Below are 72,089 nucleotides of genomic sequence, written 5' to 3' on the forward strand. Positions count from 1 at the left end.
GCACATTACCTCGCATCGTGAATTGTTCACCTCTCTCGATTTTGTCCCTCATGGGAATTCAGTCACTTGTGCCAACAATGCCTCTTATCCGGTTCAGGTAGTTGAAAAGATTGTGCTTACTGCTGCTAATGACAGCTCTTTCACACTTCGATGCACTTTATGTACCTGGGATCAAGAAGAATCTTTTGTTTATATCTGCACTTGCTAGACTTGGACTTGTAGTCAAATTTGTGGATGACAAATATACAGTTCATGATCTCAATTTTGGTGATGAAATCGTTGCATCAGGGCTTTTGTGCCGTGGGCTGTTTAAGCTCACTTTGTATGACAAGTGTGGACAAAATTTTGCAAATGCACTTGCGGATTCAAGGGCTATTTCAGATGCAAAACTTTGGCATGCACGTTTTGGTCATCTAAATTCTGCCAGTTTGCTGCGTTTGCAGAAATCTGATATGGTTGCTTCTTTATCGCCTCTTGAAGCACTTGTCAAACATGTTTGTGAAGGTTGTTTATTGGGTAAGATGCAGCATTCTAAGTTTCCAAAGGATGGTTCAGTTCGGGCCACATGTAGGTTGCAGCTTGTGCATAGTGATGTTTGTGGACCCATGCAAACTCCGTCATTGGGCAATTACCTATACTTCGTGACTTTCATTGATGATTACTCCAGGCATTCGTGGGTATTCCCGCTTAAAGCAAAGTCTGAAGTTTTTATGTGCTTCAAACAATTTCTGGCTATGGCTGAAAATGTCTCGAAATGTACTATGGGCACCCTCTATTCCGATCAAGGGGGGCAGTATATGTCTCATGAATTCAATGCATTTCTAGCTAGTTGTGGGATAAAACACCAATATATAGTGCCTTATACACCTCATCAAAATGGTGTTGCTGAGAGAAAAAATAGGTCACTTACGGAAATGGCACGATGTATGGTCAAAAGTCAAGCTTTGCCGCGTTCTTTTTGGCTTGAGGCCATCATGTGTGCCACTTATGTACTAAGCAGGTGTCCTACGAAAGCTTTGCAGTCTATTACTCCATATGAAGCATGGCATGATAGAAAGCCTTCTATTGAGCACATGCATGTTTTTGGTTGTTTGGCATATACTTTGGTGCCACAAACACAGCGCAGAAAATTGGATGATAAGGCTCTCAAATGTATTTTTGTTGGTTATAGTGCTGAAAGCAAAGGTTACAGGTTGTATCATCCACAAACCAAACGTATTTTGGTTTTACGGGATGTAGTGTTTGTGAAAGATTCTATTCAGCCCTTGCTCTCATGTACTAGAGACAATAATGTAAGCTTACAAGACATTTATGACACTTTGTTGCCTCTTTCAATAGTGGAAATGCAAAGGTAAGTTCCAATGAGGCAAATGTACAGCCTATGGGGGTTTCTAAAAATGTTATAGATCAGCCTGTTAGTGATGCAGATGTACATGATGTACTTGATGAGGAAAGGACTGAAAATGAGCCTGGTGCACACTTTGTGTGACAGTAAATTGGATGCACCTTTGTCTAGTCATACTCGTTCACGCTCTTGCCATACATCTTATGCATCAAATTGTTATGCTTTGGCTGTGTCTAGCTTACATGATGTTGAGGAGCCTCTGTCTTTTGATGAATCACAAAATTTAGAAAATTGGATGGCTGCCATGCAATCAGAATATGATGCACTTATAAAAAATGACACATGGACTTTATGTGATTTGCCTCCTGGCAAAAAGGCCATTGGTATGAAGTGGGTTTACAAGTTGAAACGCAAGCCAGATTGTGAGATCGATCGCCATAAGGCTCGACTTGTTGCAAAGGGTTATGCACAACAAAAATGCATAGACTATGAAGAGACTTTTGCTCCCACTTGTCGTATGACTACTGTGTGTTTTCTATGTGCATCGTCAGCTCATTTTGGTTGGGATGTACATCAATCAGACATTGTTACTGCTTTCTTAAATGGTGACATATTTGAGGAAGTTTATGTAACGCAACCTCGCGGTTTTGTCATAAAGGTACAAGAGGACAAAGTGTGCAGATGTAAGAAGGCTTTGTATGGGTTGAAGCAATCTCCTCATGCTTGGTATGAGAAAGCTGACACTCATTTGGTCAAACGAGGCTTTCGTAACAGTCCAACAAAAAGCACATTGTATGTAAAGCATGAGGATGATGTACTTCTCATTGTGGTTCTTTATGTCGATGATTTGCTAATCACTCGACCAAATGAGAGACATATTGTTGAATTTAAGGCTGATTTGAATGCTACTTTCAAGATGAAAGATTTGGGGCTATTGCATCACTACTTGGGTATACAATTAAGCAGTGTGATGGTGGTATTGCCTTGTGTCAGAAAAGTTACATAGAGACATTGCTATGTAAGACTTGAGGATTGCAAACCTATTGCCACTCCCATGGAGACAGGTTTGAAGTTGAGTCTACATGATGCTGGCGATCCTGCTGATGTCACTCTTTACCAAACTGATGTTGGCTGCCTCATTTATGTATACAACATGAGGCCAGATATTCAGTTTGCAGTCTCACAGGTCAGCAGATTTATGCATAGCCCAGGGTCTAAGCATTGGCAGGCTCTCAAGAGGATTTTTTGCTACCTTGGTGGCACTTTACATCTTGGCTTGTTTTATCCCAAGGGGGGATCATTGCCGCCAGACTTACATGCTTTTTCGGACTCAGATTGGGCTGGTTGTTTTGACACGCGAGTGTCCACAAGTGGTTTTTGTTTCATGCTTGGCAGTTCATGTATATCATGGTTGAGCAAGAAGCAACCTACTGTGGCCACTTCGAGTTGTGAGGCTGAGTACAGGGCAGTCTTCACAGCTATAGTTGAGTGTGTATGGCTCAGACACCTTATGGCTGATTTGGGTGTTGGACAGGACACTGCCAACACTATCTACTGATAGTCAGAGCGCATTGGCAGTTGCGAGGAACCCAGTTTTTCATGCTCGCACAAAGCACATTGAGGTGCATTACCACTATGTCAGGGAGAGGCTCTCAGCAGGAGAGATCAACTTGGCTTATGTACCAACATAGGACAACCTTGCAAATCTTTTCACAAAGGCATTGTCTCGTGAGAATCTTGAAGCTTTCCACAAAGCTTTGGGCTTACTCCCCTTTGTGGACCGATCATGTCCTCAGGGCATGGCACTTCCCTTTACTCATGTGCCAGCTCTCGTTCACCGCATCATTCCAGGGGGGATTTGTTACCATATACATGTGGTAGTGATGTGTGTGAACACACTAAGACCGTCGGGGCATTTTTTCCCTCTTTAGGAGGTTTTTTCCCCCGTGCATTGTATATACGCCCATCACTCTAGGGCTATCTATTTTTCCATTGCATACTAAGTAACACACTCTCTATCGTGTGCCTTGAACTTCCTTCGTCTTCTCCAAGCTGTGTGCGTTTCTCTGCAACCCTAATTCCAACAATAACTTAGTGTGCAATGGAAAGATAGATAGCCCTACAGTGATGGGCGTATATACAATGCTCGGGGAAAAAAACCTCCTAAAGAGGGAAAAAATGCCCCGGCAGTCCTAGTGTGTTCACACACATCACTACCACATGTATATGGTAACACATGCCACTCAAATTCTCTTGAGAAGTACAAACGACACCTCCAGGTAATCTTTGAAGTTTTGAGGAGAATAAGCTTTTCATCAATCAAAAGAAAAGTGATTTTTTCCTACAAGAGGTTCAATATTTAGGTCACATTATCTTTCAAGATGGTATCCATATGGATACATCAAAGTTGGAGGTAATAAAAGCATGGCCTAGTCCAAGGAATCTACATGAGCTAAGAATCTTTATTGGTATGTCTGCATACTATAGATGCTTCATAGCAAAATTCTCTCAAATAGCAGGACCACTGCATGACTTAACAAAGAAGAATGTTAAGTACTCATGGACTACTAAAGAACAAAATTCTTTTGACAAGCTCAAAGAGAAGCTTACCTCTGAACCAATCCTCATGCGTCGGGATCTCTCAAAGCCATTTGAGGTCCAATGTGTTGTTTGTGGTCATTGCCTTGGAGTAGTTTTGCTTCAAGAAGGGCATGACATAGCATATGAGAGCCGAAGGCTCAATGCTAATGAACGGGTCTTGGGCATATACAAAAAAGAGCTTTTATCTATTCTACATGCCCGAGACACATGGAAGCAGTATCTCTTGGGGGATCCATTCATCCTATGAATGGATCACAAAGCCTCAAGAACTTCATGATGTAAACCAAGATTTCCGACAAACAATGAGGTTGAAAATTTTTCTTTCGCAATTTAAATTTCATATTGCTCACATTGTTGACAAGCACAATTAAGTGGTCGATGCACTTTCACATTGGCCAAGGGTAAATGTGGTGTCTATAGCAACTCACAATGATCTATATTTTATGATAGATGAGTATGCTACTGACTGAGACTTTAAGTAGGTAATTACAACCTTGCATTAGGGAAGAAAAAAAAGCACCATTCACCTTGAAGGATGGTTATCTTTCAAACGGCAACAACACGCTATGTGTTACTCACCAATACAATAAGAAAGTCATTTATGAATCTCATGCTTCTCCTTATGTGGGGTAAAGAGGGATTCCATAATCTACTTTTCGAGGAGTAGAAATGTATTTCTGTTGGTCTACCATGAAAAGTAAACATACAAGGGTATGTTTCAAAATGCGTGGTATAACCAAAATTGAAATTTGATCGAGGGAAGCAGCTTGGATTGTTTCAATTCACAGGCTTAGGAAGAAAACGCACTCTATGCTTGTCAAAAAGACTATTAAGGCACATCAAACGGCAACCCTCTTTAGATCTCAAATTTTCAAGTATCATGGCTTACCAACATCCATAGTGTCGGACAAAGGTCCTAGAATGACCAGTAATTTCTAGAAGGGTCTCTTTGAGAATCTAGGAAGTAGATTAAATTTCTCTTTTGGCCTATCATCCACAAACCGATGACCAAAGTGAAATAACTAATCTAACAATTCTTGAATCTACTAAAATCCTATGTCATGGAAGTAGATCAACGTTCTCAATGAGAGAAGTACCTACCTCTTATAGAGTATGCGTACAATGACATTGTACATACTTCTATGGGAAAAGCACCTTTCAAGGTTAAAAAGGGAAGATCCAAATGTCCCTTACTACTTAAATTAATGGGAAGATCTTCGTTGTTGGGTAATATAGCCGAGACTCACAAGAATCTTTTCCAAAGATTAAAGAGGTTATATCCATATCAAAGTAAAGGCAAAAAGGGTTGTTGTTAATGAGCACAGAAGAGCCTTAGCCTTTAAGGAAAATGATTGGGTCTTGCTAAAGTTTCTCAAGGCTTGTCTAAGGCATACTACGGGCAAGAATCCTACGAGCCACCAAGAGTGCTATGCTAAACTAGCAAAAAGATACTATGGTCCTTTCTTTTAAAACTCTTAAGCCAATCAATGAGATGGATTATTAGTTAAAGTTTCCCAACCATTGGCTCATTCACAATGTTTACCATGTAAGCCTTATCAAGCCTAAAGGAGAGCCACCAAAACAACCAATAATGGAGTACCCGCCAAAGATCGAAGATCAAGAAGAGGTGTTGCAGACCGAATCGATTCTTCAACACGAAGACAAGGTACTAAGAAACGGTAACGTTATCCAATGATATCTTGTTAAGTTTAAAAAACAAAAATTTAAAGATGCTAGATGGATGCAAGGAACCTAGCTTAAGGATAATATGAACCTTGTCAATGCTTACAATGTTATACTAGAGTAAGCAAATGAAAATGCATTTTGAATGAACATTGTTTTTGTCTTATAAGACTCATTCTCTTTCTTTCATTGTGCACAAAATTCAAGAAGTATGCATAATTAGGATCATGTTTGTGGTGACGACTTCTCCCAAACACCGAGTAGAACTTGTCACTCTACTTTGAAAGTATGATATGGACTACAGAGCAGACATGCTTGCGGTAGCTAAGTCTCTCGAGCACCAAATGGATTACTCATCCATTATGAAATGATGTCGTAGGGTAAAAAGGGATCCTCTACCTGCTAAGAAACATGGACTAATGACTAGGCTTTATATTCTCTACCTCATAGTTAAGGACGACAATGATTTCAAGAGAGAGGTAATGTCATAAAATATAATATCTAACTTTACCAAATGATTTCCTTATATTAAACTGATCATTTACTATGGGCAGATAAAAGGGGAACAAGAGTTAGGATATAGATATGTGCTTCTAGACCTATCTCAACACGGGACCAAAAGGAGAAATGGTTGCATCTCAATAGGGGTACAAAAGGAGACGGTCTACCAAAGAGCAATGTGCAATAAGTGCTTCTAGGTTTACCTCAGCAACAAGGGACCAAGAGGAGAGATGGGTACATCTCAATAGGGTTCCAAAAGGAAGTAATCTATCAAAGAGCAACGTGCATCTAATGGAGTTTAAAAGACCTTAGGGTTAGCTTCATTAACGACCTCCAAAAGTTTTTTTTTTTTTAAGATCTTTGACCCTAGGCAAGCTAGGGCTGACCTTGGGGTGGGAATCCTACCCAAGCATGAGGTGCTTGTCGGCTTGCTAAAAGTGCTTAAAGTGTTTGTGGGAACCTTGCCCAAGCTTGAGGTGATTCTCATGCTTAAATGACTAAGGTTCTTGAAGTGTTCAATTCAAAGATAAACTCTCAAGAGGCATAAACGATTTCTAAGCTTAATTGACTAAGTGCTTGAAGTGTTCAATTCAAAGCAAATGACTTAAGAAGCATAAAAGACACATGTCAAAATCCTCCACATGTGGCCCTCATGATGTGCTTGAATCCTATTGGATAGGCTTTAAAGGGGTCCAATGATAATTTAGATGCATAAAAATAAATAATTAAGTTCTTTCTCTCAAAGAGGAAAAAGAGGACACATGTCCAAATGATATAATTAAATAATACAAGAGAGAGAGAGAGAGGTGAACCAAGCATGAGAGGGAGAGGTATACTCTCCCACGCAATCACACACACACACTCTCAGTGTGGAAAGTGCAAAGTGCAAGAGGTCCATCTCCTTCTCCAAGCTTGTTGAGAATTTGAGAGCCTGCACCGATAGTCTTGGCTATGGAATGCAAATCCAACCAAGATCCATGCTTCAATGCTCATGCTTGCCATCTTCATTATTACTATGTTATTATGCTATGCTAAGCAAGAAGAGTGATGATAAGTGAGAAACTATTTCTTTCTCTTATGGATAATTCTTCTTCCTCTTTTCTACCCTCATTCCCTGCTAGCTCTCTCCACCTTCGAAGGTGTTCAAGGCCTTGGGACTGAGGCTTGGGATAGTTAATGCTTTTTGCAAAGTTTATGTTATGCTTGTGATGCATGAAGATTTCCATCTTCATAGCATCACCAAGGTCACAAGGAACACAAAGATTGTATTGTACCAAGTCTCTCTTGATGGGAGAATCTATAATACAAACGCATTTTAGAGGGGGGGATCGGCTCCAAGTAAATCCGGTCCTCAACTATTGTCATGTTCTCTAATACTCTCTCTTGCAAAAGTGTTCTTCATGCCAAGTTAATGAAGTATTATGTTTATGTTTCTACCATCAATTAAATTCACCCTCTACGTTCTCAAAGTAATCTCACAAAAATGCTCACTCTAATTCTCTTAATTCCGTGTGCTCAAAGTTCATAGGCCATTTCCATTACAATGCAACGAAATGATCCAATATTCATAGAGATCCTTAATAAACTTTGAGTTGGCCAACACAACTTTGAGGATTTGGAATACTTCAATAACAATTACTATAGACCTATTCCAAATTACCATCAATTTTCTTATCTATTTTTATTCCAACAAAGGAAAGGACACTCATAATCTTAATATCTTCAATCAAATGCAGGGAAACTTGAACATTCTTGATGGATTAGTGAACAGTGCAGAAGGAGAGTACAAAGATTTCACCAAAACAATGAGAAAAACAATACTATGGGTTCATTTCTCTAACCCTATCGTTGGAAAGAAAAAACTCTATGAAAATCAAGCACTATATTCACCAACCATTAGCAAACAATGGACTCCAAATAGAGCATGTGGTTCTTAATTTCAAGTTGGGAAAAACTATTTAAATACAATTTCAAGATTACAATTCCCGTTACAACGAGCTAGTACCCGAACAATTCATCGTTCATAAGGTCTTATGTTGCAAAGAATGGCCTTCAATCCTGAACACATAAGAACACATGGTCTTGCATACACACCATTATCTTGTATTTAAGACCCAACTAACCTGTACATGCATTCTTATGTGTTTAGAAGGTCTTACGTTGTAAACAATGGCATTCAATCTTGAACACATAAGAACACATGGTCTTGCGTACACATCATTATCTTGTATTCGAGACTCGACTAACCGTACCTTCTCAAAAGAATACAACCTTCCTATATCAAAGTTGACCAAACCATGTTGAAAGAATTGCATTGCTTACAAGTACTTACAAGCTAAATGGATCTCCACTCAAAAGCCATTAGAAGCTTACTCAAACACACATATTATCATTCAATCTCTAAACATTGTCTCTTTCAAGAAAAACATAACAAAGATTACAACAAATTCGATCCTAATGGCATCACATGTAATCTGTTTGCAAGAGACAAGGCTAACAAAAAAAATACCACATGAAATACCAAGCTTTCTATAGCACCAATTTAATGGAAAATTTGGTGTTGCAATCCTCCATCAAAAGACACTCATCCACTTTGATTATGCCAGCATCTCTCGTCCAAAAATTGAGATATTGCATACAACCATTGAGTTCACAAACATTAAAATCATCAAAGTAGTCTCTCTTTACAATTCACCTTCAATGCCACTAACAAATTTAATGGATGCCTTAACATCATTGCTTGAACAACACACTGTGGAAATTCCAATTATTATCTTGGATGACTTCAACATTGACATTAAAGTTCCTAACACTTCCTACAATCACCTTTCCTCTTTTCGAAATAAATTTAGCATCAGATGATTAATAACAGATGTTACAACTATCTATGGATCTTCTTTAGACGAAATTTGGGCTAGCTCAACAATCTCCAAGTACGGATCAAAGACCAAATTTATGTATTGGTTTGATCACTCTGAAACATAAATTATGCTACCTTGTAACTAGCCTTAACATTTCCACCCCCCCTTCTTTTGTCCTCATGCAGGCCACCATGAATTTTTGCCTTGTTTTTCTGTAGTAGCATGAACGTTCCCAGTCGCATGATACAACGAGTGTCCATGAGCACTGTCAAGGTTGCCCGATTGCATTTGAACCCATGACCCAGGTCACAGAGGACGAATGCTCAACCAACCGAGGTAACTCCTTTGGACATCCTTAGTCCCAATATCAGTAACCTTCCAAGTTCCTACTATCACTCATCCATTCTTATGTGCAAGAGGTCTGCCCCACTCAAACCACTTCACGGCCCCAATTGTTCAATGACACATGCACACACTTGTGCAGTCACAACAACAAAGAATTTTCACAGTGTGTCGCAAACAATTTCTTCCTTGGACAAAGTGACTTGTAACTTACTCTCAATGTAGGCTCAATAAAATTTACACATAACACTATTTTATCAAAATCCAAGGGAGGATTGGGACTTGTGAACCTATGCAAGATTTCCACCAAGCTGGCAGGAAAATGGGTTCTTACAAAATTGAAATTAGACGATTTCTAGCCCTGCTTCTGAAAGAAGTTTGAGAAAATTCAAGCTCAAGGAATACAAAGCCTAGGCTAATATATCCTTAAGAGGTGTGATTGTGGCTACAGTTAAAACTATCCCTAATGGTTCTAAACTAATGGGCAAGTTTGGGAGTCTTGGCAAGCAATTAGAGAACAATGGAATCCGAATCAAAAATTTATGTCTAACCTCTATTGTTTCTTATAGGAGTCACCATCATGTGGATGTTTTGCAGTGCATTGTAAGTTGCCTTTAACCAGGAAAGCCCACAAATGTTATAAAGATGGAATTCACACATGGGGACACTTCTTTTAGGGTTTCAATATAAAGGATGAGGGCATCATCCAATCCCAATATCAACTAAATAGAAGACATACAAACAATTTGGTGCTTAGAAAGACCACTTTGTTTTGGCTAAATTGCACCTTCTTCCTAGAAGAGACAAACACAAAGTTGAAAGTGGAAATATTGCCAGTCAAATCTATTAGCAATATAGGCCAAAGGATGGGGTAGAGGAATAATTAAAGAAAAAGCTTAACAGAAAGTGGAAACAGTAATGGAGCTGCAAGCAATGGACATACATTTCAAGTGCATTTGGGCCTACCCCAATGCAAACAAACATAGTACCCTCCTTCAGTTAAATATGCACCAAGGTGTTGGTATGGTCAAAAATCTATAAGGATAGGTGTCAGTGATGGAAACTATTCCAAGTGTTGAAAGCTCATTGAAACATTTTACGATTTATTTGGCTAAATAGAAAACATTGTTGTCTTTAACACCCCCCTCAGCACCCCTACCCCCTTCATCTTGAGTTGAGGAAATCATCTAATATGATCTATAAGGAAACCACAAAAGCATTGAATCTAGAGATCTTTATAACTCATCTTCAAAAATCTGTAAGATGGCAATAATGGCATGCTAGGATTCCTAAGTTCTATTTCCGCATCAGATTCAGAATGAAAGAAATGTTGTATAAATGATCTAACTTTTGGCACTTGGGGCTACCCTTCCCCTACTTGAGTTCCATTGTATATTTTTCTTTCCTTGTTCTCAGTAATTCAATATTCTACCTTTTTTTTTAACACGCGAGGGGGTAGCTGTTTTGAGTTAGCCCCTCTCCCCTCCACTAATTGCACCTCAAAGAGGTGCACTTGCCAAACAATATTTTTACCACCCTCTCTTGGTGCGTGTACGTGAAGCTTCTCACATCAAATCAATCAATTCAATCCATCTTTTATGATTATGTGAGGGGTAGCTAATCATCATACCTATTACTTCTAGTTCTAAGCATGTCGTTTTATATACAAAGGTCATGCTTGTCTTTAGACATAAAGATGTGAGAGATCTTGTCCTCAAAACATAATAGCTTTATATGCTTGATTTACATGCATTTAATAGCTTGTAAAACCCAAACCCTTAAGGCCAATTAATGGATCATTTGGAAAGAGTGGTGACTACAAAGATAACAAGGTGAAAACTCACACTGGCTTGCATAATGGATGTCATAAAATATAATATCTACCTTTTCCAAAAAGACTTTCTCAAATTGAAGTGATTATTTAATATGGGGAAGATGAATGGGGACAAGAGGTAGAATATAGACATGTGAATATAATGGAGCTTAGAAGACCTTAAGCTTAGTTTCATTAAAGACCTTCAAAGGTTAGTGTTAAAATTCCTTAGACCTAGGACCTTAAGCAAGTTGGGGCTAACCTTGAGGTGGGAACCCTACCCAAGCTTGAGGTGCTTGTCGTGCTTGTTGACTAAGGCGCTTAAGGTGTTTTTGGGAACCTTTCCCAAGCTTGAGATGCTTGTCATTCTCAAATGACTAAGGTGCTTGAAGTGTTCAATTCAGACATGATCTCTCAAGAGGCATAAAAGATTGTCATGCTTAAATGACTAAGGTGCTTGAAGTGTTCAATTCAAACATGATCTCTTAAGAAGCATAAAAGACACATGTCAAGATTCTCCCCATTTTACCCTCATGATGTGCTTGAATCCTATTGGATAGGCTTTAAAGAGGTCCAATGAGAATTTAGATGCATTTAAATAAATAACTAAACTCTTTCTCTCAAAGAGAGAAAAGAGGAGACTTCCAAATGATATAATTAAATAATACGAGAGAGAGAGAGAGAGAGAGAGAGAGAGAGACAGAGGGAGGGAGAGGGGCGGGGGGGGGGGGGGGTCGACCAAGCATGAAAGAGGGGTTGATTTGGGCATCCTTATTTCTCATTCTCAGACACACACACTTTGATGGTATAAAGCAAAGAACTCCATCTCCTTCTCCAAGCTTGAGAAGTTGAGAGCCTACACCAACAACTCTTGGCTATGGAATGCAAATCCAATCAAGAGCCAAGCTTCAATGGCATGCTCATCTTCTCTACCATCTATATTACTATGCTAAGCTAAGCTACAAGAGTAATCTATGGTGAGGAAGTTACTTCTTTCTCGGATGTTACTTCTTCTTCCTCTTCCCTGCCCTCATTCCCTCCTAGCTCTCTCAACCTTTGAAGGTGTTTGAGGTCTTGGGATTGAGGCCAAGGACAATTTAATGCTTTCATTAAGTTGATTAAGGGCATAATGTTGATGCATGAAGCTTTCCATCTTCATTGCATCGACTAGGTCTTAAGGAACACAAAGCCTGTATTGTACCAAGTCTCTCATTGTGGGAGAATCTATAATACAAAAGCCTTTTGGAGGGGGGACCGGCTCCAAGTAAATCCGGTCCTTAACTGTTGTAAACTTCTCTAACTCTCTCTTTTGCAAAGTATTGTCCATGCCAAGCTAATTAGGTAGAATGAATATGTTTCTATCTATCATCAAGTCTTCTCTTTATGCTCTTGAAGAATTCTCTTAGAAATGATCACTATAGTTATTTTAATATTGCTACTTTCCATGTTACAAGTCCAATTCCGTTACATTGGTATCAGAGCTATTGGTTTCTCTTTTCTTGCGTAAGAAGAGAGGTCCTTAAATTTTCCACAAAAGGTTGGACTTGTTAATTTCAAGAGGGTAAGTGGGACAGTGATCTATTCTCTCGATGGGAAGAACTTAGTTCGAGGTACACCATTGAGAACTATAGACTTAATAATGGAGTGTTCCAGGACTTGCCTTTGGCTTAACCATTATTGAGCTAATAGCAAACTCAACAAGAACCATAATCCATCGAGCACTGTTAGACCCTCTCCACTACTCTTTGCAATCAAAAATATCTACACCACGGGTGTGGTTGCTTGAGAGCTGATTTTAAAGAGTCGAGAAGGGTAGCAACTATGGTTTTGAGGGTACCAAAGCACAAAGTACTACTTACGTAAGTTTAAGTAGCATGGCTGACAATAATAAAGAGAGTAGAATGAATGTTGATAACTTTGATTTTGCACATGAAGGTGCTACTGAAGATGCACCCATGCTTGTGAACTACCTTGTTACCAGGTTGCAACAACAAGCTATGGGCAACCCTTCCCTACAAGCCGAAGTTACCCAAAAACCTCTCAGCTATGGCCTCCTTCAAACTCCCCAAGATGAGAGAGAGCTTAGGAAGCCTCTTAATGAGACTTCCAAAAGAAGACTCTCTCCGGTGTGGGAAGAAGAAGAGGAAACCACTGAAAGAGAAAGAAGTTATTTGGAGGATGTGGCTCCATGAAGACAGCGGTCTCAACAATTACTAACTCCTCCTAAGAGGAAGCGATCACTACATAGTCCTTCTCCGCGTCATTCTGACAAGGAAGGAAGGAACCAAAGGAAGAAAAAGACGAAAAATAGTTCACCCTCTTCTCCATCTTCATCCTCTCCCGATGAAAGCGGCGGCTATTCTCCTAAATAATTCAAGAGGAGAGGACATCGCAAGTCCCATGCTTCTTGGAAAAGGTATTACAAGTTAAAGAAGTTCAAGGAGGGAGGAAAGAGCGTCTCTTTGCTCACCTATGATGGCACCTTTGGTGCTACAGACAAAGTTTTGTCCTTCATCCAATAGGTCGATGCGGCCTTTGGAGACGAGGGCTTTATAGAGTTTTCCAAGCTACGCCATGTAGCTATGCACTTGCAAAAGTCTTCCCGTCAATGGTGGACTAATCTCCATGGGAATGGCAAAGCCCCAAGAACATGGAAAACTCTACAAGTTTCCATAAAGAAGCAATTCCTTGCAAGTGATGCCAAGGACAAAGTGCTCACCGAATGGCGAAGTTTGAAGCTAATCTTCAACAAATCTATCCACAAATATGTCGAGAAGTTTTGGATTTACATCTTAAAGCTACATCTTTCAATGGATGGACTTCGCCGAACAAAAGCAACAATTTGTGTAGGACTACCTGAAGAAATGGCCAAGTATGTCAACTCACTACGGCCTAGCACTATCACTAAAGTCATCCACCACACTATGTTTTCTTCAAAAATCAATTTCCAACATGGGGCGAGAAGAAATTTCAATCCCATGGAAAACAAGGATCGAAATGCAGCTAAAGGGAAGCAATGCTCAAAACTCTTCCAAAGGCAACACCAACACCAACAACAACAATACCAACGAGAAAGGAGCTTACAAAGGTAAAAATAATCTCTCTCTAGAATTAGAGGCCTTCATAAAGACCATAAATGCTTTAAGTGTGGGGAGCAAGGACATGGTTATCGTTCTTGCTCCAAAAGAAATGTAGGCAATGACACTCCTAGAACTTCCATGGTTGAATCTCCAAAACAGGATACTAATTGCAAAGGCTCATCCCTTTCCTATGCTTGGGGAAAGGTGAGGGAGCATGATGCTCTTATTCTCTTTGACCCTGGCTCTACTCACAACTTTACATCAAAGGAGTTGGCCACCAAGCTGGGCATACAAGCTTTTGAGATGGGAGATATGTTCACTGTTGATGGAGCTTTCAAGGGACAACAAGCCTCCGTCACTCCCTTAATTGAGAATTTGAGGCTTCATGTCCAAAGCTATGTCGACAAAGAAGATTTCTTTATCTCCCCTCTCCAACATGAAGATGCTATCCTAGGGGTACCATGGTTCAATCGCATGGCTACCAACATAAAGTTCCCCAAAAGGAGAATCTACAGAGCATGTATATAGATGTTAATAAGTATGTTCTTACTATACCACTTGTAAATTCACTTGCTTTTGATAAGCCAATGAAAAGCTCGTTTTTTGCATACATGATTTTTGTCAAAGAATTCACTAATGACCCTAATGTTTAGGTAAAGATGATAGGAATCAAGAGGAATTAGAGTTTTCTAATTTCTTAAATGGATTCCAAGATGTTTTTATCAAAGACATCCTTGAAGAGCTACCTCCAAAACGAGGGGATGATGACCATAACATAGAGCTTCTACTTGGGAGCTCACCACCTAATAAGCCTCCTTATATAGAGTTTCTCAAGCTCAACAAGAGGAGATTATGAGGCAAGTGCATGAACTGGTAGATAAAGGGATGGTGAGGCCTATTTCCTCTCCCTTTTGTTCACAAGTCCTAGTGCAAAAGAAAGATGGCACATACGGCATGTGTGTGGACTATCAAGCACTAAACCGTATCACTATCAAAAACAGATTTCTTGTACCACGGGTAGAAGATATGTTTGTCGATAAGCCACAAGGATTGACCTACTTCATTTTGATTGACCTTAATAGTGGCTATCATCAAATAAGGATAGTGAATGAATATATCATAAAGATCGCATTTCGCACATCGTTTGGTCTTTATGAATATCTTGTCATGCCTTTTGGCTTGACAAATTCTCAAGCCAAATTCAACCGCCTGATGGAGAAAATATTTCGACCCTACCATATGTTTACCGGTCAGTGATATCATCATCTACTCCAAATCCATTGAGGAGGAGCATAAGCAACACCTCCATGTTATTTTTCAAGCTTTAAGGGAGAATAAATTTTTCATAAATCCAAAGAAGAGTGAATTTTTCCTTCAAGAGATTCAATACTTTGGTCACATTATCTCTCAAGATGGTATCCATATGGATCCAACAAAGTTAGAGATAATAAACGGATGGCCTAACCCAAGGAATCTACATGAGCTACGAAGATTTATTGGTATGTGTGCATACTATAGATACTTCATAGTTAAGTTCTCCCAAATAGTGAGACCATTACATGACTTGACAAAGAAGAATGTTAAGTACGTATGGTCGGCCAAGGAGCAGAATGCTTTTGATAAGCTAAAGAAAAGCTTACCTCTCAGTCTGTGCTTACACTTCCGGACCTCTCAAAACCATTTGAGGTCCAATATGATGCTTGTGGAGATTGCCTTGGAGCAGTCTTGCTTCAAGAAGGTCATGCCATAGCATATGAGAGTCAAAGACTCAATTCCAATGAGCGTGTCTTGGGCATCTACGAAAAGGAGCTACTAGCTGTCCTACATGCCCTTGATACATGGAAGCACTACCTTTTGGGGACTCCATTCATCCTATGAATGAATCACCAAAGTCTTAAGTACTTCAAGACACAAACCAAGCTCTCTAACAAACAAATGAACTACCAAAGTCTTAAGTACTTCATGATACAAACCAAGCTCTCTGACAAACAAATGAGGTGGGAAAATTTTCTTTCGCAATTCAATTTTCATATTTCTCACATTGCTGGCAAGCACAATCAAGTAGCTGATGCACTATCACAACGGCCAAGGGCCAATGCACTGTCCATAGCAACTTACAATGATCTATCTTCCATGGTAGATGAGTATGCTACTGACCCCGATTTTAAAGATGTAATTTTAGGCCTTGCCTCAGGGAAGAAAGAAGAACCATTCACATTGCAGGATGGTTATCTTCTCCATGGAAATTGGCTATGTGTTACTCACTCTCTTCGTGAGAAAGGGAAGTATGAGTCCCATGCTCCTCCCTATACGGGGCATAGAGGGATTCAACCTACTCTTTAAGGAGTAGAGACGTATTTCTATTGGCCTACCATGAAAGTGGACATACAAGAGTATGTTTCCAAATGTGTGGTATACCAAAAGACCAAGTATGATAGGGGGAAGCAACCTGGATTGCTCCAGCCATTACCAATTCCTAATTCACCATGGAAGAGTATATCCATGGATTTTATCTTTGGATTGTCCAAGTCTATCCATGGGAATACGAGAATATGAACGATAGTTGACAGGTTTAGCAAACAAGCACATTTCATACCTGTCAAAAGGACTAAATTTTTGCCCGTAGTTTTCCTAAATTGAGCCTTGGGAAACTTGAGTAGAACCCAATCATTTTCCTTGAAAGCTAAGGCCCTTATGTGCTTGTCAGCAACAACGTTTTTCCTTTGTTTGGAGATGGATATAGCCTCTTTAATCTTTTGAAAATATTCTTGTAGGTCTTGACTATACTCATCAACGGTGAAGATCTTCCCATGTACCTTAAGTAGCAAGGGACTTTTAGGTCTTTCCTCAATGATTTCAAAAGGAGCCTTCCCTGTAGTGGTATGGACAGTGTTATTGTATGCATACTCTATAAGAGGTAAGTACTTCTCCCATTGGGCACATTGATCTACTTCTGTAACATAAGTCTTGAGTAGATCGAGAATCGTAAGGTTGGCTATTTCACTTTGGCCATCCATTTGTGGGTGATAGGTCAAAGATAAATTTAGCCGTGTACCTAGATTCTCAAAGAGACCCTTTCAAAAATTATTGGTCATTCGAGGAAATCTATTTGACACTATTGATGTAGGCAAGCCACGATGTTTAAAAATTTGGGATATGAAGAGGGTTTCCATTTGATGTGCCTTGATGGTCCTTTTGACAGGTATGAAATGTGCTTGTTTGCTAAACCTGTCAACTATCGTCCATATTCCCATATTCCCATGGATAAACTTGGACAATCCAAAGATAAAATCCATGGATATGCTCTTCATGGTGAATTAGGAATTGGTAATGGCTGGAGTAATCCAGGTTGCTTCCCCTATCATACTTGGTCTTTTGGTATACCACACATTTGGAAACATACTCTATGTCCACTTTCATGGTAGGCCAATAGAAATACGTCTCTACTCCTCGACGAGTAGGTTGAATCCCTCTATGCCCCGCATAGGGAGGAGCATAGGACTCATACTTTCCTTTCTCGCGAAGAGAGTGAGTAACACATAGCTGATTGCCATGGAGAAGATAACCATCCTGCAAAGTGAATGGTTCTTCTTTCTTCCCTAAGGCAAGGGCTGAAATTAAATCTTTAAAATCGGGGTCAGTAGCATACTCATCTACCATGGAAGATAGATCATTCTGAGTTGATATGGACACCGCATTGGCCCTTGGCCGTTGTAATAGTGCATCAGCTACTTGATTGTGCTTGCCAGCAATGTAACAAATATGAAAATTGGATTGCAAAAGAAAATTTTCCCACCTCATTTATTTGTCAGAGAGCTTGGTTTGTGATGAGCCTTTGCAATTAGTATCTTGTTTTGGAGATTCAACCATGGAAGTTATAGGAGTGTCATTGCCTACATTTCTTTTGGGGCAAGAATGATAACCATCTCCTTGCTCCCCACACTTAAAACATTTATGGTCTTTATGAAGGCCTCTAATTTTGGAGAGAGCTTATTTTTATCTTTGTAAGCTCCTTTCACATTGGCCTTGTTGTTGCTAGTGTTGGTGTTGCCTTGGGAAGAGTTTTTAGCGTTGCTTCCCTTTAGCTTCATTTCGATCCTTGTTTTCCATGGGCTTCAAATTTTTTCTCGCCCCAAGTTTGAAATTGATCCTTGAAGAAACCATAGTGTGGTGGATGACTTCAGTGATAGTACTAGGCCGTAGTGAGTTGACATACTTGGCCATTTCTTCAGGTAATCCTACACAAATTGTTGCTTTTGTTCGGCGAAGTCTATCCTTTGAAAGACTGTAGCTTTGATGTAAATCCCAAAACTTGTAATGGAATTTGCCTATTCAATTTGAGAATAGCGGAATTTAATGAGAGTACTTTCAAGAAATGATTTTGTGAGCATAGCGGGTAGACATAATTGAAGATAGCAACATAATCATAGCAATTAGTTAACTTGGCATAGACAATACTTTTGCAAGAGAGAGAGTTTAGAGAACATGACAACAATTGAGGACCGGATTTATGTGGAGCCGGTCCCCCCTCCAATAGGCATTTGTATTATGATTTCTCCCATAAAGAGAGACTTGTTACAATACAGTCTTTGTGTTCCTTGTGACCTAGGTGATGCCATGAAGATGGAAGGCTTCATGCACCACAAACATAACATAAACTTGAAGAAAGCTTTAACTATCCCAAGCCTCAGTCCCAAGACCTCAAACACCTTCGAAGGTGGAGAGAGCTAGCAGGGAATGAGGGTAGGGAAGAGGAAGAAGAAACATTTCGTAGGAGAAAGAATTAGTTCCTCACTTATCATACTCTTGTTGCTAGCATACATAATAGCATAGTAATGAAGAAGAAGGAGATGGCAAGCTTAAGCATTGAAGCATGGCTCTTGGTTGGATTTGCACTCCATAGCCAAGAGTGTTGGTGTAGGCTCTCAACCTCTACTTGCTTGGAGAGGGAGCTCTTGCACTTTGCATATCACACCATGAGAGTGCTTGTGAGTGTGTGTGGGTGAGTATACCCCCTAGGCACCCCCCTAGCTTTCTTGGGTCGACCCCCCCTTGTAGCTCATGCCTGAAGCTCATTGGACCCCTCCAGGCCTAGTTAATCACAAGCAGGAGCCATTACAAGCAACATGGGTAGCCTTGGGACAAGTGTCCCCCTTTTCCCTTTGAGAGAGAGGACTTGATAAATGCTAAAACAATTAGATAATTCATGTAATTTATCATTGGACCCCTTTGAAGCCTAGCCAATAGGCTTCAAGCAACGCATGAAGGTAACATGGGTAGGGGCCTGACATGTGTCCTTGCTGCCTCTTCAAGTTGGGCTTCCCTTGTGTGTGTGAGTGGGTGTTCTCTCTCTAGCCCCTAGGAAAAGGGCTCGCCCCCCCTCTTGTAGGAATGCTTTTGACTTTTAGGTGATCAAGCACCTTACTCACCAAGCATGACAAAGCACTTGAACTAGGGGGTGTTCCCACAAGCATCTCAGGCAAGCTTCTCAAGGCACCTCAAGTACTTTAATCATGCATCAAGTCAAGCACCTCAAGCATGGAGCCATTCAAGCACCTCAAGCATCTTAATCAAGCACCTCAAGCATGAAAAACACCTCAAGCATGACAAGCACCTCAAGCAGGACAAGCACCTCGAGCTTGGGCCGGGTTCCCACCTCAAGCTCAGCCCTAGCTTACTTAAGGTCAAAGGACTTTTACACACATTTATTGGAGGTCTTCAATGAAGCTAACCCTAAGGTCTTATGCTCCATTGGTTAGCCTTGCTCTTTGATAGACCATCTCCCTTTTGGGCCCCTTTACCATTGGCCCCGTGTTGAGATAGATCTATAAGCACATACCTATATCTTAACACTTGTTCCCGTTTATTCTCCCACATTAAGTGATCAATTTAATATGAGAAAATCATTTGGGTTAGTTAGATATTAGATTTTATGACATTACCTTTCTCTTGAAATCATAGCCGTCCTCGACTATGAGGTAGAAGAGATAAAGTCTTAGTCATTAGTCAATCGTACTTAGCGGGTAAAGGATCCCTTTTTACCCTACGACATCTTTCCAAGATGGATGACTAATCCATTTGGTGCTTGGGAGACATAGCTGCCGCAAGCATGTCTGCTCTTTAGTCCATTTCATTCTCCCAAAGTAGAGTGACAAATTCTACTTGGTGTTTGAGAGACGTCGTCATCACAAACATGATTCTAAGCATGCATACTACTTAAATTTGTGCACAATTAAAAAGAGGACTAGTCATATAAGACAAAAACATGAGTTATTTAAAAGAAATTTGTACATTTGCTTACTCTAATGTAGCATTGTAAGCATTGACAAGGTTCATACTATCCTTAAGTTGTACTCCTTGCATCCATTTAGCATCTTCAAAAGGATAATTTTTGAACTTAATAAGATACCGTCGGATAATCTTACCATGTCGTAGTACCTTGTCTTCATGCCGAAGGATAGCTTTGGGTTGTAGCACCTCTTCTTGGTCTTCAACTTCGGGATGGTCTTCAATAATTGGTTCAATTGGTGGCTCTCCTTTGTAGGGCTTAAGTAAGCTTACATGAAAGGCATTGTGTATAAGCCAATGGTTGGGCAACTTGAGTTGATAAGCCGTCTCATTGATAGGCTTCAAGATTTGGAAAGGACCATAGTATCTTTTTGCTAGTTTAGCATAATACTTTTGATGGCCCGTAGGATTTTTGCCCGTCGTTTGCCTTAATCGAACCTTAGGAAACTTGAGTAAGACCCAATCATTTTCTTTGAACATTAAGGCTCTTCTGTGCTTATCAACAGCAGCTTTTTGCCTTTGTTGAGAGATGGCTATAGCCTCCCTAATCTTTTGAAAAGATTCTTATAGGTCACGGCTATACTCATCGGTGGCGAAGATCTTCCCATGTACTTTCAGTAGCAAGGGACTTTTAGGTCTTCCTTCTATGATCTCGAAAGGTGCTTTGCCCGTAGAAGTATGTACAGTATTATTGTAGGCATACTCTACTAGCGGTAAATACTTTTCCCATTGTGAGCGTTGATCTACTTCGGTAACATAAGTCTTGAGTAGATCGAGTATCGTAAGATTGGCTATCTCACTTTGGCCATCCGTTTGTGGGTGATAGGCCGAAGAGAAATTCAATCTTGTTCCTAGATTTTCAAAGAGACCTTTCCAGAAATTACTGGTCATTCTAGGATCTCTATCTGACACGATGGATGTGGGTAATCCATGGTGTTTGAAAATCTGAGATATGAAGAGAGTTGCCATTTGATGTGCCTTAATAGTCTTTTTGACAGGAATAAAATGTGCTTGCTTGCTAAACCTTTCGACTATTGTCCATATTCCTGTATTCCCATGGATAGACTTGGGTAATCCAAAGATGAAATCCATGGATATACTCTCCCATGGTGAATTTGGAATAGGCAATGGCTGGAGTAATCCAGGTTGCTTCCCTCTATCGTACTTGGTCTTTTGGCATACTACACATTTTGAAACATACTCTTGTATGTCCACTTTCATGGTAGGCCAATAGAAATACGTCTCTACTCCTCGGAGAGTAGGTTGAATACCTCTATGCCCTGCATATGGGGGAGCATGGGATTCATACATAACCTTTTCACGAAGGGAATGGGTAACACATAGCCTATTGCCGTGGAGAAGATAACCATCCTGCAAGGTGAATGGTTCCTCTTTCTTCCCCAAAGCAAGGGCTGACATTATGTCTCTAAAGTCAGGGTCAGTAGCATACTCATCTATCATAGAGGATAGATCATTGTGAGTAGCTATAGACACCGCATTAACTTTTGGTCGTCGTGAAAGTGCATCGGCAACTTGATTGTGCTTACCAGCTATGTGAGCAATATGGAAATTAAATTGCGAAAGAAAATTTGCCCACCTCATTTGTTTGTCGGAAAGCTTGGTTTGCATCATGAAATACTTGAGACTTTGGTGGTCGGTTCGTAGGATAAATGGAGTCCCCAATAGGTAGTGCTTCCATGTGTCTAGGGCATGTAGAACAGCTAAAAGCTCTTTCTCATAAATGCCCAAGACTCGTTCATCACCATTGAGCCTTCGGCTCTCATATGCTATGGCATGCCCTTCTTGAAGCAAAACCGCTCCAAGGCAATCACCACAAGCATCACATTGGACCTCAAATGGCTTTGAGAGATCCGGAAGCACGAGGACTGGTTGGGAAGTAAGCTTCTCTTTGAGTTTTTCAAAAGCATTTTGCTCCTTAGCAGTCCATACAAACTTAACATTCTTTTTGGTTAAGTCGTGTAGTGGTCCTGCTACTTCAGAGAATTTTGCTATGAAGCGTCTATAGTATGCACACATACCAATAAAGCTTCTTAGCTCATGTAGATTCCTTGGGTTAGGCCATGATTTTATTACCTCTAACTTTGATGGATCCATACGAATACCATCGTGAGAGATAATATGGCCTAGATATTGAATCTCTTGAAGGAAGAATTCACTTTTCTTTTGGTTGAGAAAAAGTTTGTTCTCCCTCAAGGCTTGAAAAATCACTTGGAGATGTTGCTTATGTTCCTCCAAAGACTTGGAGTAGATGATGATATCATCGAAGAACACTCCAGTGAATTTTCGATATGGTCTAAAAATTTTCTCCATCAAACGATTGAATGTAGCTGGTGCATTAGTCAAGCCAAAAGGCATGACTAGATATTCATAAAGACCAAATGTTGTGCGAAACGCGGTCTTTAAGATATCCTCATCCACTATCCTTATTTGATGATAGCCACTCTTAAGGTCAATCCTACTGAAGTAGGTAGAGCCTTGTAGCTTATCAAACAGATCTTCTACCCGAGGTACGGGAAATCTGTTTTTGATAGTGATATGGTTTAGTGCTCGATAGTCCACACACATACGGTATGTACCATCTTTCTTTTGCACTAAAAGGACTGGAGAACAAAAGGGAGAGGAACTAGGCCACACCATCCCTTTGTCTACCAGCTCTTGTACTTGCCTCATGATCTCCTCTTGTTGAGCTTGTGACACTCGATAAGGAGGTTTGTTAGGCGGTGAGCTTCCTGGAAGGAGCTCAATACGATGGTCATCATCCCCTCGTTTTGGAGGTAGGTCCATAGGGATATCATCGATGAACACATCTTGGAATCCTTTTAGAAAAGTAGACAAGTCTAACTCTTCTTGATTCCTATCATTTTCATTTGATGAAACATTATTAGCTTTTAGAGACTCTTTGACATAAATCATGTACGCAGAAACTGAGCTCTTCATTGATTTATCAAAAGAAAGAGGATTTACAAGTGGAATAGTGCGACCACGCTCACTAGCATCTATATACATGTTCTTTCCCCTGTAGGTGAAGTAAATTCTCCTTTCAGGGAACTTCATGTTGGCAGCCATGCGATCAAACCATGGTGCCCCTAGGATAACATCCTGATGTTGGAGGGGAGAGATGAAGAAGTCTTCTTTGTCGACATAGCTTTGGACATGAAGCCTCAACTTCCCAATCAAGGGAGTAACGGAGGCTTGTTGTCCCTTGAAAGCTGCATCAGCTGTTACTATATCTCCCATCTCAAAAGCTTGAATGCCCAACTTGGTGGCCAACTCTATTGATATGAAGTTGAGAGTAGAGCCAGGGTCAAACAAGATGAAGGCATCATGCTCTCTTACCTTTCCCCAAGCATAGGAGAGTGATGATCCTTTGCAATGAGCATCCTCTTTTGGAGCTTCGATGGTGGAAGCCCTAGGAGTCTCATTGCGAGTATTCTTCTTAGGGCAAGAACGATAGCCATGTCCTTGCTCCCCACACTTGAAACACTTATGGTCCTTGCGAAAAGCTTCAAGCTCTTCAGGAGAGAGTTTGTTTTTACCTTTGTAAACTCCCTTCTCCTTGGACCGATTGTTGTTGTTGTTGTTGTTGGAAGTGCCTTGGGAATTATTTTGAGCATTGGATTTCCCCTTTGCATCATTTTTATCTTTGTTTTCCATGGGCTTGACATTACGTCTAGCCCCTTGATGGAAATTGATGCGTGAAGCAACCATGGTGTAGTGGATTACTTCGGTAATAGTACCGGGCCGTTGAGAGTTGATATATTCGGCCATCTCTTCAGGTAATCCCGCACAGAATTGTTGTCTTTGCTCGGCAAAGTCTATCTTTTGAAAGACAGTAGCTTTGAGATGTAAATCCCAAAACTTATCTACATACTTGTTGATAGACTCATGAGAGAGGAGCTTCAAGCCGCGCCATTCGGTAAGAACTTTATCTTTAGTATCGCTTGGAAGAAATTGCTTCATGATGGAAACTCGTAGAGTTTTCCATGTCTTTGGGGCTTCTCCATTGCCACGAAGGCTAGCCCACCATTGACGAGCTGATTTTTGGAAGTGCATGGCTACATGGCGTAGCTTGGAGGACTCTGTGAAGCCCTCGTCCCCAAAGGCCGCATCAAATTACTGGATGAAGGCCAACACTTTGTCGGTAGCACCAAAGGTGCCATCGTAGGTGAGAAAAGAGATACTCTTTCCTCCCTCCTTGAACTTCTTTAGCTTTTGTGACCTTCGCCATGCAGGAAATGATTTTCGATGTCCTCCCCTCTTGTATTCTCTAGGAGAATAGCCATAACTTTCATCGGAAGAGAAGGAAGGTGAAGAAGAAGGAGAAGAGGGTGACCTCTTCCTAGCCCTTTTCTTCCTTTGTTTCCTCTCTTGCCTTTGAGAGTGATGAGGAGAAGGACTATGGGTTGCTCTTTTCCTCTTGGGAGGAGTAGGCGATCGTCTAGACCGCCTTCTTCGTGGAGCCACATCTTCAGAAGAACGTAGACTTTCATTGCTTTCTTTCTCTTTGGATTCCTCCTCTCGAATGGGAGAGAGTCTTCTTTTGGGGGTCTCTTCAAGAGGCCTCCTAAGCTCTCTCTCCTCTTGGAGAGGAAGGGAAATTCCATAGGCACGAAGTTGTTGAGTAACTTCGACTTGCAAGGTAGGGTTGCCCATAGCTTGTTGCAACCTAGTCACAAGATAATTCACAAACATGGGAGCATCATCATTAGCACCTTCATGTGCAAAGTCAAAGCTATCAATGTTCATTCTACTCTCTTGATCATTGTCAGCCATGTTAACAAAATTTTATGTATGTACTTAGTGTATGCTTTGGCAATTCAAAACCTTAGTTGCTACTCCTCTTAGCCTTTGAAAATCGGCTCTTAAGTATCTACACCCACGGCTCAAAGTGGTTAATTATAGAGAGTAGAGGAGTAGGTCTAACATAGCAGAGTTGCCAAGGGCTAGCTCCTTTCGGACTTCTTATGGCTCAATAATGGTAAAGCCGTAGGCAAGTCTAAAAAGACTCCATTATTAAGTCCAAAGCTCCCGAGGTGTGCACCATCCCCCACATAGTAGGCTTAACAAAACCGGTATTAGATCCCAGTTCCACTTACTCTATTATAATTAACAACATCAACCATTTATAGGCTACTTAAGGACCTCTCTTTTTAAGCAAGAAAAGAGAAACCAAATGCTCTGATACCAATGTAATGGAATTTGCCTATTCAATTTGAGAATAGCGGAATTTAATGAGAGTACTTTCAAGAAATGATTTTGTGAGCATAGCGGGTAGACATAATTGAAGATAGCAACATAATCATAGCAATTAGTTAACTTGGCATAGACAATACTTTTGCAAGAGAGAGAGTTTAGAGAACATGACAACAATTGAGGACCGGATTTATGTGGAGCCGATCCCCCCTCCAATAGGCATTTGTATTATGATTTCTCCCATAAAGAGAGACTTGTTACAATACAGTCTTTGTGTTCCTTGTGACCTAGGTGATGCCATGAAGATGGAAGGCTTCATGCACCACAAACATAACATAAACTTGAAGAAAGCTTTAACTATCCCAAGCCTCAGTCCCAAGACCTCAAACACCTTCGAAGGTGGAGAGAGCTAGCAGGGAATGAGGGTAGGGAAGAGGAAGAAGAAACATTTCGTAGGAGAAAGAATTAGTTCCTCACTTATCATACTCTTGTTGCTAGCATACATAATAGCATAGTAATGAAGAAGAAGGAGATGGCAAGCTTAAGCATTGAAGCATGGCTCTTGGTTGGATTTGCACTCCATAGCCAAGAGTGTTGGTGTAGGCTCTCAACCTCTACTTGCTTGGAGAGGGAGCTCTTGCACTTTGCATATCACACCATGAGAGTGCTTGTGAGTGTGTGTGGGTGAGTATACCCCCTAGGCACCCCCCTAGCTTGCTTGGGTCGACCCCCCCTTGTAGCTCATGCCTGAAGCTCATTGGACCCCTCCAGGCCTAGCCAATCACAAGCAGGAGCCATTACAAGCAACATGGGTAGCCTTGGGACAAGTGTCCCCCTTTTCCCTTTGAGAGAGAGGACTTGATAAATGCTAAAACAATTAGATAATTCATGTAATTTATCATTGGACCCCTTTGAAGCCTAGCCAATAGGCTTCAAGCAACACATGAAGGTAACATGGGTAGGGGCCTGACATGTGTCCTTGCTGCCTCTTCAAGTTGGGCTTCCCTTGTGTGTGTGAGTGGGTGTTCTCTCTCTAGCCCCTAGGAAAAGGGCTCGCCCCCCCTCTTGTAGGAATGCTTTTGACTTTTAGGTGATCAAGCACCTTACTCACCAAGCATGACAAAGCACTTGAACTAGGGGGTGTTCCCACAAGCATCTCAGGCAAGCTTCTCAAGGCACCTCAAGTACTTTAATCATGCATCAAGTCAAGCACCTCAAGCATGGAGCCAATCAAGCACCTCAAGCATCTTAATCAAGCACCTCAAGCATGAAAAACACCTCAAGCATGACAAGCACCTCAAGCAGGACAAGCACCTCGAGCTTGGGCCGGGTTCCCACCTCAAGCTCAGCCCTAGCTTACTTAAGGTCAAAGGACTTTTACACACATTTATTGGAGGTCTTCAATGAAGCCAACCCTAAGGTCTTATGCTCCATTGGTTAGCCTTGCTCTTTGATAGACCATCTCCCTTTTGGGCCCCTTTACCATTGGCCCCGTGTTGAGATAGATCTATAAGCACATACCTATATCTTAACACTTGTTCCCGTTTATTCTCCCACATTAAGTGATCAATTTAATATGAGAAAATCATTTGGGTTAGTTAGATATTAGATTTTATGACAAAACTTGTTACATATTTGTGGATAGATTTGTTGAAGAGTAGCTTCACACTTTGCCATTCGGGTGAGCACTTTGTCCTTGGCATCGCTTGCAAGGAATTGCTTCATTATGGAAACTCGTAGAGTTTTCCATGTTCTTGGGGCTTTGCGATTCCCACGGAGACTAGTCCACCATTGACGGGAAGACTTTTGGAAGTGCATAGCTACATGGCGTAGCTTGGAAGACTCTGTAAAGCCCTCGTCTCCAAAGGCCGCATCGAACTATTGGATGAAGGCCAAAACTTTGTCTGTAGCACCAAAGGTGCCATCATAGTCGAGAAAAGAGACGCTCTTTCCTCCCTCCTTAAACTTCTTTAGCTTATAATACCTTTTACAAGCAGCATGGGACTTGCGATGTCCTCTCCTCTTGAATTGTTTAAGAGAATAGCAACTACTTTCATCGGGAGAGGATGAAGATGGAGAAGAGGGTGACCTCTTTTTCGTCTTTTTCTTCCTTTGTTTCCTCCCTTCCTCGTTAGAATGACGAGGAGAAGGACTATGTGGTGATCGTTTCCTCTTAGAAGGAATTAGTAATTGTTGAGACCGCCGTCTTCGTGGAGCCACATCCTCCGAATCACTTCTTTCTCTTTCAGTGGTTTCCTCTTCTTCCCGTCGCACTAGAGAGAGTCTTCTTTTGGAAGTCTCATTAAGAGGCTTCCTAAGCTCTCTCTCATCTTGGGGAGGCCATAGCTGCGAAGGTGTTGGGTAACTTCGGCTTGTAGGGAAGGGTTGCCCATAGCTTGTTGTTGCAACCTAGTGACAAGGTAGTTCATAAGCATGGGCGCATCTTCAGTAGCACCGTCATGTGCAAAATCAAAGTTATCAACATTCATTCTACTCTCTTTATTATTGTCAGCCATGCTAATTAAACTTATATAAGTAGTACTTTGTGCTTTGGTACCCTCAAAACCGTAGTTGCTACCCTTCTCGACTCTTGAAAATCAGCTCTCAAGCAACCACACCCGTGGTTTAGAGATTGTTGATTGCAAAGAGTAGTGGAGAGGGTCTAACAGTGCCCGATGGATTATGGTTCTTTCCGGGTTTGCTATTAGCTCAATAATGGTTAAGCCAAAGGCAACTCCCAAAAGACACCATTATTAAGTCTGTAGTTCTCAACGGTGTACCTCGAACTAAGTTCTTCCCATCGAGAAAATATATCATTATCCCACTTACCCTCTTGCATTTAACAAGTCCAACCTTTTGTGGAAAACTTAAGGACCTCTTTTCTTAAGCAAGAAAAGAGAAACCAATAGTCTGATACCAATGTAACAGAATTGGACTTGTAACATGGAAAGTAGCAAAATTAAAATAACTATAGTGATCCTTTCTAAGAGAATTCTTCAAGAGCATAAAGAGAAGAAGACTTGATGATAGATAGCAACATATTCATTATACCTAATTAGCTTGGCATCAACAATACTTTGCAAGAGAGAGAATTAGAGAAGTTGACAACGGTTGATACCGGATTTACTTGGAGCCGGTCCCCCCTCCAAAAGGCTTTTGTATTATAGATTCTCCCATAATGAGAGACTTGGTACAATATTGGCTTTGTTTTCCTTAAGACCTAATCGATGCAATGAAGATGGAAAGCTTCATACATCAAAATTATGCCCTTAATCAACTTAATGAAAGCATTAACTTGTCCTTGGCCTCAATCCCAAGACCTCAAACACCTTCAAGGGTGGAGAGAGCTAGCAGGGAATGAGGGTAGGGAAGAGGAAGAAGAAGTAACATACAAGAAAAAGTAACTTCCTCACCATAGATTACTCTTGTAGCTTAGCTTAGCATAGTAATATAGATGGTAGAGAAGATGAGCATGCCATTGAAGCTTGGCTCTTGATTGGATTTGCATTCTATAGCCGAGAGTTGTTGGTGTAGGCTCTCAACTTCTCAAGCTTGGAGAAGGAGATGGAGTTCTTTGCTTCACACCATCAAAGTGTATGTGTCTGAGAATGAGAAATAAGGATGTCCAAATCATTCCCCCTTTCATGCTTGGTTGACCCCCCCAACCCCCCCCCTTCTCTCTCTCTCTCTCTCTCTCTCTCTCTCTCTCTCTCTCTCTCTCTCTCTCTCTCTCTCTCTCTCTCTCTCTTATTATTTAATTATATCCTTTGGACAAGTGTCCTCTTTTTCCTCTTTGAGAGAAAGAGCTTAATTATTTATTTAAATGCATATAAATTCTCATTGGACACCTTTAAAGCCTATCCAAAAGGATTCAAACACATCATGAGGGCAAAATGGAAAAGATCTTGACATGTGTCTTTTATGCTTCTTAAGAGATCATGTTTGAATTGAACACTTCAAGCACCTTAATCATTTAAGCATGAAAATCTTTTATGCCTCTCGAGAGATCATGTTTGAATTGAACACTTCAAGCACCTTAGTCATTTGAGAATGACAAGCATCTCAAGCTTGGGAAAGGTTCCCAAAAACAACTTAAGCGCCTTAGTCAACAAGCACGACAAGCACCTCAAGCTTGGGTAGGGTTCCCACCTCAAGGTCACTCCCAACTTGCTTAAGGTCCTAGACCTAAGGACTTTTAACACTAAGTTTTGAAGGTCTTTAATGAAGCTAACCCTAAGGTCTTCTAAGCTCCATTATATTCACATGTCTATATTCTACCTCTTGTTCCTATTCATATTCCCCATATTAAATGATCAGTTCAATATGAGAAAGTCTTTTTGGAATAGGTAGATATTAGATTTTATGACATCCATTATGCAAGCTAGTGTGAGTTTTCACCTTGTTATCTTTGTAGTCACCACTCTTTCCAAATGATTCATTAATTGGCCTTAAGATTTTGGGTTCTACAAGCTATTAAATGCATGTAAATCAAGCCTATAAAGCTATTATGTTTTGAGGACAAGATCTCTCACATCTTTATGTCTAAAGACAAGCATGACCTTTGTATATTAAACGACATGCTTAGAACTAGAAGTAATAGGTATGATGATTCGGTACCCCTCACATGGAGGGGAGTAATCGTAAAAGATGGATTGAAGTAATCAATTTGATGTGAGAAGCTTCACGTACACGCACCAAGAGAGGGTGGTAAAAATATTGTTTGGCAACTGCACCTCTTTGAGGTGCAATTAGTGGAGGGGAGAGGGGTTAACTCAAAACAGCTACCCCCTCCTGTGTTTTTTTTTTTTTAAGGTACAATATTGAATTACTGAGAACAAGGAAAGAAAAATATACAATGGAACCTCAAGTAGAGGAAGGGTAGCCCCAAGTGCCAAAAGTTAGATCATTTATACAACATTTCTTTCCTTCCGAATCTGATGTTGGAATAGAACTTAGGAATCCTAGCATGCCATTATTGCCATCTTAAAGCTTTTTGAAGATGAGATATAGAGGTCTCTGGATTCAATGCTTTTGTGGTTTCCTTACAGATCATATTAGATGCTTTCCTCAACTCAAGATGAAGGGGGTAGGGGTGTTGAGGGGGGAAAGACAACAATGTTTCTATTTAGCCAAATAAATCATAAAATAATCCCTCTCCAAATATTCCAAAGAGGGACGTCAAAGCCTTTGGAGTTACCCAAAATGAGGTCTTTAGCATCAATAGGCTTGAGCCTATAGAAAGTTGCACATAATTGAATTTTGGCCATACTAGCCCTTGTGTCCAGGTAGCTAAAGAAAAGATGAGGTATATCTTCAATGAGCTGTCGGCACTTGGAATAGTTCCCATTACTGACACCTATCCTTAGAGATTTTTGACCACACCAACACCTTGGTGCATAATTAACCAAAGGAGGTACTATGTTTGTTTGCATTGGGGTAGTCCCAAATGCACTTGAACCTGTACGTCCATTGCTTGCAGCTTCATTACTGTTTCCACTTTCTATTAAGCTTTTTCTTCAATTATTCCTCTACCCCATCCTTTGGCCTATATTGCTATAGATTGGACTGGCAATATTTCCATTTTGAACTTTGTGTTTGTCTCTTCTAGGAAGAAGGTGCAATCTAGCCAAAACAAAGTGGTCTTTCTAAGCATGAAAGGGGAACTGATTTGGGCATCCTTATTTCTCATTCTCTCTCTCACACACACACACACACTTTGATGGTGTGAAGCAAAGAACTCCATCTCCTTCTCCAAGCTTGAGAAGTTGAGAGCCTACACCAACAACTCTTGTCTATGGAATGCAAATCCAACCAAGAGCCAAGCTTCAATAGCATGCTCATCTTCTCTACCATCTATATTACTATTCTAAGCTAAGCTACAAGAGTAATATATGGTGAGGAAGTTACTTCTTTCTCATATGTTACTACTTCTTCCTCTTCCCTACCCTCATTCCCTGCTAGGTCTCTCCACCTTTGAAGGTGTTTGAGGTCTTGGGACTGAGGCCGAGGACAAGTTAATGCTTTCATTAAGTTGATTAAGGGCATAATTTTGATGCATTAAGCTTTCCATCTTCATTGCATCAATTAGGTCTTAAGGAACACAAAGCTTGTATTGTACCAAGTCTCTCATTATGGGAGAACCTATAATACAAAAGCCTTTTGGAGGGGGGACCGGCTCCAAGTAAATCCGGTCCTCAACTGTTGTCAACTTCTCTAATTCTCTCTCTTGCAAAGTATTGTTCATGCCAAGCTAATTAGGTATAATGAATATGTTACTATCTATCATTATGTCTTCTCTTTATGCTCTGAAGAATTCTCTTAAAAATTGATCACTATAGTTATTTTAAATCTGCTACTTTCCATGTTAAAAGTCCAATTCCATTACAATGGAAATACTGGAAGGGGTTGATTTAGAGAAATATGTAAGTGGATGAGTGATCTAATCAATAGACATAGTTAGTTCTGAATTTCTTCGGTGTGATAGTCTTTGTCATCCATATTTGATTGATTGTTGACCCATACATGGTGATTAGTTATGCGATATGTTGTGTCAATTGGTAGGGTGACAAGACGTTTTTTAGTTTTATGTAGTTAAGAGTTTTCTATACTTGTGTCAATGTTGAGATCTCCAAGAATGAGGATTGTCATGTTTGATGAGGTGTCCCTAATAGGGAGGAATACAATTGGCCCTTGCTATGAAACGAGAACACGATAAGCTATTCAATTATCTACTTGCATGATGTGTCTTAGAAATGAAGCTTCTATTTCGTCCGTCTCTCTAATTATTCACAATATGATTTTTTGATATGTCTAACGAGGGGCAGTCATTGACATTTAGCAGAGGAAAAAGTATTGAACAATGTTGGTGGTCCAAGTTGACAAGTCATGGCAAAGACATTCTTTTTCATCTTTCCCTTGGTAGTTTGGTGATGTTTTCAAGCACTTTAAAGTCACAGAAGCCCATTTTCGAATTTAACAACTTCTCAATGTTTGTGCTATTTGTTCAACTTATAAATTTGATATTGCAACCATCCAAAAGTTGGATGCACGTATCACTTGTGAAAATAATAGTGTTGTCAACGTCCAGATTTTTTGTTATGTGGTAGATGTTGAGCTTTGTTTTGAACAAATCTTCAAGGAGTTGTACACTAGAAATGTTGCAGATGCTTGAGACATCTTGGCTACTGCAAGCAGAGTACGGCATGTAATAGGTTTTGCACCCCCCTCAAAGTTGGTTGACTAAGGTTAGCTCGTGCATGTCCATTTGGCCAAAAATATATGTGAAATAAATCTATAGCTTATTTCGTGTAAACCAGTTGCTCTCTCTCTCTCTCTCTCTCTCTCTCTCTCTCTCTCTCTCTCTCTCTCTCTCTCTCTCTCTCTCTCTCTCTCTCTCTCTCTCTCTCTCTCTTAATTTTGGTCAGCAACCTACAATTGAATCAAACTAAATATTGTTTAGGTCCAATCACTATTTTCACATTCTATGTCCCTCCACACCACTATATATTGGTTCGCTAACACAAAGGTACTTGTCAAATTAGTTTAAAATTTGACCTTTCTTTTGTACCTTCTTTTTCAACATAGCATGCCCCTTTGTTTATATTTACGCAGGTTCCAATCCGTCCGCAACCAAAAGTTCATCTAGTTGCGCTCCCTCTTTGGATTGGAGGTTTCACATTCTATGTCCCTCCCCACCACTCAAAGTTGGTTAGCTTTCACACATGTACTTGTCAAATTAGTTTTAAGTTTGGATTTCTTTCGTACCTTCTTTTTTGGCATAGCATTCCCTTTGTATATATCTACGCAAGCTCCAATCCGTCTGCTACCAAAAGTTCACCTAGTTGCGCTCCCTCTTTGGATTGGCGGTCATGCAAAATAACAAACACCAAAGTTCCCAAAGTAGCACCTTTGCTTATTGGTGATGATGGTTAGCTTGTTTCCTCCAAGTCTCAAGGAAGAAAGGCAATGCCTCTGGGAAGGGTTCTGCCTTTATCAGCAGCATTGAGGTAGTGACATGCAAAGAACGAGATGATGTGGCTCTATCGCCTACGCTTGACACTAGGATTTTTCACCTTGATGTGCTCACTGATGGAGTATATTTATCAAAAGCTATTTTGTATGTGTCATAAAGAATCGATATCTTGCCCTCAATGGAAAACTTGGGGGAGGCTTCCAATTTCAAAAATCACCACCTACTATTGGAGATTGAAGTCCTACTCGAGGTTGAGTAGGCACAATAGGGGATGAAATAGGCTTAACCTTCACTTCGGCTTGCACAAGGACTTCAAGTGGGGTTTGCTTGCCACCAATGGACACCTCTATTGCTACACCTACATAACAAACATTATTGAATAGCAAGAAGCTAACAAAATCAATCCAGAATGGCACCTATGTTTTCATTGACTTTGTTGGGTTTGATTTCTAGGTATCCTCCCCCAAACAACCCTTCACTAGCCACACAAACCATCAGGTCATTTAGCACATGACACTTGCAAGCGAAATTAGATCCAAGCTTTTACCAAGCATGGTTGTGCATGAACTCATTCAAAACTTTATGGAGGCAAAGTTGAACGAGTCAAAAAAGCAAAGGAAGAGGTTTGATGCTTTCAAGCCTTAGCCTTGCACCTATAACAAAACAAGCTTGGATGTGCACAAGGGTGGGAAGACTCAAATTCTATGTTTGATTGCTAGTTATTTCTTGTTGATTAACCCAGGCCTGAAAATGGGAGGCCACCCTTGAGTTTCTTTCAGAAGGCCAAAATCAAAGTTGGCCTTCGAGCTGAAAACCAACAATCAATGCAACCCTTCAATTGCAATCCTAAAGTCCATGTGAGACTTCCCATCAAAACTACTGAGTAATCTTAAGCTTAACAATGCATTCTAAGAATAGCATCAACTTTTGAATCCTTTGATAGTTAAGTGAAGACTCACGACTTACAAAACACTTTAATCATCTCTCTCTCTCTCCCCCTCTCGCTCCCTCCCCCTCGCTCTCCCTCTCTCTCAAATCAAGCATGGTTCTATTGCATAGATTTGCTCAAAATTGAATTAACTTTTTGTTAGGCTAATCCAAAATGAAATTGGTAATAAGTAGCATAAAACCTTTGTTGTCCAAGCCAAAAAAAACATTCAAAAGTCCAACCAACCACACCACTTCATAGGCAAGAAAAAAATCATTTTTTTGCATCTAACAATATGCAAGAAAGGCATTTGATAGTTTCATGAAAGCATCAAACCCAAGAAAAAGCTATGTATCCACATGTCTGACTCTCCGAAACTTCATGTTGGCCCAAATTTCATAGATTGCATCCCACTCCACTTTGTCTAAATCATGTGGTGCTGACAATGATAAGAACATGAGCATCTCCAAAGTTTTCAAAGTGAGACTACTTCTCTCATCGTCTTTTATGCGATTTTGTTTAGAAAATCCACGCTCACATGCAGCCGTGCTCATTGAATGACAAGTAAAGCCTACCACATTTTCATAAGATTTGGGAATGACTCAATCCATGAGATCTGATCACGACAATGCGACCATGCATCATGAAACCCAAAACTTGAATTTGTCTTGTACAATTGTAGACAAAACCGATCCACCTCAGCCTCACATAGAAAACCATCAACAAGGCCATTTTGGCTTGATCCAAACTTTGCACATAAACGATCCAAGTACACTTTGTGAGTCTAACCACGAATAGATATATCTTTATCAAAGCTCGTGGGAGAATATAATTTTTCCGCATTGTATAATGCAGCAATCAACTCATTAAACTTAGTTTGTGCTTCCATCAGCTAATGGAAGAAGTGCCACAAACTTACATACAGGAGACCCTCTTCCCTCATCTTCTAAATACGTCACATAAACAATCATATGCTTGTCAAATATCAAGTCAGTGCTGTCATCAATCAAGATAGCAAAGAATGGACTTTTGCATATGGATAACTTCAATGCGTCCCAATAAAACTCCTTAGCAGCTTGAATAAACTCCATGCCAGAAGTTATGTTTGTGTATGCTGAGTACTCATTACTTACTGGCATATTTGGAGTGCGCATATACCGCATAAACTCACATTGAGCATAATAAAAATTCAAAGGCATATCTTTCACCACAACAAAATACATTGTTTGTATCACAGTGATAATACGCTATTTTTCTGCATCCACCATGAGCTCTACATGCTTTTGAATGGGCATCACATCTCTATGTGACTTGAGAGCCCATCGTTGCATAGCTATCTTATGAGCATCTGAATTTTCATGTTTGTCCAGAGCTTGAATCCCCATTGTTGAAGAACCTTCCCCAGCAAATGGAGTCTTTAACCCAAATTTTGAACACCAAATACATTTTGCTCGTTGTTTGCCATCAGAGCCAAAAATGGGATAAGCCCATTTATGCTTTAGGCTCCAGTGGGCAAGAAAGGATCTCTCACTTTCTTTCTTTTAAATGGCCTCAACGTCACTTACATTAGCTTCTTGAGACATAATCCCGTCAACAACATTCCCCTGTGCATCAACGACATCCTCATTTAGATCTACTCTTGGTCGCCTCACACGGTACTGATCTAATGTTTTTTGCTTAGAGTCACGTTTTGGTCTGCCAATTCTTTGAACTACATTCCTAACAATCTCTGGGACAACATTTCTTGAACTGTCACCCGACATACCTATGAAGAAAAATCAACATCCAACTTACATCGTATAGACAATGAAAACGGAAAACCAACTTACATTGTATAGACAATGTACAAACATACAAGTGCAACAACATAAACAAAAGTAGCTAAAAACAATTAGTCTCATACCTTGAAGGAGTTTGAAACGAAATACAGTTGGTAAATGCCTGCCAAGTCGACCGACTAACACCTCCATAATTTTGTATAGTTTAACAAGCCTCACGCCTACGCTCCACCAATAGAGATAAAACAATCATATTGCAATTGCCATTAAGCACCGACATAAGAGAAGTCTATGAACTCTTGAAACAATGTAAATATAGGCTTTGAAGTTTGTACATACCTTGAACTCCATAGTCGAGCCCAAGTAGCACAGACATTGCACAATGCTGGTGATGGATCAACAAGGGTGTGAGCCTCACGAGTTGAAGAGGTATAGGCATGTTAAGAAACTCGGAAGTGAGGACTCAAATGCACAAAAGTAGACCCCAAATCGAAACCCTCAACTTGCCGCATCAGTTTCAAACTTGTGTAGAGGTCGCAAGCATTGTGTGTAGGACTCGGATGTAGACTCTAGAGGGCTCGCTGCTCACCTATCACAAGCCGTGAGGGGTCGCAAGCAATGCGAGACTCGGATGTAGAGGGCTCGTTGCTTACTTACCACAAGCCGTGAGGCTTTTGCAGAGGTCGCAAGCACTGCAAGACTCGGAAGTAGGGGGCTCGCTGCTCACATATCACAAGCTGGGAGGCTTTTGAACGCACTCAGCTCTATCCATTCGTCATCGATGCTGCTGCGTACAAGGTGCAGGGCTGGCTTTGCGTGCAGGGTTTTGAGTATGCTGAGGTTTCGGGTATGCAGAGCGAAAACTTTTCGCTCTCTGGAATACGATTTGCAGAGTTTTGCTCTCTGGAAACTTTTTACGCTTTGCTTTAGGGTTCACACACATTGAACCTTAAAATGTCCAAGACCAAGGCTAAAGCAATTTGACCGAGCAAGACTAGTGCCCTCAAGTGCCTATAGCTCCATACCTTAGAAGTTAGAAATAAAAGGTGTTAATAATAGCCTATGCATACAAGGTACCTTAAAAAATTGAAAAATTTTTGAAGGCCCAAAAAAAAACTTGACCTTCATGAAAAGCTTTACCTTGGAATAGGCCTTCAGGCATGGAAGGCCTATTCAACATTTCGAGTTTCATCTGCCACCTTGGTTTGTTGAGGGACTTCGTATGAAGCCCCAGGTGCTTGAGGAGGCCATTGCAGCCTTCAAACACTTCCCTCTTGAGTATCAAATCTTTCAATTCAGGACTTGTCGGATAGGTCTTTGAGGTCTGTTTGGCTTGTTAAAAGTTCTCTTCTTCTTCTACCAATAGTTGCAAGTCACATATGAGAACCACCAGCCAGTCTCCATTGCATGGAATGATGGTGTCTAGTGACTCAAGCATGCACGGTATTACAAGCAGCATAGGTAGTTCACACGAACGAAGCAATGTCTTTCCAAACCCTACCTGCGCATGCAATGGACGATTTGATAGATGTTTGAGAAAGGCAAGTGCTGTATGGAGCGGGAGATGATCTGAAGTAAGAGTTGGTTATGGCTCGCTTGAAAGATGACTTCGAGATGGCAGTGAGAAATGGGGATGAGGAGACCTATGTTGCAGGCAGCAGTGGCACCTCCATCTCTGCGTCTCAAAAGGTGGATGCCGTGGGGAATTTTCCCATCATCTGAACAAGGGGAGCAAGTTCATCAACAGAGAAAATGGTTGACATGATGAAGGGCAAGGCTATTAGCAGTCCAGTATGTAGCAGTAGCTCTCAAGCCGTTGCTAGTCCTGCCAGCATTTCATGCGGCCTGGGTCTTTCACCATTTGAGGACAGTTCCAAAATTCAAAATATGAATACAAAGAGTGTGCAATAGTTTACGAACTCCTTGACGACAATGAGGGCTTCCTTTTCATACACAAGGCACCACGCAGAGCGCAAGTGAGGAAGGGGTTGCATCACAATGACACGCTCCTCATACTGAGCTTCGTTTTTATGGCTGATATGGTTTCTCATCCTACGTCAAATGGGTCTGTCATGAGGCCTACATCAGTTACTGCAAAGAAGGCAACATGAGGGAGAGGCTGGGCTCCCGCTCCCTAGGTCTAAAGAAGCGTACACCCAAGGTCTGCTTCAAAGCTGGTCAGCTTAGTCCTGCAATGCTAATATTTTTGTGGAAGCCTGCTTAAATCCTTACCTTCGTTCTCTGGCCAAGCGAGAATTTGTACAACAAAAACTCAGGACACAATTCATGCAACTTCACATGCACACTAGATCACAGCAATATTCAAGTTCAATAAAAGCATCACATTACCACACATAGCCATCCATAACTTAGCATTCACAATCACAAAACACCTTGCTCAAAGTCCATCTCCTCACTTATACTCATGGTATCAACATCGCAAAATCAGAAATCAAAATTCGATGCCATTAGCACTCACCCACCCACCTCCTTCAGCACTTGACCTAATAACTTCACCACTTGTCGCCCATCGAGGCATTCCATCCCACGGCCAAGAGATGCACCAAATTTTTTGACCCTGCACTAAGGCCTTCTTCTGTTGGCCAAAAGGTTTTAAAACATCAAAAGAACTTTCCCCAGAGGCATCTTCCTAATCAATTATGTGTTTGACCTATGCAACATATTTAAAACTCCAAATCTCACCCAACCAGTTGAAGTCAAACTCACAATTAACCCTTCTTTTTCTCGCTATCATAATCTTAAATCTATTATGTAACGTGATGCACAAAGGATGTCCTTTCTAGGGGCACCCACACGTATGGAGGTAAATGTTATAGATTACCCTCAGGACTAAAGAACACGGCGTCTTCAATGATGACCCCATCATGGGATCCACGGCGAGGAGCTATGTGCGCAAAATACGAGGTAGGCTCGACTAACCGATTTTAAACGGACGTGTTCGAGTTTATTTTTTCTGTCTTAGTTTACTTTTCCCTGTAGGAGTTTATCTTATATAGTTTATTTTTCACCATGATGACAACGAAATGCACGCGTATGCGTGGTTAGCTAACCATGCTGCCATGGCCAAGGTTGTGGGTTCGGGTCGTTGACTTGCCTTTTTTGTTGGACGTTGATTGTCCTCGAGATTCCCTTGTGCTACGCCCGCCGTCGAACCCATGATTGGCCCTTCATTAAAGATCCTGTGCCCTTTAGTCACGTGGATAGATTACCCCTAAAAAACAATACCCCTCATTCAAAATGCAAAAGACAATTCCTTTGCAATCACACGTGGAAAGCAAGCCCTCCCTTTGATAAATCCTTCAATTTTTAATTCATTTAAAACACTTTGATTTTATGTGCCTTTTCCTAACGATATGAGAGAGAGGATTCACACTAGAGAATGATAAAAAGTGAGACTTTTGAGGTCAAATTGCAATCACTTCACCATTGAACAAGGTGAAACTTCACTATGGCCTACATAATGCTATTGAGAGGAATTTAACAATAAGAGAGTTCTTTGTGAGAGGAAAATTGAGAAAGTGACACTACCATTTTTTTTATTTAAAAAAATCATTATAGAGTATTACACTTTTTGGAAACAAGTGTAACAATCAGCTATTTAGATTACAATATATACAAAAAGTATAAAAAATAATGACAACCAATATTCAATGGCCCTCTTTAAAGAGAGAGTGACTAATATGCAATCTTTATCCTATGGTCCACAATTGCACCAAAAAAACAACCCTTTACTAAAGACTCCCTATGTAGTCCAAAAATATGTGAGAAAAGATTCCAAAGTGCTTTACAAAGGTGGGTAAGACAAATGCACCTCTTTGGGTTGGAGTTAACCTGCTTGCCCGTCTGCATACCACCCCTTTCAAATTACTAATAACAAATATTTTGTGTGCGAGCTTGAGGTGATGGGGGTAACTCCAACCAGATATTAGATTACCATCCACTGTGTGGAAGGTACCTAGAATACAATTGTGGCTTGCCAAGGAAGTTGCACTCACAACCCTCATCACAATGTAACTTCTTTAAATTTGGCGCACATGCTTTTTAGAAAGCATCAGAAAGAGCTTTGAAACCTTCAAATTATGTTTTCTTAAGAAAACTAATAGCAACAAATAGACTTCCCCACTTCCTACAGCTGATGTCACACGTTGTATTGAAAAAGCTACTACTTCTCATTGCTAGTTGGTAAAAATCTACGAGATAAAGAATCGCCTTACGCTTTCACATTTCAATTAGCAAATCATGTGTCCACTAGTTACTCCAACCTTACCTTCCTAGATATTTGTAATGGCAAACCATATTAGCTTGTACCTATGGGTAAGTGTATCAAAAACGTCACACAATTCTTTCGTCCCTTTGTATTGCATGATGACCTGAGGTACACTTCTTTGTGACACACATTTATAGCCCATACGCTTTTCATAGCTTTGTTCAAAAGTCAAAACATTTGTTAACAATTATTTTCAATAGAAAATCTACATCTTTTAAAGTAAACTATTCGGAAAAAAAATTATACTCATCTTGGCCACACCAGTCAACCATGTAGTTCATGTTATTTGGGCTATATATCATACACCTCAATTCTCCTACTTACAGTGAAATGGTCAGTATGTCAAAAAATGCACCTTTGCACTTATAAATCATATTAATCATAACAATTAGCGATAGATGGACAATGATAAAAAAAACCCCTTTCAAGAGATCATTTAGACAACGCAGCATACAGCAAATGCGCTTATACTCCATGTTGCAATATACTCTGATCGATTACAAAATGCAGATTTAAATCTCAATAACTGGAGGACAAGTACTTGCTAGTTAATTTAAATTGCAGGCTGAACTGTATTGATATGTACCCATCTAACAGTATCGCATTATCTCAATACTGATAAAATCAACAAGAACATGATTGCCAAGACTAAAATCTATGCACAAATTTGCGAAAAGGTTCTGCCCTGTACTCTCACAATACTCCTCTCAAAACAGCAAGGCTACACAGAGATGACAAATATTGAAGGTGGGGGATGGAGCTGTGATACCGATTCTACTTTACTAATAAGTAAACATTAGTGAAATACTTCATTGTTTAAGCTCCATGTTTTTAAAAAAACTGCTCCACCAACTCTTCTAAAAATATAACTGTACATCTCCTGCGCCACCATTATACGTGTAAGAAAAGGGGGATGGTTAGGTGGACTAAATGGATTATGAGCCAAAGAATTAGGAGGAAGTGCTGGATAATGAAACAATGCCCATGATAGATTACAGGAGTCAGCATACTCGAGCAGACAAAAGTGCTACATACTGAAGCCCTCTGTTACAACATAGATCATACAATCCTGGAGTTAACTTCGTTAAGTCAAAACTCGAGTGCTCAGCTGCTCAACTCCATGATGAGCGTTAGGACTTGACAGCTATACAATTCAAAACGGAGCTGTTTAGTTCATCAAAATGAACCATCCAAGAGCAAGCAAGGTCTCCCTTAGCATTAGTAAGAGAGTTATATTAGTATGAAATTATCCCAATAAGCAATATTCACTTAGAACTTAAACTCTTTCTGCTTTTTGGACTTGCCCTCCTTTTCTTGCATCCGTCGCTTCTTTTTCTTTGCATCCTCTGCAACCATGTCACTAAAATCTTCATGCTGTAGCCGCAGTTTTTCCTCTTCCCTAGCTTCATCAAACCTGTATTGCCAATTTGATTACAATCAAATGCAGACGACCTCATATCAAAAGGGCATATCAATCACAAAGATCAAAAGATCCTACTTGGCAGCCAAAGCTTGGTCATCGAGTGCCTCCAATTCTTCGGGTAGAAGTGTAACATCAACTTTGTCTGATTTAAGATTTTTGAGCAACTCAACCTGCAAGAGGTTTGAAAAAACAGCTTACTTTCCAAATTCACCTTCTAAATACAAAATGCCACTCCGGCGTCCATATTTTTACACGCCTATATATATGCACACACACACACACACACACACACACACACATACCTGTATATTATATTTTTATTTTTATAATAACACAGAATATATATATATATATATATATATATATATATATATATATATATATATATGCGTGCATGCACACAGAGAGAGAGAGAGAGAGAGAGAGAGAGAGAGAGAGAGAGAGAGAGAGAGATGAAATGAAATGAAATGTTATGTAACGTCTAAAAAAGTCCAAAATGACCTATGAGACCAAACTGATACAATCCTGGTGGATCTGATACAAAGTCTGTATGAAACAGAGAGAGAGAGAGAGAGAGAGAGAGAGAGAGAGAGAGAGAGAGAGAGAGAGAGAGAGAGAGAGAAGAAGAAGAGAATTTTAACTTCGTAGGAAACTATCCCAAGAGAGAGAGAGATGCACCTTCTTTGGAGCTGCTTTGTCTGCTGGAGGATTAAGTACGTATCTGTATATAGATTGAGCATATGAAGGCAAATGCATTAGTAAATCCATTACAGCACCACATTTTATGCTTGCAAAGAAACAAAAGCAAACAGTAGTCCTTACGTATGGCTTGTTCCAAGCAATGTTCCTGCTCCGACTCGTTCCTCTTTCTCTTCCAGTACCTAAATAATTAGTATCGTGTTTAACAAAAGTATGCATCATTCACAAGCAGATAAGTTTACAGATATTTAGCAGGATACCGAAACTGACCTGATAAAGAGGTTTCTCGGGTTCCTTGCGCTGGGACTTGCGCAGATCAATGACATCCGGTGTCTCCACACCAGTGGGTGTCCTGCCATAGAAAACGTAAAAACCATCACCCCTTTTCAAGAAAAACTGGTGACCCCTTAATCAGATACGGAGGAATATACTTACGTTGAAATGCTATCGACTGATGTGATACCAGCCTCAAGCTCTTCTTGCCCAAGCTCCTCCTCCTCCTCCTCTTCTTCTTCCTCCTCTTCCTCCTCTTCCAGGTCACCCCAATGCTTTGAGCGATCCACAGGTTCCATCTAATAATAGATGAAGGCCCCCAACATTAAGAACAGCCATTGCAGCAAATGTAAAACCTCTAGCGTAGGAGTCACGAGGACACTTACCTCATAAGCTTCTGGCTCTGGCCTGCGGACACCGAACACATCCCCATACACTGGACGCCCAACCTACATTATATATGATATTAGTAAAACACATTGAACACAGAAAAAACCAAAACAAAAAAAACGTGAGAGAGAATAAACATGTCACCTCATCAACTGGAGGTTTTCCCCAGCCTCCAGGATGGTAGCCAAATGATGCACCCTCAGGAATAGGCGAATTAAGCCCAGCAATCTTTAGATGAGGATAGGAAGGAGGAGGGCCATACCTCTACCAAAACAGCAAATAACATACAGTGATAAACCAGCACACAAGGGACCTGCCAAGAGATATAAAAGTGCTTGACACAAACCTGCATGTTAATGAGCCATGGTGGTGGTGCACCCTCTGGCATGCCAAGCGCATCTTTTAGCTCCTGAGATAAATGTCCTGGCTTCATTTCCTTTAGTTTGACCTAGAAACGAAAGACGAGAGCCAAAAGCTGTGATTGCGACACCAACAAAAGCAACAGAAAAAGAGAGGGTGAAAAAAGCACATAATTTTATGATTATGAGTATTACCTCAAATTCCTTGCCTTCAAAATACAAATCTCCGTGGGTGGTAAGCTTAGGTTTAGTTTGGAACTTAAAGAATGCATCATGTAGCACCTGTTATGAGATGTTCAGAACTAATCAGCATTTCTTGTACCAGCACAATTGCAACAAATAAACAGGAAAATTTTAACCTGATAATCAATGTCTGTTTTGCCCATTTTAGGTTGCATTCGCTCCCTTTGCTTCTGCTTCAGCTTCTTGCTGTCCTCTTTTTCGATGTATGCCTATGCCAAAGAGCAACTTTTAGATGTATGGAGTCTTCAAGTATTGTACAAAACTGTGAAAAATTAAAAGACGACACAAAAATTAAGTGCCATGTGGATTAAGTGCAACACATGGCACTTTAAAGTTATAAAATCCAGAAAATTTGTCTTGCTAATCTAATCTTACAAATCGCAAGTGAAACCTTGGTAATATGCATTTCTATACATCAATTAAAGAAATAGTGAAATCGTACCAGTATACATTTGCAAGCATCTACGTAAGTCAATTAAACTGATAGTGATGAGTTATGTTCAAATAAGCAATTGCATCTGGTTGCATTGTTAAGAGAGAGATGCTCATATAGGAAGTTCCAGCTAATTGCATTGCTAAGGCCGGGTTCAGACGACACGGTGGAAGTGGAGAGAAGCAACTTGTACCTTGCGCGCGTTGGTTCAGACGACGCCAGTGGAAGAGAGGAGACGAGCTGACAAAAACAAGGTTTCGCCATACAACACAAGCACGCACTCGCAATTCATTGGTCTGCTCAGGTTTATTTTGTCCTCTTCTGCGCGGCAATCCTCTCTTCCGAGGGGGGGGGTAGCGGAAAAGAAATGGCGGGTCCGGAAGAGAGGAGGTTTCTGCACCTGCGAATCAGTTTACTACAACTCAGCTCCACTTCTTCTTCTGCCGCTCCGTCTGATCCCTACTTACCCGTCTAAACCAAAAGTAGGTGTAGGGGTGGTTCCTGATTGAAACGGACTGAGTTTCTATCTTTCAAGCTTACCGCGCTTCCAATAATTTTTCCACTTATACACCAAGATGAATCCAGGATAAGCCACCCATAAGATGATATAACCACCATAATGCATAGTATTGGCTAAATACAACATCCCACTAACGTCGTCACTGCCCAATAGTCGCAGTATAGCTAGGATACATGCTCTTTCTTTCTTTCTTTTTGGCAAGAAAAGTGGCTGTATACTGTGTGCAAAAAAACCTCCAGAGATGCTCAATAACTATCACCCAGAGGATGTACAAAACAAGGATAACAATGTGAGGGCTATGTATATATCAAGGTGACCTGTAAAAAGAGGAATGAAAAATAAACCACTGGAGAGACGCATAGTGTCATGTGATGACACTGTGACTATGCCAAGATTGAAAAGAACTGAAGGTCTTGCCCATGTCTGAAGAAGGAATATCTACGCCTCCCCTGGAGGAGCCTGCTGAAGCATCCAACTAGCGGTGGAGTATGTAAGCATCTCAATTCAAATAGCTGTCAAAGTGGTGGATGTAGGAGAACACTATGAGCACAGAATGAGAGTACACTGAGCCTTCCATGGTCCAAAGAGTGATGCTGCAAATCGTAGTAAAAACTATGTCCCTCTAGTAGAGATTCAACTGATGGCCTCTATTTGGAATCGACTCTAGAGGCCCATTCTATATCCCAATGAGGTAAGTATGAAGACCGGATCTCTCGGCAAGCCCTAAAATAGGTGTGTGACCCCCAAAATTGCAAAAGCCATGCAACGGTCCCCATCATGAATGCCCACTCTAACCCACAAACAACTATTAGCCCTCTACACTGGCTGAGCATGTGAGCAAACCCAGAAACGGTGCCTCAAGGCTCAAAGGCCATAGTTACCCGGAACGCGGAACGGGAACGGCGACGGGATCCCCGCGGAACGGGGGAACGGCTAGGGGTCCGGAACGGGAACGGCACGGAACGGGAGGTTAAAAAACACCAAAATAGTGCATTTTTTAGCTCCTTGTGTTTAAATACAAGGAGTATTAGAGTGCTTTGACTCTAATACTCACAAAAAACTCGTTTTGAAGACCATTCAACCTTGCTATGACTAGATGAAGATGAGAGAGAGAGAGAGCTTGAGAGAGTGAGAGGGAGAGACTCGAGAGAGGGAGAGATTTGAGAGAGTGGGAGGGAGAGGAAGAGAGCTTGAAGGCTTGAAGCCTTGAGCCTTGAGAGAGTGAGTCTTGAGAGGGAGAGATCTTGAGAGTGTGAGAGGGAGAGAGCTTGACCCTTGAGGATTAGCTTGTGGAGAGAAAGGGGGAGGGGGGTGCATTTTATGAGTCCTTGAGGCCTTGCACACTTCAAAAAGAAGCCCAAACATTTACTTCAATTTTTTCAATTTTTGCCAAATTTGTTTGTAGCCGTTGGCCGTTCCAGGGGCATTCCGGAACATTCCGGGGGCGTTCCGGAACGTTTCGGAACGGCCATTCCGGTTTGCACTGGCCACCTGGAACGTCAGACGTTCCGTGACGTTTCGGAACGTTCGGGAAGGGAATTGCCCCCCGGAACGCCGGAACGGGGGCTAGGGGGCGTTCCCCGGTAACTCTGTCAAAGGCTCCAGCTGCAAAGTACACAACTGGCAACAGGCAATCCTGCACGCGTAATCATCCACATAAAATAACATATCCAACGGCTGATCATGAGTCCAAATGCATGATCAAAACTGTCGCACAAAAGCTAGAGATGCATTGATCCTCCTACACCTCTCATTGACATGGACAACGAGGCGGGTGTCCTGTGCGTAAGATAAGCTGTCACAAGACGGGCACCACGTGCCAATAGAAAAGAACAGACTAAACAGACTTTTAGCACTTCAATAACAACTGAATTGAGGAGAGAGAGAGAGAGAGAGAGAGACGATACCCGACACGGAGTGGCGGAATTCCACCCCAAAGAGTATTGGCCCCAAACCTTGGCGCCCCTTTCTTTATATTGCATCATCAAAGTACAAGCTGGTACTCGAGACTCTGCACCTTTTCCAGGAAGCATGCCAGAGAATGAGCCCTAACCTCATATTTAAAGGCCCTTGGCCTAACAGCAATTACAGTGAAAAGCCTTCAAACTTGAAAGCATCTGGTCCAAAAGCAAAGCCAAAAAGCTGTCAACGTAAATGACCGAAATCCATACAGTCTGCCACGTTCCAAAATTAGGGTTTTCAGGTTTTAGGGTTAGGGTTTCTAAAAATAGGGTTTGCAAGTTTTAAGGTTAGGGTTTCTGAAATTAGGGTTTCAGCAGTTAGGGTTTATGGTAGAAATTAGGGTTAGGGTTTCTGCTCTTGGGCAGCCACGTCATCAATTTGTGACATTTTAGGCCCCTCGACCACATCTGTAAGTTGGCTCCATTCTTTAGGCTTTGACACATCATACATCTCCCCTTCTTGAAAGAGAGTAATCGTCCGCGATTACAACATATCTGCAAAACAACTCAAGTTAGCTCAAAAATTTTTGAGGGTCATTTCGAGGGACAATCAATTTGCTCTTTTTATTAAGGAGTTAACTTCTCCTTTCGACTGTTTTGATCAAGGAGTTAGCTTCTCCTTTCTGCTCTTTTGATCAAGAAGTTAGCTTCTCCTCTCAGCTGTTTTGATCAAGGAGTTAACTTCTCCTTTCTGCTCTTTTGATCAAGGAGTTAGCTTCTCCTTTTGTCCATATCGAAACTCTTGATATTTCGACGTAGTAAAATTAGCCATCACACCCAGACCGTACAAATCTTCCACGGGTGTCTTGATGCACTAAAATTACATACCCAGGTAATCTCATCCAATTAGGAATATTCAGTAATTGGCACATCACAATGCAACACAAATGCTTACATATGCATGTTACAAGACACAACAAACAGCGCTGCTGAGCACTCCCCCGAGACAAACGGTCTACGTTATGAAGCTACTCAACGACTACCTCGTCACTCTCCCCACAAATAACCTAAAAAGGTCCGGGCCATGAGCTCATAAAACTGTACAACCAAACGCTCCCCAAACACCGGTCTGCGTCGCTTGGAGGTTCAAGCATACAACCAAACGCTCCCCAGGCATCGACCTGCGTCGTTCGAAGGTTTTCTAGCATACAACTAAACACTCCCCAAGCATTGGCCTGCGTCGTTCCGAGGTTTTCAAACATATAACGAAACGCTCCACAGGCATCGGCCTGCGTCGTTCCGAGGTTCAAACAATACCAAAACAATATTTCTGACTTCTCCACCCGAGAGTAAAAATCACTAACCATTGAAACTAGTATCAAACCAGAGTCAAACAATTCAAATCGGCACCAAAACAGGTTCAAAACAGATAGCATCCATTTCAAACAAATTCCAAACAGGATCACCAAACAAGTTCTCAAACAGATTTCAAACTTAAAAAGCAATCTCGACATTAGTCGAGCTCAAAAAGTTAACTCACTTCCCGTCCTTAAACCTACACCAAAATTAAGATTTGGTTCATTCCATAAGGTCGTAGCCGAGCACAACATGGTCCATCAGCTCTTGGACAGACGGTGTTTCTTTGGCGGCAATGGTAGTCCCAAGAGATAGCAATCACACCGAATCTCCAAGGTTATCAACTCGAGAAGAGACATCTACTGAGAGATGTCAAGAAATTTCAAGATATAATCTGCTAGGGTTTCCATGGCAAGCATTTCAAGATACCCCCCTCTGCCAGAAGTTGTACTCCGAAGGAAGATGTCAGAAACCATATAACTACGGACAAAAAAAAAAAAAAAGTTTCCCTTGAAAGCTTACCAAGTACTTGGAGTATGTTGCTTGGTAGTTGTAGACATCAACATCTGCATGGCACTGCTTTTGAGAAAAACAACGACGACTCAAAACAAATATCGGATCCTTCTTTGCAAGTGATCTTAATGACTTATGTCCTATAAGACATGAGCGGTGAAGACGGGAGCGCGCCCGATGCGTGATGAAGTAAGGGTGGGAGTGGCTACTAAGTTCGGGTTGGAGGACGAAGTTGGAGGACGAAGATACCTCAAATAATAATTCCAAAAGCTCTGTCTGCTCTTTTGTAGGACCGATATGCTTTCAGAAAAGCACACGCTTGATGCTCTGATACCACTATCACAAGACGGGTTGGAGGGCGAAGATACCTCAAATAATAATTCCAAAAGCTCTGTCTGGTCTTTTGTAAGACCGGTATGCTTTCAAAAAAGCACACGCCTGATGCTCTGATACCACTGTCACAAGACGGACACCACGTGCCAATAGAAAAGAACAGACTGAACAGACTTTTAGCACTTCAATAACAACTAAATTAAGAGAGAGAGAGAGAGAGACAACACGCAACACGGAGTGGCGGAATTCCATCCCAGAGAGTATTAGCCCCAAACCTTGGCACCCCTTTCGGTATTTCTTTATATTGCATCATCAAAGTACAAGCCGATACTCGAGACTCTGCACCTTCTCCAGGAAGCATGCCAGAGAATGAGGCCTAACCTCGTATTTAAAGGCCCTTGGCCTAAGAAGCAATCACAGTGAAATACCTTCAAACTTAAAAGCATCTGGTCCAAAAGCAAAGCCAAAAAACTGTCAACGTAAATCACGAAAATCCGTACAATTTGCCACGTCATCAACCAACGCAATTTTTGGAAATCTCCCTACTGCCGTTAGGGTTAGGGTTAGGGTTTTTGCAGTTTTACGATAAGGGTTCCTAGAATTAGGGTTGCAAGTTTTAGGGTTAGAATTTCTAGATTTAGAGTTTGCAGGTTTTAGGGTTAAGGTTTCCAGAATTAGGGTTTCAACAGTTAGGATTTTTGTCAAAAATTAGGGTTAGAGTTTTCGCTCTCGGGCAACCACGTAATCACTTTGTGACAATTTAGACACTCGGCCACATATGTAAGTTGGCTCCATTCTTTAGGCTTTGACACGTTAGCAATTTGTTACATAAGCCTCCTCCCAAGGTAGAAAATGTACTCAGAAAACAAAAGAAGGCCCCTTCAACCTGTAAAGAAGGCCACTACCACTCGCCAGGATCCCAGTCTAACTCACTCAGCCAAGGGCCTCCTGCCATATCCACAATCTCCAAAGTAGTACCTTCTCTTTAGTGAAAACAGGGTCCACACAGGTGCGCCTCTCTAAAGAGCCCACGGCTATCACAGACTGCCAATGAGCATCTAGCTGTTGATCAAGATTCTCGCCCTGATAAGTGTTAGGTGCAACGGAATGAATGTTGTATTTTCTCAAGATTAGTGATCTTTATTGCTCAAGGTTCCTTTTAGTTCTTAGGGAAAGAGAGAGAGAGCTTTCCGTCTTGTAGAGTGCTGTGGTCACGAACAAAGTGAGTGGATATTGTGCGTGCAAGTGAATGAGACTGAGAGAAGGAGAGAGAAGAGATACGACACCCGAGAGGTTGTAAAACCCTCCTCCGAAGACCCCACTCTCGTCGGCGAGAGTGGTCTACTTGATTGCACAAAGGTGTACAATGCGTATACAATGGACTGATGCAATGGGACTATGCCGATGACGACGACGGTGGTCACGACGACGACTTGATGGCTGAAATCTGTGATCTTCTAATCGCTGAATTCGGGACTATTTCGGTGGCTGAAAATGACTGTTTTGGCTGCGTTTTTATGGCTGAAAATGGGGGAGCATCTACAACCAACTTTGGGGTGGTTCTGCTACTGTGCATGAGGCTGAGAACGCTCTGGATCTGAGGCGGTTTAGGGCTGAAAACTAAAACGCTGGCTGGTTTTGCCTCCTTGCCAAAACACTGGCCCGATCTGAATCTGCAAATCAAAAACGCTGATTTTGCTCCTTGGGAAAAACCCACCAAACTTCACGAATTCTGCTGGCGATGGCAGTTATCTGCTAGCGCTAGGGTTCTTGTGGTGTTGACGATCCAGGCTAGGCTGAAAACACCAGATCTTGTGGGTCGGCGAGGATGGGATCTCCAAAAACGCCAAGGTGCTTGAGGGGGTACTGCTGAGAAGTTGCCTGTTGAGCGGGAAGCTCTTGCTTCCTCTTCCGCCGGAAAGTGCTAACTTGGGTTTGCTTATATATTAACTTAGCAAAATTGCCCTACCTACTTTTGTTGGAAAGTCACTTAAAAATAATAAGTGAAAATCCCAATAAATAGGAAAATAGGCTAAATGCACTGGAAAATTCCCCTAACTGATGCTAATGGATTTTGATGGGAATTCCGATGATCATGATGTGTGCAACCGGAGGATATGCATCTATGCTAAGTGACTGGACATGCACGGTCTACGAATAGACTCACAAAAGTGCCAGATCACTGCTAATCTAGACTTGATTGAACCCTGCTATGGTGTAGCTTGTCCACGGACACATAGGGTTGGAATGTGTCACGTGACAATAAGTCATTCTAATGTGATGGCCAATCCATGCAATGCCAGACTCTAGAGTCCCTTGCTATGCAACAATCGGGTCTTAGGAGTAAGGATCGAAAATCGCCCACCAACCTGAATCTTCCCTCCCAATATAACCATGTCAATCAATAGATAGCCATACAACTAGCCACATGGCAAAATCTAAAATACTAGAGGGCTAGAGGAAAAACTTCTCCTAAAGAGAGTAAAAGATATCCTAGCCATCTAAGAGAGAGAGGATGACAGCAGCCTCTGAAAGATAGAAACTCCCCACGAAAAGCACTCTTAGCAACTGCACGTTACCAAAGTCCAAGATAACCAAAAAGATGTCTTGGTGTAAGGAATGTTCAATGTGCAGCCCAGGCACGTCCTTGGTGAGGGTAAAGCCCACCAATTCGTACTATATGGAACCATAGAGCTGATGAAGTGCAAAATAGAGAGAACAGTCAATGATTACGATGACAGATAAGAAGTAATTGGCATCACAGAGAAATTTGCAAAGGAAACCATAAAGAAACCAGCAAGAGCGCTAAACTAGAGTTGCCAAAGATGCCTCCTAGAAGACGAACTATTTGCTCAAGGTGGTTGCTGTAGACAATGCGTGGCTTGCCAAAAGAAGTGGTAGAGACAATAGAGCTCAAGCCCACGTGCACCTCAACATCCCAAGACACACAAGCGTAAGCAAAAACCAAAGTATACAAACAATAAACAAATGTTGAAAAACAAACCAATAGAAAGGAAATCCAAAAACCAGAGAAAGCAACAAAAAACTAAACCTAACAAAGCGAGCTTAACACACTCCACAAACCCGCTCATCCCCGTAAAAGCAAGCCTGGAATCTACATACAAAACAATATTGTAATCACTTCCAACGAGGGATCAAACCGAAACACGAGGATAACTACAAACTACACACTTGGCAACACTTTTCGTACTTCAAAACAGCTTGAAAAGAATGAGAGAGAATCCACGCGACATGGAGTGGCGGAGTTCCACCCCTAGATGGCACTTGCCCCAAAGACCGGCACCCCTTTCGATATTTCTTTATTATTGATTCGCCAAAGTACAACTCCTCAAGGTCCAACTCTCTCCAAGTCTCTGCGTTCACATGCTCTTTGAGAAGTGGCCCTCTAGGCACTTATAAAGAGTACAAGGGACGGCAAAAGCATGATCTTAAAAGCATCTGCTCTTCAAAAGCTAGCGCTAAAAACTGCAAAAGCTGCTAGTGCAATTTGTGGAATTTTCGTACAGCTGCCACATCATCAACCAAAAGCGCAAAACGCAAAAATTTGTACAATCTGCCACGTGACAATTACAACGTAAATCATGAAAAATTTGCCATGTCACTGACTTGTCACAAATACATACACCAAGCTCCACTCACTCACACAAGGCACCCACACTATCACAAACTACTAAATGTCAAGCCATTAAAGAACGAAGCCAACCAGGATCTCGACCGGGAGGCCTAAACCCTAGAAGCAACAGAAGGAGTTCTACCAACTTGCAAAGTCTTGCCGAGTAGCCTATCTTTAAAGAAGAGTTCCCACCAACTTATGGGACCCCATCCCATGTGACCCAAGTGACCTAAAGAGATTAATATAAAGCAAAACCACACACTCTATTGCTTAGCAACAAATGACGTGGTAGGTCAATACGAAAGACCCGGATTTTACGTTGGACTGCTAACCTGGAAGTTTATACGGAATTTCGCATTTCACGCAATTCTGTACATTTCACGTTGACTATGTTGTACAAAATTTTGCATCTCACGCAATTCCGTACATTTCACGCTGACTGTGTTGACGTGGCAACTTGTACGAACTTTTGGCATTTACATCAGAAAGCTTTTAGTGCCAGTTTTTGTGCTTTAAGTCTATGGCTTTTCATGTAACTACTTTTCATAGGCCAAGAGCCTTTAAATATGTGCAGAGGGCTCATTCTCCGCCACGCTTTTGAATGAAGGTGCAGAGCGCACGTACCAACATTCTACTGAGTTCAAGCAATATAAAGAAATACCAAAAGGGACGCCAAGGTTTGGGGTCAATGAACTCCACCACTCCTCGTGTCGTGTGCCGTCTATCTCTTTCAGTTCAGTTGTTATTTGAAGTACTTACGATTGTTCAGTCTGTTTTTTTTTGTTGGTACGTGGTGCCCGTCCCTGTGACACTCACACAAAAGCAAGGAAAACACACAAAAAAACAAGACAAACGAGATAAGAGCACACAAAACAACGAAATTAAAATATCCACACAAGAAAAATAACCACCTGCAATTGACTCGTCACTCAACACCATACGGGGCATTGAAGGAGAGCAAGTCGTAAGTTGTCCAGCTGAAGTAGGCAACAAGGCACTGCAGTTGACAACAATCGAGGTAGAGAAGTAAGCATGACAGAAAACTTGGGGATTTTCCAAATAAGTAGCACCCCTCGGCAAATTCAACTCTCAAGATTGTACATGAAGTCGAACTGGGTATTGAAACCCTAATAAACGTGCAAACAAGAAAAGGCGAAGCTGCGGGCGGTCGAAGAGACAAACTCCAAACTGGAAAGATGAAAGTTGTGTAGATGAAAGCTGTGGGGCAAGGATTACCAAGGAGTGACAACCCCCAAGCCGAAGTGACTAGACTGGCCTCTCGGACAATACGTACAAACAACAAAGCAAGGGTTGCTCTTGCAACAACGGGCCAATGCACTGCAGCAACGGGCCGAGACAGCAAGGCCATTAACACTAGCAATGAGTCCACCCGCGTCAAAAGGCCCACCACACCGACTGCAGGGACCATGGTTGCGGACAGCAGCAACACGCAACGCAACGCCCACAAGGATGCAACCTACTGACTTGATAGAAGCATTACCAAAGTTTATAAACAAATTGATATAAACCGAGGCATATATCATTACTATCTAGGATATAGAAAAACTTATCTTCAATTTGTCTATATGTACTATCTACATCCTTAAATTCTCATCACATGACATAATATGCAAGGCTGATTTTTTATTTATACTAACGCTTATAGTGTATACGTTTTCATTGAAAAAAATGCATCATCAAAATTAAGGCGAGTCATCGAATTACCCACTAAAGGGCAGCGGTGGATGTAGAATAAGGTAGGAATATACGATCCTACACAAGCACGCACAATAAGGCACAATCATACAAGGAATTTGAATCTAGAATTCCTACTAAAAATAAGTTAGTGATACCTTCAGCAATGCATCAATTCAAGCCCAAAAACAGTATCGTATTCTTGTTGGGCAAAATATAATTGGCACTCACCAAATCTAGTATCACAAAGTCTCTCTTATTTCTACAGCTCTACTATGACGTACTAACTTGAATGTAGATAGTCTTCTAAATCCTTAGATAGTTGCAAAAAACTATCAAGGATAATGCAAAAGTACACTTAGATAGTTATCTAGAAGATACAAAAATATCAAGTTATGACATCTCTCTGGATATGTCTAGTCGGTTCCGGTATCTTCCAAGGACAAGTGATAGGAAGTGTGGGCTATTTAGTGGCTATGCCCAGCCAAAGTGAGGTAGTTTCTAGCCTCAAGACTTTCCAACCATGTGTAGCTTTCAGATTTTGGTTCTTTCCATGGCAATATGGGCTCTTGAAGAACTGGGAAGCTTTATCCCAGCCTCTTAACTACTTTTCCCCAGGCATTAGCACCCTCTCTTGCCGCCCTTGTATCTCATTCCTCGTATTTGCACCTATTTTATAGATCCTGGGGGTGGAGGTTTGGATCAAGCAGCCAAGCTATATATAATATCCTTATATAGGAAGCAGGGTGTACCTCCGCTAGACACAACACAGCATAGCCCAGCGGGGAGGCACTCTCAAGGGAGAGCCCTCAAGTTCAGGTCTGCCCACTGATAAGCAGGCTTGCAGGCAGGCAACTTCTCTTTTGTTTTTGCTCAACCATGGTGGCATTTTCAGACTAGCCCCAACGTTTTTACTAGGCAGCAAGCAGTGAGCACAGTGTCGGGAGATCCTCTTACCTGCAGTTCCCTCCTCAAGGCAGCCTTACATAGGCTTTGGATCATGCAGTGACAGAGTTTCTCATCCAAGAAGATCACTTCTCTTGCCAGGAGGAGACGCACCAGATCTACACTCTCAGGGCATGCTAAGAATCGGTACCCAAGTGAAGGCCGAGTCAATGGTCACATGTGCAGGAGCAGATAATAGTGTGCAATAGCAGTTATGTATACCTTGGGTCTTGCATATTAGATGTAAGCCGGACCACCCTTGGTCACTTGATTTGCAGTTTGTTATCAGCATGGAGAGCCTTTCCTAGAGATCTCTCTCTCTCAATCTCACATGTCCCGTCTCTTTCTACCTCAATGATCTCTCTTCTCTATAGTTGCCCTATGTATGTAAGTGGGCATTGCAAGTGTTCTCTAGTATCAGAGAATATATTTGGAGTCAAGCCAGATTGGAGTAGAGGTGTCCAGGTGTCCACCAGATCGGCCACAAGTTCGTGTCTTCATTGCATCTTCCGCTGCCTATTTGAAGAGCATCAGCCTCATCATGCACATACATATGAGCACACATTAAAAGTAGAATCCACAATGGTTCTGAAACATTATCAATGTTTCCTTCAGTCTTCAGCAGCACATCACATTAACCTCCAAGATAACCTATCAGACTATCACATTCTTATATCATACCTGTCTTATTTTCTCTATCCCCGTCGCTGCAATAAAGTCTGGAAGCTGAAATGGCTGCTTCTCAATTCCCCGTTTTCCCTGCAATAAATCGGCAAGAGGTCAAGATGGCTATAAGTCACACTCACACACAAGCACTCTTTGCATTGCCTTTGAAGAGAAAAAAAAAAATCCTTAGGTAGCAGCGCCAGGACGATTCTGCAATTTCAACCGACTATCCCCAATCAGCAATTAAAAAGAATCAGTAGGAATAAGATCTCTCTCTCTCTCTCTCTCTCTCTCTCTCTCTCTCTCTCTCTCTCTCTCTCTCTCTCTCTCTCTCTCTCTCTCTCTCTCTCTCTCTCTCTCTCTCTCTCTCTCTCTCTCTCTCTCTCTCTCTCTCTCTCTCTCTCTCTCTCTCTCTCTCTCTCTCTCTCTCTCTCTCTCTCTCATTCATATACCCTATGCTGCATGTATGTGTCTTACATACGCAAATAGATAACATGTGTATATGTCGTGAAATATATAAAGATGTATCCATTTACACACAAACACAAATATGAATGTAAATTACACAACAATAATATAAATGTGAGTGTAATTAGCTATGTGTGGCTTGTATGTGTGTGAATCTATTAAACACATACCCACACAGACATATAGGTATTCACACGTGTACATAAAGACACATAAATGTATGCACACATGCATATAATTATACATACATGTGTGTGTAGGCAGATACATAGCACGTGTTTGAGCACATTTATATACATGTAAATACAAATACCAATTTATGCATGATCATGAGTGTAAATGTTTACACGCTTGAATATAAATGAACACATGTATATCTGCATACCTATCTACGGCACATACATACATAAAGACATGCATGATGCACATGCACATGCAATTGAGTGATATGCACTTGTAACCCCCACATGCCCTATCAATGTATCAGCATATTGCATGCCCTGTTGCACACACCAGCACCTCAGCCTACTTCACTTAACTGTCTAAAACACCCGCCAAACACCCGCCCCTTACTGTCTTATCCCGAAAAAAGTAGATGGCCTTTTTTGCTGTGCACTTGCTCTCTCTGCCACACGTAAGTGTCGCCATCAGCTAGACCCCCTCAATTAATAAGATATACACTCAGGCTATATTTATTTCAATCAGAAATGGTGACAGGGTTTTCCTCGCCACCTACATACCAGTCCTCCTTCCTTTTACGATAGCTGATTTGCCGCACCCTGCAACCAACAGATATATAGCAAATAAGAGACATGACGCCTCAGGCAGCTGCCAGTCTCTCTCACTTTAACTGTTTGTACAACTAATCCCACAACTACCCATTTAAATTAGCATACATCCAGGGGGCCTCAGTTACAAACCTGTAAGAATTTTCGCTTCTGACACCAATGTCTTGGAACTGGTACAGTGTTGCGATAAGCTTTTAGAAACACCAGAAGCTTTGGATCTGCTGCTGTTGCATCCCATACCTGCCAACCAGAATGCAATATCAAGAATGCAGCTAGCCAAACTGAAACAAATTGCTCAAGGTAGTTGTGGAACCCATACCTCTACAACGTCTGGCTTTGAGCATTGTTGTTTAAGCTCAGCAATTTTCATTCGTCTTGCTAACTGTTTGAAAAGCATAAACAAACTTGTCATAAATGATCAAGCAAACTAGCATCCACAAAAGAAAACTACTGTAGTTTCCAACAAGGTAAACACCAACTTAAAAATTCACCTTTTTCTTCTTGTTTGATAGCCCCTTTTCCTTCAGTTTGTTATCCTGCTCATCTTCATCCTCATCATCTGAACCAGTAAGCTTTGACTTATCAAGAGGTTCCTCCTGCTTTGAAGCATCATCCTGTGTGGAGAGTCTACAAATGAGTGCACTGTACAACACCCAAAACACTGCAGAGACAACATCATACATAGCTCAGAATCACAGACCTTTGTTGACACGAACAATTTGTCCGCGGATGACAGCTTCTCAAACACCTCGATAAGATGACCGTATGTTTCATCAAGATCTGGTTTTTCTAAAATGTACTCAACCTCCACTTGCTCCTCCATCATCTACAAGACAACAATGTGTGAAAAGAAACAGTTGAACATTTTCCAGCTTTTAAACTAATTTCCACATCCACATTTCCTGCAATATTGCAACACTTCATCAAACACTTTCACATGCCTGAATAAATCACCCATAAACGTAAGAAATGCAGCCTTCCATGCTAAATACAGAGTCTTTTGCTCAAAACAACAAGTAAACGTTGATGCTGTAAGTGGCAAGGCAGAGATATGCCTAGTTCAGTAAGTTACTATTCTACAGATTGTAATCGGACAGTGTGCATTTTGTGTGACTTGGACAGTTGCTACGTTTCGTCCCTTGAGCTTGTGGTGATTATGACCGGGGTCTAACATGGACAAAAGATCCTAATATTTAGCTTGTTGATGCTCTGTAATGTGTCCGATAACAAGTTTGACCGTTTTACATGTTTCGCTTGCTACCAGCAGTTCTCGCTTTCAAATTCTCGTTGTGATATTGTCCTGCATGCATGAAGTAATAAGCATCCTTCAATTTTCTTTGAGGGATCTACTAGTCTCGCTATATTCAGTTCCACAGGCAGAAAGAAAAGTTTTAAGATTTAAAGAAGAAAACCTTGGTAGAGTCAGAAGCGTTTTCATCCCCACTATCTTCTGCCGAAAACTTCTCTTCGCCGTTTCTGCCACCTTTCTTCTTCTGCTTGCGCCTACGACGGCGCCTCTCTGCCTCCTTGTTCCTCCTGCCAACGTCCCCATTCTCGACGGCGGCAACTTCTTTACCGTTACTCTTCCCGAGTTCCTGCTGTCCCGAGCCATTGGCCAATGCAGCAGCAGCCATCGGCAGAATCAATGCGCTAGGCTAGGGCAGATTACGAGCGGCAGCAGAAGAAGAGCACACCTAGAAGTTCAGCGTAAATCTAATCCGTGGTGCTTAGGCCTATGTCTGTGTTGGTCGAGAGCTCGAGCCCTAATATGGACAACACAACATCCGAACTTGGGCGTCCCTGTTGCGCATGGGGTCTTATTGACCCCAAGGGGCGGCTGACCCTCCCCTTTAAGGTTGAGTTCACATCGAGGCGGCGAAAAATGGCTTTGTGATACAAATCCAACCAAGAGTCATGCTTCAATGCATGCTCATCTCCTCTACCATGTTAATTACTAAGCTAAGCTATGCTAATATGAGTGATTATGTGAGGAGATGTACATCTGTCTCGTAAGAATACTCCTTCTTCCTCTCAATCTACTCTCATACCCCGCTAGCTCTCACCATCTTCGAAGGTGTGTGAGGTCTTGGGTTTGAGACCGTGAGGGAATTGATGTTGTGTTTGATAAGTGTTTTGCATAGTGCATGAAGTTTCCATCTTCATTGCACTAGCTAGTATCGAAGGAACACAAGAAATTGTATTGTAAAATGTCTCTCTTGATGGGAGAAACCATAATACAAAGCCTTTTGGAGGGGGGACCGGCTCCATGCAAATTCGGTCCTCAATTGTTATCAATTGCTTAATTTCTCACTCTTTTGAAGTATTGTTCATGCTATCTAACTAGGTGTTATGCTTTTTGTTGCTCTCTCCACCCAAGCACTCTTGTTAATCTCATTAGGAATCTATTCTAATGAAATGCTCACTATGTTCATGCTATTTTTCGTTACACACAAGTTACTAGGCCATTAAATGTTACATTGGTATCAGAGCACAAGGTTTCTCTTTTCTTGCTCAAGAAGGGAGGTCCTCAAGCTAGCTATAAATGGTTGGTACTATTAATTGCATGTGAGTAAGTAGAATAGGGATTTTTCAGCTTTGCAGTGTGCCTGGCTTTGTGCAGTTAACGGGGCATCACCGTCGAGAGCTATGGTCTTAATAGTGGAGTCCTACGGGGCTTGCCTACGAGGAATTTGATAGTGTCACTCAAGTAGCAAAAGATCAATTTAATTGTCTTCCAATATGTAGACCTTGGGCTATGCATAAATCTACTAACTTATGAAATTGCACACTAAACATTTAGCCTCGTAATGCATACATACATCAAGAAACCAACAACTTGTTGATAGAGAGTTGTGAGTGTGCGTGTGCACGGATGCGTGCATGCGAGGAAGGGGAGGAGCATGAGATGGTGTGGGTGGAGCAACCTCTAGAAGTATGAGTGAGGAGCTCCTTATTCGTCATATCGAAAGAATAAGGGTATGTACACACAGTGGGCGGCCAGTCGGACATTGAACGTCCGACCTCGGACAAAGGTGCAATGCTTTTACCCCAACCAACTTCCACTTAAAGATGATGCACCGATAAGTGAAGCCTACTAGCTAAACTACTAGTATGTACAAGAAACTAGGTGATAGACTCTCTCAACCTATGCCCACTGGCTCACTTTGTCGATCTACACACAGTCATATAAGCTCTAGTGGTAGGCGAACGTGCATACCCACGGTAGAGCTTGCATGTAAATCTGGCAGACTACACTGTATGGTCTACAAAAATCCGTTATGCATCATGCTAGTGTCAGTCATCAGACAACTGACAACCCCTGATGCAAATGTTCCCACTGCAGCTGCTAGATAGAGCCTCGACACAAACAAGATGAACATGAGATGCCCGAACGTTGACAAAATCTATGCAAACCTGGATGTAGTGGCCCCCCCTATGTGATCTGCAATCATTGATTCATTAGGACTACCCCTCAAATCTGGATGTGTCAATACCAACACTTGGATAGCTACGTCCCTCTCACCCATAGGCAACACTATGTATCATGGCAACAACTCATCAACCTCTGGCATGAGCTTATCAAAGAACTCCATTTCTGTCATCTCTAGGGAGCAAACCTGCTCTTTTTTGCATGCACAAAGTCTAACAACACCTGCTGTGTGTCACTAGAGCACTAGCACTCTATCTCTGTCTCTACAAAGTCCACTGGCATGTCCTGCACAGCTAAATTATTTGTCTTGTGAGCATGGTGGAGCTCACTTACGAAAGATGCAGGTCTCCTCTTTTTAAATTTTGTGCTTCTCAAATGACAAAGACTTTTCCTCATCGTACATACTAGACACAACTAGAACATAAAAATCTAATTTATAAGGGGCATGCTAAAAACTTGAACAAGTATGACTAAACAAAGGTGCACCCAATTTACTATCATGTAAGATTTGCACCAACCATCTTGGCATACCTTTAGCTTGCTCATTTTCAACCCTAACCTCATCAATTACATTTTGTAAAATTGCATTAAAAATTGGCTAATTTGTAACATCATTTGAAACATGCATAGGCTGCATATGTGTGTCATTAGGACTTACTCTTTTACACCCATCATTTCACAAAGGCAACAAAGTATCATACACATTCTCTGATCTCATATCTATCTCCTTAGTACATACAAATTACATCTTCCACCAAAAGACATCTTGACTTTATCAAGTTATGATTTATTTGCAGATGATACAATTTGTAGCCTTTGCTTTTTAGACTCTAAAATACACTTCACAGCCTTGTCATCCAATTTTTGCGGTGTTGCTCATGCACCAAAGAATAAACCTGGCAACCAAATGCATGCATGTGACCAATGGATGACTTATTGCCATGCCAAGCCTAATAAAGAGTGATAGACTGAAATGCTTTAGTGGGACATATGTTATGCAACCCACATGACAACCTCAATCAAAATGCATGTGGCAAAACGTCGTTTTTGACCATACATCATGCCAGTGAGTTTTTCCTCAGCAACACTATTTTGATGATTTTGATGAGGGCTATATAGCTGTTGTCAACCAAATTCGTTGCTCGTAGTTGCTAGCAAAGTGAGAACTAGGCCAACAAACAAGATGTCAACCAAGGACGGAGCTTGACCCGTAGGCACATGGAAACAAATAGATAGGTGTCAATCATCTACTCGACCTTCTATGGACAATCGCTAACAAGGAAAACCAACTCAAAGCACACTATGTATGCACAAAAGTTATCTTATCTAGGATGGCTACACTCTCCAAAACAAGACCTAACGTTATTGAATCGTCACAAAACTCAAGGGATGACCTACACACCTAAAGGACACTACCCTAAAGTCTCTAACCTAAATCACTACTTATAAACACTTTGTGGCGCAAAAATCGCGTACGAAGACATACCAAAAATTATAGGTCACCAATTCTATACGTGTTTATGCCTTATGTGTAGTTCTACTTGCCGTGAACGCATTGACATATAGTAATCTCTAATTGGATGCACCGTTAGAGAGAAAACTCATCTCAAAGCTCGTGGGAGAGCTCTTTGCCGAAACCGTGCAAACTTGGCGTTGGCATGTAGCTCTTGCTGTTGCTAACACGATGGTGAAGATGCCTTTGCAATGTAGCATTTGTAGCACACGTAGAGAGTAGAAGAAGATCACTCCCTCTCTCACACAAACTCACATCACACTTAGTTGAACTCAAAAGTTGATTGTAGGGTTGCAAAAATTGGCTTTTATACCTCAGCTTTGGAGGTTCTAACTTATTAGAATCATCTCCTACTTTCTGCTATGGGTTTGGCTAATCTGCATACTTAGTATATCAGAACCTTGAAACTCAATAAAGTCCCAAAAAATAATCACATTGAGTTTGATGGAATAAATAATTCAAAATTGGGTTTTTTTTTTTGTGTTCGGTGGTAGCAGTCTTGAGTCGTTTGTGTCAATGAAAACCTTGTGGCTTTAGCAACTTTAAGTATGATTCGTCACTGATGTTGCCCAAGGTGACGGTAGGACCGAAGATCTTGTTGTCGTACATGAAAAAGCCAATGTAGAAGGCTTCCTCAAAGGCTTGCATGTGATATATTGGCAAGAACATCAATGTTTGATAAAACAGATGTAACACCTCTCGGGATGGTTGTTTTGACAAATTATATGTCATTTTGGTGACAGTGGTTCCCGTTGATAATAGTCTGGAGTTTGTTACTTTGGTCGGTCGGTGCAAACACTTTGAGGCAGGCTAGGAGGGTTTTGCATATTTTCTTGATCATTACACACGTCAAGTTAGGAGAGCCAATGGATACCTTAATGGTGCCCTTTAGGGTTTTCACCATATAAGATACACTTATTCTCTCCCCTTTCTTGGGTGGTAGCATTAACAGGTAGTTAAGCCAGGTGGGATTCTTCTTCAGGAGTCTGAAGTGGTTTGCCCATTTGCGTACACGAGGTATTGGAGAGTACATAGTGTCATCCCTTACGCTTTTTGGGGCTTCCACCAAGTACTTCAAAAATACGGGGTACTTGAGAAGCCACCCTTTTCTCCTCTTTGGTTGGGAGTCCACGATCCTCTTTGTAATTTCCAGCTGGAGTTTGAGTTGTTCATTCTCTTTTGTAGTTCTTGCTGGCTAGCTAACAATCTTTCTTCGACGGCTAGGAAACCTTCGTTCATATGCATTCTTTGTCTTTGTTCCAAATGTAATTCCTTGTGTAGTGCAATGACTTGAGTCTCCAAGCCTTTTATAGCCTTGCAATCCGATCCTATACTTGCTCTTGCAGCCCTTGGAGTTGCTCGAAGTCTCTGTATTGTCAAATCTTGCAGCTCTAACATGGCTTTTAGCTCTAATACCTCATCTTTAGCTGCCTCCATCTCATCCTCCATATTTTCCTTCTCTTCATTCAAATTGATGACTTCCGCTAAGACCTCTGTCATCTTCAGTGTAAAAGTGTCTCGTTCGATCTCAACATTCTTTAGTGTTTTAGTGAGAGCCTCAAGCTCTCATTTTGCCATGTCAGCTCTTTGAATCGTTGTTTGGAGAGTCCCGGTGAAAGCTTCATGCTCTTCTTGCATATTTCCCTCCCTGGTGCATAGCATGATATTCTCTTTTTGCAAGTGTAAGAGATCGGATTCTAATTCTATCTATTATTTGATGAGCATCTCTTGCATCTTCTTCATTAGTTGCTACCATGTTGCTTGTCGATGGCTTGGGGAGTGGACCTAAAAATGGAACCTGATGTCCCATGCTTAGCATTACCCCCAATGGAGGTGGTCTCCAAGGGTTGGCCAAAGTTCTCCATTATGGTACTGATAGAACCTGAACCAACCCTGGTACTCTAGGTGGTGGTGAGTGCACTTCTCATGGTCTTCTCTGTGTATCCTGGTCCCTGAGGTTTTCTTTATCTCTCTCTTTGTCTTTTGCATCCCATGGTGGAATAGAGGTGTCATATATAGCCTCAGACGCATCCTCGGCTTTGAGAAGGTCTTCATAGGTGCATCTCTGTGCTTTTTTTTTTTCTTCTGGTGTCAATTCAACCTGTGTTTTCTTCTTCAATAAGTCCCTTTTTTGAGATGTTGGGGGTTTAGGGGTTGGAGGTAGAGAGGTAGGTTTTGGGGAAGGTTTAGGTGGCGAAGTATTTGCTCCTTGCTTACTTTCTCGGTCGTCCTTCCCTTGTGTTTCTGGCATCTCTTTCAACTTCTTTTTGATACCTTGGACTTCTTTGACTGTGAACGGCTCTAAATCTTGTTGTTCAATCACTCTTTCAGGTTCTTCATAGGCTCGAATGTAGTGATCAAACTGATCTCCTAGTGGTCTTGAGGAGCTTCCCTCGATCTTTACATGATATGGCACCCAGTACTCTTCAAAGTCTCCTTTGAGAGCTTGCTCAACCTTGAATTGCTCAATCAACCTCTCGATTCGAGTTGCACTTTGTCTGGTTGTTTCTTTCGGTTTTTGTTCCTTTGTCACCTTCCCCTTCTTCTTTGGTGGTTCTTTCGATTTTTCCTCCCGTATAGGCTCTAGCTTCCTTTTGAGCCATGTAGCGGCAGGTGGTGCCATTGATGGTTCATCCTCTACATCCTCTTTTAATCACGACCACTTGTTTTGTGTAGGTGGGTTGGCCACCGTCCTATGGCTTCGATAGCCTCATATGCAATTCTTGTCAAAATCTCTCCACCTCCAATGTATTTTGGTTTCTCCATGCCCATTCCAACCACTTGCTCATGCAGATACTGGGCATAATTCACTTCTTTGGGCACACTCCTTCGTAATGCCCATGTGGTTGTGGTTGCTACTGCGTGTGGTAGTGTCGTGTACTTTTGTGGTCGTTTGCCGCAAACATGAAAGTATTGGTTGTAAAGCTTGCAGATCTTTGCAGCCCTTGGATCCTCTAGGTCTTCAAATGTGGGATTGGTCTTTTTGTGAGAGTAGACCTTCATATCATCTCTCCTTTCTCCAACAGAGTTGCCTTATTGTGGAGTTCCAAAGCATCTACAATGATTTGAGGGGTTATTACCACCTCGATCTTTTGGCCATCCAAAGTAGTAATCACTACTTTGTTATCTTTCTGAATGGAGCTGGCTAGCTCCTAGACTCTTTGTGTGTCCACACTTTCTCGTCGTGCTATGAAGAAGTTATATAAATTTTCTCTTTCCAGTTGGTTAAGAGTTTCTACTTTGTTTGCGTATTCCATGATTTCTCGCAGATTTATTGGGATATCCACGGTATTTCCTTGAGGGTTTCTGAATGTACCTTGGTACATTGCCAATCCTTCCCTTTCCAATATGGCTTCATCTACACAAGCCTTGGCTAGATTCAGTGTCTCTTTGGGTGTTGTGTATGGTTCAATGGCTGCAATGATATCCTTTAAGACAGCCTCTTCTTCTCAGCTGGTGATTTGCTGGCTTCCATTGATCCAGTGGGAACTCCAAGTGCAAAAGTTAGCGTTGTTTACAAGAACTTGTATTTTCTCAGTTTCTAGCTATCCAAATGACTTCAAATTTGAAACATAAGATAATCAGGGCCTACGGGTGTTATGCATGTGGTATAAAATGCATTTTGGGTGCAAATTCATGTTGTGAGACATCATAAGTATATGATGTGTAGGTGCTTAGAACTGGGTGATTTCTCATACGTGCATAACTCATAGCATGTACATCGTGAATATATGTCTGAATTCCAATTTCGATGTCATTTGGACAAGCTGTGACCATTACAACTCCTTTCACACTTTGAAGCTGTATTCTGACTTAGTTTTGAGCAAATGAGGTTCAAATGGGGTGAAACTTGGTAGATGCTCTCATAATCATGTGGTAAAGGCTTAGAAGAGGTCAAGTTAGCTTCCAGGTTCATTTTCATGCTAGTACACCTTTGTTCAAAATGGCTCAATCTTGTACTATAGCTTGGCCTTAGCATGCTATAGACTCCTGTGATGTCACACTTTGATTTGGGTTTCTTCTCATATGTTTGAAGCCAAAAATTAGGTATAGAGCTTAGGATTCCAAAACCTGGGTTTCAGTGGGTATAAAAATTAAAAACTTGATGAGAATTGGGATGTGGGCTAAGATTAATGGGATAAAGGCATTGGAAGTGAGAAATCCCCTAGACTGGTCATTTTGGCCTCTCGAGACATCATACGCGTATGATGTCTCCTTTGAGATTTTTGGCCCATACTTCATTTGTAGCATCCTCACGTGATGGAAAATCCTTTTATCATCTCAAATTTTGAGTTGGAAATGAGTCATGTGTTTGGGGCCATAGAATGTGTCTGTTGCCAGGATTTTTCGATTTTAGGCTCAAGATTGAATGCATGGCCTTTATACTATGTGGTGAACATGCTCATGATGAAAGTTGTGGAGTTTGGCATCTATACAAGAGAAGAGACATCATACGCGTATGATGTCTGTTGATACAAAACAGCTTGAAACTCCTTGGCTAAGTTGTGTATAGCATGTGCATGGTGTCCATGGTCTCAGATTTGAAATTGAGCTTGTGAACGGCATCAAAGGGTTTGAAGGGTTTGTGCATCCAGATTTCCACTTTTTGCGTAATTGGAGGTCGAAAGATATACAAATGTGATGAATATTTGATGGGAAGGGGTCTAGACATCATACGCATATGATGTCTAGGTTGGCATTTTTGGCTCAAACTTGGTGCAGAGGTAGCTCCTGATGTGTGTATTGCTTTGATGTGTGCAATTATGAATGTGGACTAGTGCTTATGTACCTAAGGCCATAAAATGGTTTTAGGAGGCTTTGCTTGGGAAAATGACAAGGGTGGTGATCAAAACATGGCCAAAGGTGTCCAAATCTAGTGTAGAGGCTATATGTACCATGCTTTACAAATCTGGATGCCCACAATGTTGACAGAGCTTCTCTATGACAGGTCTAGACATCGTACGCGTATGATGTCTCATCTTGCAAACTAGATATTCGAGCATTGGGACATGATGTATAGGCTATGTGCTTGCTTTGTGTAAAATTTCACTAGATTTGGAGCCCTTTTGGTAAGTCCAAAGCCAAATTATGGAATTAGGTCAAGACTTTGCATTTTTTGGGTCTTTAGTACCCTAATCAGCTCCAAATCGTATGAAATTTTATGTGCTTCGTGTTTAGGGTAGGCACAAGGTGTCTGTGAAGTCAAGTGAGTGATATTTGTGAAAAATCTCACTGTGAGACCTCAGGCGCGTATGATGTCTGCCTTGATAAAAAGTGAGTTCGATGCCTTGGGGTGTTTTGTGCTTGTGCCCTAAGCCCTACTAGCTAGTTTTCAACTTAAAAAGTTAAATGTTTAGCTTAGAAACTCCATGTTTGGCATTTCGATCTCTGCAAGTGATTTCTTCATTGGAAAATGACTTCCCGTGATGATTTCTCTTGAGCTCCATCTCTACGCTTGTGGATATAGAAGGGAACCTTTCCATGGCTTCGGTGTATCATTTAGCCTTACGGATACCCTTTTTGGCGATTTCTCACTCAAATAGCATCTTTATGGCAAGAGATTTTCAGTGAGGATTTTCATTTTCTTGCTATCTTACCATGTGTGTTGGATGTTGGTGATATGTCAATGATGCCTGTGAAGTTTGGTGGAAAACGGATGCACCGTTCGGCCGTGAAAGCCAAATGACGCTTTGCGTGTCCGAAGCATAGCTTGATGTTTTGACCAACACTTGGTAGTGTGACTCTAGAGGTAATTACATAGGCTTGTAGGCACCCTCAAGGAGCACCTATTCCTAAATTTTGGTAGCATTTTGACAACTTTCTTCGGCATCGACTTCTGTAGGCTCCAGGAAGTTAGGTTTTTTTTACTAGTCTAAATCAGTATGGGAGGTCATAGACATGATCCTCTAGCCTATGGTTATTCCCCTATTAAGTCTCATAGCTATCGGGTTAATGGTTCTTGCGTTGCAGCCCCTTTTCAATCTTTTCCCTGCGATGCCACATTGTCGTTTTTGTCAATTTTTGCGATGAAGTAAGCATAAAACATGTAGGGCACATGGTGAGGAGCCTACCTCTCATATCTGATGCCAACTAGTGTCCTGTGGGCATCGTATAAAGCCCGTAGAAAGTTCGTGCATTGTAGTTCTCTCTAGCTCTCTCTCTCTAACTAGTGAATAGCAGAAATGAGAGAATAAGTGAGGCCAAAATATCTTATATTGGGGTTCCCCAGGCCACTTGCCATGAGATTTGACATGCGATTTTATCACATTGCGAAATGCACTTTAGGCTCAAAAAAAATTCCATTTGGACTCTGTTTGACCCATTTCTGGATAATTTGCCCTTTCGTCTAAAAACTGGCCAGATTGGGCTTCCTCAACTTTTTTCCATATAACCATATGATGTCATTTGTTTACTGATCATTCCTTTTTTCTTTGGTCGTTCCGGCTCCATCTTACCTGCTTTTTCTATTTTCTTTATTTTTTTTCAAGAAATTAGCAAAAATAGAAGGAAAATTACTAAAGTAACTCGAGAAATACCAATAGATCAAAATAAATAAAAAACAACACAATGGTATGTTATGTATAGTTATCTGTAATATTTTTGGTCGGATTGCTCGATTTTCTTACTTTTATGCATGAAAGCTATTATTTTTACAAATACACACACACACACACACACACACACCTAGAGGCTCATTAATGACGTTCATTCTCATGTCTCTCTTTAATCACATTAGATAAATTAGATAAGGGCATATATACTTGGGTTCACCAAATTTTTGCAATCAAACGCGATCAGAACCCAAAATCTCATTTTAGTATTATTCTTGGGTTTGCATTGACAATGCCTTCCCCCCCTCTGAGTCATGGTCTGCCTAGGCGACGATGTATCGCCCTCGGGTATGTGTTGTGCATAGGTTACCAAGCGATGCTAATGCGAGCCATGTAATGCGGCCCTATATGCATACTCGGTCAATGCATATGAAAAGTTAATGATGTGCAAGAGGAGGGTATAAGCGATTTGCTTATTGGCATTCGATGTGGAGGCTTCTTGTTAAGTCAATACCAAGAAGATAGCGGTGAAATAACAATCGCACTAAGTGTGCCGTCGCTTTGATTGACAATGGTTGCTTTGGTACTTCTATTATTTGTTTCAAGTGTTATTGGACAGTCATGTTTGAATATGTAATCTGCATGTGGCTTTTGTGTTGGTCTTCGTTTAAGTACCCAAATTTTTGTTTGGTTCTTTGGAGCTTTCCGTAGTTGCTTTGGTACCCAAATTTGTTGCACCGCTGGTTGTGGATCATATGACTTTGGTCTTGGTGTGTTCTGAGAGGTTGATCTTGTAGGGAGTTCCTTGTTGTGCCGCTTAGGAATCTAGATTTGCTCTTGATTACCTTGTGCAATAAGCAATTTCTTCGGCACCCATACCTGATTATACCTTCGGGTTAGTTGTTGTGCTTTGTCATTTGTCTTCGTCGAGGTATCTTGTCGTTGGGTCTGCTTAACTTGTGCAACCGCTTTCTTTTTTACCCAAACTTGCTTCAATGCTATTAGTGACTATCATGGTGGCTGCTATTTAATAGTTTTGTTGAATAGATTCTTTGAGCTATTATTGTTGCTCAGCTTTGCAGTAGTAATGACCTTTGCGTTGCTCTTTGGAAGCCATTTCTTATATGTTGTACGTAAGGGTTGGTTGCCCTTAGCTGGTAGGTTCGTCACCAACGATTTGTCTTTTTTTTTTGTTGCAAAGGGAACTACTTGTTTTTCAGTTGCTACTGAATATTGGATGTATCAAAGCTCCAATCAATTTTTACATTGTACTTTTGCTATCATGGCTAGCCCATTAACAATGGATGTTGTGCTTGCTTATCTTTTACCACATAAACTTATGCGGGTAGATATATTGATTAACATGTACATGTATCACCACCCATCCAACTGCTTTGATTGAGTGCTCTGAATAACTTTGAATGCCCTGATGTGTCGCTTGAAGCTGCCCCTCAAGTCTCAGCTGCTTGTATAGGCTGTAGGAAATGAGGTTTCCTTGAGCTCCAAAATCCAGGATTGCCTTGGCCTCCACTTGATTACCTCCAAGCTTGACTTTTATGGTTGAGTCCATTGTATGCTCCTCTTTGAAGTCGATTACTTTGATCACATTGATCCGTATTAGTGGTCCGTGTTGTTGCTCTTTTCCTAGAAGCTTTTATTTTGCCATGCGCACCCTGACTTCTTCTCGAGCTTCTTTTACAACCCGTTGAAGCATGTTTTGTGTTAATGGGAGACGGTATTTTTTAAGCCGACACCCACTAATCCAATTTAGCATTTCCTCACCCTCCAATGTAGCAAGCTTGACGGGTCCACTTGGTGATATATCTGTGATCACCAAGGGTCCCATCCCTCACTTTTTAAGTTTTTTTTGCATGTTGTTTCAATGTGTAAACTGGGACATAGTGTTCTGTTTTAAACTCTTTTGAGCGTACATGCTTATCAAAAAACTCCTTTTATCCCCTTTTTTGAGCGTAGACAGAGGTTTTGGCCTTTAGGTGAAGCTCATCTAGTTTTTCAAGGTCATTGACTCTGGCGGACAATTCATGACCCGTCCATCCAAGTTGTTTAGCTACTCGTAGAGTGGGGATCAGGAACTCAAATGGCAAGATCGCATTAAGGCCAAACACCATGTTGTACGATGCTGTCCCAATCCAGGTCTTGTATCCTACCCAATAAGCCCACATTGTGAACTATTGGTCCCAATCTGCTCTCGAGTTAGATACTATTTTGGTCAAAACCGTGCATAAAATCTTATTGGTAGCTTCAGCCTGTCCATTAGTCTATGGGTGGTATGTAGCAGACTTCCTGTGAACTGCCACGAATTCGTCCAAAAGATTTTCAATAACTTCATTAAGAAAATGTGTGCCACGATTACCGATAATTTCTATGGGTAAGCCATATCTAACAAAGATGTTTTCATATAGAAACTATGCAGTGGTCCTTGCATCAACTCTCCGTGTGGCCTTAGCTTCGGTCCACTTTGTGAGATAGTCCGTAGCCAATGATATATTGGACATGAGTTCTGTAAGCGGGGGGTGAAATTGGTCCCACAAAATCTATATCCCACTTAGCAAAAGCTCTTGCTCCCATCATTGGCCTTAAAGGCATCTCATCTCTCTTCATCAATACTTTGGTATGCTGACACACATTGCATCTCTTAACATATTCGTCAGCCTCCATGTATAATGTAGGCCATTATATTCCAGCGATTAAGACAATTTTGGTCGTCTTATCCCCTGAGAAATGGCCTCCACTGAGTCCCTCATGCGCCTGCTCTAGGATTGGTAAATACATTCTTTCAGTAGCACATATCTAGAGCTTATTGTCCTTTTGTCTCTTCTACAATTGATTTTCAATTAGTACAAAATCCCAAACCTCTATTTCTACGGCCCGTTGTCGTGCCCTAGAGGTACGTTCCGAAAATATTCTTGTGGTCAGATAGTCAACAATGTATTGGGTCCATTATGGTGCAATTGTCACCTGAAACAATGTAACATGGTTTACCAGTGGGTTAGACCTGCAGGATGCGCAATTAGTAATGTACTCCTTAACATCAGTGTGCATATTCGGCCAATAAACTCCTTATTGTTGCAAGCACTGGAATGTTTTTTGTTGCGAGAAATGAAATGTGAATTCCTGAATATGTGCTTCCAAAAGAACGTTGTATTCCTCTTGATTTATGCATAACCACAAAATGTTATCCAATCCCAACAGATACAAACATCCATCAAGTAATTGGAAATAACGTGATTGTTGAACCGTC

General features: G+C 41.2%; 1 protein-coding gene and 2 pseudogenes across 1 annotated transcript; all 3 read right to left on the minus strand.

Annotated features, from left to right (window-relative positions):
- Window positions 1-34,975: 34,975 nt before the first annotated feature.
- LOC147440156 (uncharacterized) lies at window positions 34,976-35,517 on the minus strand (annotated as a pseudogene).
- A 358-nt stretch (window positions 35,518-35,875) lies between these two features.
- Window positions 35,876-36,845, minus strand: LOC147440157 (uncharacterized; annotated as a pseudogene).
- Window positions 36,846-41,644: 4,799 nt separating this feature from the next.
- LOC147440158 (proline-rich spliceosome-associated (PSP) family protein) lies at window positions 41,645-59,114 on the minus strand. The gene is made up of 17 exons (XM_086529929.1): window positions 58,746-59,114; window positions 58,034-58,159; window positions 57,825-57,947; window positions 57,653-57,715; window positions 57,466-57,573; window positions 56,093-56,170; window positions 44,198-44,290; window positions 44,034-44,120; window positions 43,826-43,927; window positions 43,624-43,743; window positions 43,476-43,538; window positions 43,252-43,388; window positions 43,087-43,168; window positions 42,940-42,998; window positions 42,796-42,838; window positions 42,193-42,287; window positions 41,645-42,108 (listed from the first exon to the last, which is right to left on the minus strand). Exons 1-17 carry the CDS (start codon window positions 58,965-58,967, stop codon window positions 41,964-41,966), a joined length of 1,746 nt encoding a protein of 581 aa, XP_086386055.1. The 5' UTR covers window positions 58,968-59,114; the 3' UTR covers window positions 41,645-41,963.
- Window positions 59,115-72,089: the final 12,975 nt, after the last annotated feature.

The sequence above is a fragment of the Adiantum capillus-veneris genome, chromosome 15 (genome assembly GCF_014529385.1).
Source record: "Adiantum capillus-veneris isolate H3 chromosome 15, ASM1452938v2, whole genome shotgun sequence".
Classification (NCBI taxonomy): domain Eukaryota; kingdom Viridiplantae; phylum Streptophyta; class Polypodiopsida; order Polypodiales; family Pteridaceae; genus Adiantum; species Adiantum capillus-veneris.

Excerpts from the sequence above, each read along its gene's own strand:
- LOC147440158 (XM_086529929.1), bottom strand. The coding sequence starts at position 58,967 with ATGGCTGCTGCTGCATTGGCCAATGGCTCGGGACAGCAGGAACTCGGG. Across the intron at positions 57,574-57,652 it reads CAAAGCCAGACGTTGTAGAG|GTATGGGATGCAACAGCAGC; the intron begins GTATGGGTTCCA and ends TCTGGTTGGCAG. Across the intron at positions 43,539-43,623 it reads GAAAACCTCCAGTTGATGAG|GTTGGGCGTCCAGTGTATGG; the intron begins GTGACATGTTTA and ends TATATAATGTAG.